This window comes from Sphaeramia orbicularis, chromosome 17 (genome assembly GCF_902148855.1).
Source record: "Sphaeramia orbicularis chromosome 17, fSphaOr1.1, whole genome shotgun sequence".
Taxonomy (NCBI): domain Eukaryota; kingdom Metazoa; phylum Chordata; class Actinopteri; order Kurtiformes; family Apogonidae; genus Sphaeramia; species Sphaeramia orbicularis.
In genome coordinates this window covers 36739856-36797961 of record NC_043973.1, presented here as the reverse complement: position 1 = coordinate 36797961, position 58106 = coordinate 36739856, and the positions used below count along the sequence as shown (strand labels likewise).

Below are 58106 nucleotides of genomic sequence, written 5' to 3'. Positions count from 1 at the left end.
AATACAATGCAACTGGATATATATTTATGGAAATCTGTCAGTATACTTAGATCTGTCCACCCTTATCTGGGTCTGGGTTGCAGGGTCAGCAGCCCTAAGAAAAGAAGCCCAGACCTTCCTCTCTCCAACTACCTCCTCTTACTCCTCCAGAAGCATTCCCAGGCCAGCCCCAAGTTATAACCCCTGCAGCATATCCTGGGTCTACCCTGGGGTCTCCTCCTGGTTGGACATGCCCAAAACACCTCAGCTGTCTCCTCTTGATGTGGAGGAGCAGCAACAATACTCTGAGCCTCTCTCGGATGGTTGAACCCCACCTTTTCTCCAAGGGCAAACCCAGACGCCCTGCAGAGGAAACTCATTTCCACAATCCAGTTCTTTCAGTCACTACCCAGAAATCAACATGCTGACACTGATTTCACCCCTAACTGCACTGCAAATATCAAAATCTTACCAAGTGTATTTTTCTCATTTCTTGTCAAATATCTCATCACACTTAAAATAAGACATAATCACCTAAAGAGTAACTTTTCAGTGAGATATAAGAGCTTATTTCTAGACAATAGATCTTAAAAATCTTATATCAAGAAACCTTACCAAGATATTTTTCACTTGCTTCATTGACAGATTTTTTTGCTTGATTCAAGTTTTTTTTTTTTTTTTGCTTAATTCAAGCAAAAAAAAAAAAAAATCTGCCGATGGAACAAGTGAAAATTATCTTGGTAAGATTTCTTGAAATTAGATTTTCAAGATCTGTTGTCTAAAAATAAGTTCTTATATCTCACAAATTACTTTAGGTGATTATGTCTTATTTTAAGTGTGATGAGATATTGTGACTAGAAATCAGAAAAATACACTTGGTAAGATTTTGATATTTGCAGTATGCTCTTATAATGTCTTATTTTATGTAAATCTTTATGCTTTTTTTTTTCTATTCCACTTTTCAGTGTCTCATAGTAACCTATCCCTCCGCTAGCGCCTCCTCCTCCTCATGTTTTGCTCTCCTTTGATAATCCCTAACTGTAGTGACCTCTGACCACTGGATGGCATCTTATGTAAGGAGCCGGTTTAGGACATCACACGGGAGCAGCTCGTGGTTTGCTGCACTGGGTTAGGTAAGCTCATTAACAGTTACTCCAGGATGGTCATCAACCACAGCCACAAATAAACCTCACTAGTGGAGAGAGGGAATTAAAGGAAGACTAGCCACAAGTGATTCCAAACTGTGCACTACATAAACAGAAGAAAATAGTCTAAAGCAGGGGTGTCAAACTCATTTTAGTTCAGGGGCCACATTCAGCCCAATATGATGTCAAGTGGGCCAGACCAGTAAAATGATACCAGTGAAAAAATTATAATTATGATAATTATATTATGATAATGTTTACATCTACAACATTTAGTTAAAAATCTGAATAATGTGAACAACTCGAAATGTCTTAAGAAAAACAAGTGCAGTTTTAACAATATTCTGCCTCAGTTTATCAGTTTATCATTTACACAAGTTATATTACAATTACAAATACACAAAACACTTAGTAACAGGTATAATATTGATAAAATGGCATTTACTTTTCTCAAGACATTTCATGTTGTTCAGATTTGTTCAGGTTATTCACATTTTTTATAAAAGGATAGTTTGTTAATATCAACATTTTCATGTAATTTCACTTTTTTAAACAAAAAAAAAAGATAAAATCTGCAGTTGTCATTATTTATAGGTTATTATGATAGTGTTTTTCTGGTCTGACCCAATTGAGATCTAACTGGTTTATATGTGTCTGTATGGAACCTCAAATAAAATGATTTTTACACTGTTGATTGTTAATGTCTTCAGTATAATTTTTGCATTTCACAAATTCATCCCAAGGGCCAGATTGGACCCTTAGGGGGGCCGGATTTGGCCCCCGGGCTGCATGTTTGACACCTGTGGTCTAAAGGCTTCCTGCATCCACTCATTCAGTCAATGTATCTTAATTCTTGTGGTACTTTTGCACTACCTTCAACTGTCTTTTTATCATATGCACAGATTGGATGTCACATGGTATTCAAGTACTAGTGCAATGACAACAAAGTTGAGTCTAACCGCATTTAGTTTAGCAGTATTTTGGTAATTTTCAGCACAAACACACATGCAAAACAAAAAATAAGAAAGCTTATTTTTACACCTGAACAAAAAGGTGGAGCTGAAATATTACATGTCTCTACCTTTATGTCATTTAGTTTGTGCAGATCCCTTAAAGGTACAGTATGTAAGATTTTAAGGACATACTAATACGTAATATTCATAATTGTGTTTTTTTTAGGGTATAACTTCACACATATAAGAGCTGTTGCATTTTCATTGCTTTAGAAGATGGAGTGGATCACTGTTGTTTCTACTGTAGCGTCAAACTGACTTCCTCTTCTTAATTTTTCCATGTATTGATCAGTTTTAAGATGCATCTCCATTACCTACTGCATTTTTGATATCCTCAGATATCCCCAGAAAAAGGCTAAAACTAGCAAAACAAACACTGAAGGACAAACATGGTTATTCATTTGGTTGCAATATTGCCAAATATTATATGATTATATATAAATAAATATTATAGTTCCTCCCCTTTTGTCCAAATATGGTCACTTCTAACTAAAAGGCTAACATTGGGATGAGTAATTCACTACAGCTGTCTTCAAAACTGTTCAGAAATGTTCAGATGTCATGGTCCCTTTGTCCACAATTTTACAGGTCTTAAGCTTCATACATTATTTTCTGTCAATATGAGAGCATGTGGGTTAATAAATAAATTATACTGTCACCTGTCATTTAACAGGGTTTTTCCTGCATATAGAATTAAGAGATGTCCATCTCTGCCAACTCTAGTTCTTGATGGGGGTCTTCATGGAAAACACTTTTGCCGTATGACACAGATGTATTGCAGCTATATTTGTTTTTTACTGGAAATATTACTAAGTGTAGAAAGGAGGCATTTGAACTTGTAGTATGCCAAAGGATTTACAGGATTTATCAAACGGATTGTTTTTTTTCTCAAGTCCTGCAGCAGATGTTGCTGTCTGTCCAAACTGTGCAGTGGAGATATGATATCAGGAACTATTTTTCTTACTTGAAGAAATTTTTGCTTGATAAAGTAACAGTAAAACCAGTTATTAGACTCTTTTATGCAATAATGGTCATTTTGTTCAATCCTAAAATAATCAGAAAGTCTAAAACATCAGGTCAGGATGGAACCACCTCTGCTTCATTTCCCAGTTTTGCACTCAGTAAAGCATTAAGGAACAGTAGAGTATATATAATAAATTTGAGTTTCAATTTTGTACAGTATTGCAACAGACTTTTTTGTGTTTGTGTTTTTGATGTTAAAGTTTGTCATCACTATTCAATACACTTATATAGAGCACTTAAAGATCAGAAACAGCAGATGTTAACCCTCCACATTAAGGCCTACGTCTCTGCTCCTCTTTTATAATTAAATAACCCCCCAAAGCAAAACCCTTTTTACCCCAAAAGACACCAACCACACCCCCTCGTCTATCTGCTTCCCTCCATCTGTCCTCTGCATATCAGCGAGGGTGAGTCACGCGCTCCACTCGTCCAATACGCAGCCATTAAAGCTGAATAAATCTACCAAAGCTTTCACTAAAGCATCTCAGTTTTCCTACTGAAGTGTAACACTGGCACAATAGCAGCAGCGATAGTTTGTCCTCTGCCTGCCTTCCAGGCTAAAACATGATTCTTCCTCCCTCCTCCCACTGAGCTTGATTTATAATCATAGCTGACAGTAGGAGAGACACTGTTGTCCTCCATTCAGATGCATTTTTAACAAATACAGTCACCAGTTTGCAATATATTCTTATTTTGTTTCGTTAGTCCTATTGACAGTAGTTTTAGTCTTTTCTGTTTTTTGCCAGGGTAAAAAAATCCATCCTAATGAAACCAGATAATGGTCTCCTTCTATCTTGTTTTAGATTTAACTGCAGCCTTTGACAGTACAAGCCACATTATTCCGATCCATCAGCTAAATCACCAGTGTCTCTGTGGTTCTGCTTTGGGCTGGTTTTCCTCAAATTTATCCAATACAAACTTTCACAATCCCGCTGGGACTTTTTGCTCGTCCTCTTCTTTTTCCTCCAGGCTGAGCCTAAGGCTTGTATCTCAATCTCCAACTATTTTCCCCATTAGGGCATTTTCTTCAGAAACCTCTCTGTTTTATTACGTTGTTGACATTGAATTTGATCTCCGCTGCAGTCGAACCACGCAAATAGGTTTCAGATTTTAGTGACTTACAGTTAGTCCCAGAAAGATTTGGACAGTGACACAATTTTCATGTTTTGGGCTCTGCATGCATTACATTGGATTTGAAATGAAACGACTGAGATGCAATTGAAGTGTAGACTTTCAGGTTTAATTCAAGGGGTTGAACAAAAATATTCAGTGAAACATATAGGAATTTGCCATCATTTTTATATAAAGTCTCCTCATTTTAGGGGCTCAAAAATAATTGAACAAATTAACATTACCATAAATGAAAAGTTCATTTTTAATACTTTGTCGAGAATCCTTTGCAGACAATGACTACCTGAAGTCTGGAACCCATGAACATCACCAAACACTGAGTTTCCTCTTTTGTGATGCTTTTCCAGGCCTTTACTGCAGCTATCTTCAGCTGCTGCTTGTTTGTGGGTCTTTTTGGTCTTAAGCAAGTGCAATATATGTACAATTAGGTTGATATCTTGTGAGTGACACGGCCGTTGAAGAATATTCCACTTCTTTGCCCCAAAAACACCTGGGTTGCTTTAGCAGTATGTTTTGGGTCATTGCCCATCTGTAGTGTGAACTTTGCTGCATTTGGGTGAATCTGAGCAGAAAGTATATCCCTCAACACTTCAGAGTTCATCCAGCTGCTTCTGTCTTCTATCAGATCATCTATAAACATTAGTGACCCAGTGCTATTGAACCCATGCATGCCCATCACACGCCTCCACCATGTTTTACAGAAGATGTGGTGTTCTTTGGATCATGAGCTGCTCCAAACCTTCTCCACACTTTCTTCCTTCCATCATTCTGGTACAGGTTGATCTTTGTTTCATCTGTCCATAGACTGCTGTTCCAAAACTGGGCTGGCTTCTTTACATATTTTTACTAAAGTCTACTCTGGCTTTTCTATTTTGAGGCTGATTAATGGTTTGCACATTATGGTGTATTTGCTCTCATGAAGTCTTCTCTTTATAGTAGACTTAGATACTGATACACCTACTTCCTGTATTTCACTTGGGTGGATGTTGTGAAGGGGTTTTTCTTCACCATGGAAGAGATCCTGTAATCATCCACCACTGATGTCTTCCATAGATGTCCAGGCCTTGTTGCGTTCCTGAGCTCACAAGTGCAGCCTTTTTTTCTTAGAATGTACCAAACTGCTGGTTTGGCCACTCCTAACATTTCTGCTATCTCTGATAGATTTTTTTTTTTTCTTTCTTTCAGCCTAGGAATAGTCTGTTTCACCTTCATTGAGAGCTCCTTTGACCGCATGTTGTGGGTTCACAGCAACAGCTTCCAAATGCAAATGCCACACCTGGAATCAATTCCAGACCTTTTATCTGCTGAACTGTTGATGGATTAATGAGGGAACAGGCCATGTAGCCCATTAAACAGCTTTTGAGTCAACTGTCCAATTACATTTGGTCCCTTGAAAAAGAGGCGGCTTCATATTATAAAGCTATGACACCGAAACCCTTTCTGCAATTTGGATGTGAATACCCTCAAATTAAAGCTGAGTCTGCACTTTAAGTCCATATTGATTATACAGTTGTATCTTGTATATGTTTTGGTAAACAGCTAAAATTAGTTAGTTTGTTAGTTAGTTTATTTTCAGTCATATATGCATTTGAAAACAACAGATGAGAGAAATAATACAATTTGACTGAAAAACCTCAGGCAGAAGCAAAGCTTATTTATGCCTGCCTACTTTACAGCATAAGCTACACAATACATGGTGTCAAGTTGAGAGAAAATAAATAAATAAATACTTATTTTTTAAATTATCACTATTCTACAGTTGAACCCCTTTAAAAGAAATACATCTTCTTTTAACTTCTTTTTTTAACTTTTTGTAACATAAATGTGCATCCATCTCAACTCATTTATTTTCAGACACTATAAAAAACTTTTGTGTACAATCTGGTAGTGTTTTTTTTTTTTTTTTTTTTTTTTTTGCTTTAAACATGATTTGCATTCTTCTATAGTAAACCAAGTCTCTAAACTTCAAAACATGAGAATTTAAAAATAATGGATTAGTATGATCAAAATATCCCACTTTATTTATGATATGCATGGCTTGTTTTTGTTGTAAAAAATTTTTTATCAGTTGTGGGTTTAAAACTAGATCCCAATAATTCAACACAGTAAGTTAAATAAGGAAGTATCAGTGAGCAGTCAATTAAATATAAACCTTTGTGATTTAGCATAATAAATAACAAAATAACAAACAACAAAACCAATTAAATTTGTGTCACTGTCCAAATATTTCTGGGCGTAACTGTGTACTGTATGGATATAAAAGTGAGATTTTCTCAATATTATCTAATATGAATTGTCATGTCTGATCATTTTCTTGCGTCACAGCAGCATTTGCAATGTCACAAAAAAGACAAAAATCCAGAAACAAAGATCCATATATTTATTGTCACAGCTGATGTATATAAGACATTTGATCTGGGATTAAGCTCCATGTTTAAAGGTTCAATGTGTCAGATATAGAGCTATTTAAGCGGATCTTATTGCAGAAAGGGAACAATACATATTAATAACTAGAAGCACTTGGAGAGCGCAGACCTCCGTCAAGGCAGATCAGTGTCCCCCCCGTCAAGTAAATTAAGTACTGGTATAAGCAATTGTACTCGTTCATTGCACAAAACCCCCAACCCATCTCAAATTGCCACCCCCCCCCCCCAAAAAAAAAAATCATATAGATATATGATATAGGATGATATGTATAGATTTTCTGCTGCCTGAAAACACAAGTGAAGAGTAGAAGTAGAAATCTCAGTGTCCTCTCAGGCCACTTGAATTACAATATGCTGAAAGATAATTATGGACTTAAAAAAAAAAAAAAAGGCTATAAAAACTATCATGGACTGCAGCTGCAAAGTAGAACAAATAGGCTAAAAATCTGCGTTTTTGCACTGATTCCACAGCATAGTAGGAGTTATATTTTCTATACAGCTCAACATTGGAAATGCACATTATGCTGAATTAACCATGTGTGGGATTATAGTTCAAATAATTCCATTATCAGCCTTGTAACTGGTTGCTTTCAATGTATTTTTTCCATTTATAAATAGACTATATGACTTGTATTGCAATTAAATGCACGTCCAATATCAGTATTATATTTTTTATTGTGATGCATTCATGACCTTGCATTTGTCATTTGTAAGAACATGCTGTTAGATGTGTTCAAGCCCATCTCTGATAGTACTACACCATAGATTCACTAGAACTTGTATTTTATGTATGCAGTTGGCTGTAGTGTGTCTGCTCAAGGCGAGCCATGAGGTGCTAAGGCACCAGGGAGCAGCAGCCATGTGACCACGGTTTCAGGGATTGGTTTAGTGCAGATGTGACATCAGCGAGCCTCCCACTCCCTCCCCCTCCCTTCTGCCATCCAGTCTTTCTCTGCCTCTCTCTCCCTTCTCTCTCTCTGTACCGCTCCGTTTTTTTTCTCCTTTGCCTTTCCTCAGCATCCCCCCTCTCAGAGATGGCGTGTGTCGGTGCTGCTCAGGCGTCCGGGGCCTAACAGGACTCCCTTCCCCCGAATATCTGCTGTTATTCATTGGGTGTCTCTGTGCTGACTGTGTCTCCCATCGCTGCTGCCTCTCAGCTCTTCTCCCCCCACCCCATCTCCCTGGTGTGGGTGTCTGGGAGTTGGGCCTTTTGGGGTAGAGGGACTCAGCATCGTGCAGAATTAGCTATGCCCTGCCCAGGCACCCTTTGACTGGCTGGATTTCTTCACTTCTGTCCATCTGCACACCGGCGGGGCGACGTAGGATGAAAATCTGTAATCATGATGCAAGGTAAGTCACCAGAACGCTCCTTTTCCTGGTGCCTCTTCCATGTTTCCTCCCTGTGTCCTCTTCCTGCCCTCTTCTGTCCTGCTGGGCCATTAGAGCCAGTGAATACCCAGTGATGTGATCGGTTGTGCTGTGTAGACCTCTAGAGCTACACAGCTATTTGCCTGACTACTGATGTGACGACATTGTGTGTGTGTGTGTGTGAGGCAGTATATGACAGATTGACAGGAGGAAAAAAAAAAGTCAAATAACAGTGCAGATGTGGGATGTGTGGGTCTGTAAAGGTGGATCTGACATTCACATGAGTGTAGCTGTGTGTTTGCTAATGTCCTGTAGTGTTTGTGTGTTTACACATGTGACTGTACTGCACATGCCCTACAAGACAGAAGCCAAATACCTTTACATTAAAATAAACTTGTCTTGCATTTAGTAGAAAAATCATCTGCCAATGGGGTAATCACAGTTGGGCTCCTGAAAGATCTTATGTCCCCTAAAACCAGAAAAAATGCTTAAATTTAAGCAAGATGTGCAAGTGGATAAAATAAGAAAAACAACCTTGTTATTACTCTCCTGCTTGTTACTGGTTAAATGTAGCTCTATATTAGCTGGAATATCTTATGACAAATATCAGATATACAACATAATCTCTTAAAATGAGGTTACTTTTCTAATAAAAAAGATACTTGACAAGCTCATTTTTATTTTCCAAATAACAACATATTTCTGTATTAATTAAATTGTTGTTTTGCAGTGTGTGCTAGCCTGTCTGTGTATTGACATGTAGCATTATAGTAGAAAATTATATTTGTTCATACATTTAGACCTCTGCTGCTGTGCACAATATCACATCATACTAAATCACAACTAACCTTAAACTATGCAGTGCCTGTGTAGCAGGAAGTAAAGCACGCCATTGCAACACTAACAAAGGTGTCATGAGGTAAAGTACTTTATAAACAACGTAGATGTAACCCTGTAGGACAGATGCTGGACCTTATCATCCATTAATGCCAACGTGGTAATGGAAGTGGCTATTATTAGCGAAGAGCCTGCAGTCAGGCTGCCATGATGTGGTACTTATATCATGAGCTCGAGGAAATCCACACTCCGCACAGATGTCACATGCTCATCATAGCCTTTGTTGGACACACGTGCATTGCTAATTACAGAGTGGAGGATGTCTGCTGCAGGTAGAGGGACTCAGATCCACATACAGCAGTGGAAGAGTAGGTGTCACAAGCATAACTCCAAACCATGAGAGAGTTAATGTTGAACTGTGATCCTACTATACACTGCTGAAGAAGTTAGGTGAGTTGTGTTTAAACCTTTTTCTGCATATTGTACAGTTATTCGAGCTTCAGTTAAAACCACAATATTTTCAATAATTAGTCCAAACTAAAAGTGTTAATAGTACTGTGTAACTCTGCAATATCGTAATTCTATGATAATTAATGCTTCTGTTATTTTAATACATTATCAAGTCAGTAATGTTTTCTACTCATGAGCCAAATCAGATGTAAATCCACTGTGTTTATGAACATGTTTATGCAAAATATGATATTTAACAGTAAAGTACATCTAACCATCAATATGCAGTTGTGTATCTCACTCAAAATAAGAAGTGAATCCAATCGGACATATTCAGTAATTCATGCATAAAAGGGTTAAAGGCTTGTGTTCATCTGAAAAGTGACTAAAGCTGTCAGAGAGATGTAGTAGAGTAAAAAGTACAATATTTACCTCTGAGGTGCAGTAGAAGTGTAAAGAAATACTCTAACAGACGTGGCAGAAAAAGTATTCTAAACAGGAGAAATAGAAGTAAACTACTGATATTTTTTACTGCTTTAGAGAGAAAATGTACCAAAGTAACCTGCAAATACTTTTTTTTTTCAGAGAAATTTCCTCATCTATTATTAGCAGGTTTATGTCTTGTTTCTTTGAATTATTTCTGAAATATTATCAAAAAATGTGTCACCATCACAGCATCTAAACCCCTCAAACCTAAGGAAAACCTTAACTTATTACAATACTAGATTAAATATATTATATTGTCTGCCACTGAATATTTTTAGTTGATGGTCATAGATAATAATTACCGTTTTAGCATGAAATGAGCTAACTTTTTCCTCTGTGATGGTCTCTGTGCACGTGGTCCCATCATGAATATGGTCTCATTTATCGACTACGGGTGTGATTCTGTCTTAAAGGATCTCTATTGATTGTTTTTTCAAGTTTGAGCCCATTAATTACCACTCAAATCTGTGCATCCTCCTAAACATGCCATAAGGTTTGGGATTGATTTTCTTCTTCTCTCCAATTGACAGGGTTTATTGTTGACTAGAGGGCCATTTGAAAGGATGGACAACATAATGAATAACGGCTAAAATTTCCTTAAGGGGTCAAATGAGTGGCCATTTTTGTCAAAAAAAAAAAAAAAGTTGTAAGAAATGCATAGAACTGTGTGGAAATAATGCTAATCCATTTGTGCACAGACTACTGATATTCTTTGACAGTGGAAGCTCTATTTTCATAAATATTGGATTTGGAATAGCACGTGTATGTGAAAACTTTTGCTGGTGGACAGACGTGACATTACCCATGATGCTCTGGTCAGTACCAGAACTTTATTAGGAATAAACTTATAGACTTACTATTGCTAATTCTCCTCTTCTTCATAAATGTTAGTATTGTGGATCTAAAACAATACCAGCTGACACAAAAACACTAAATGTGTCAGTGGACGGATGTGACATGGTTGTTCCAGATCCCATCATACTGATGCTCTGCAGCCATGTCACCGTTTACACTAATGATCCCTGTGCAAAAACTAGGATCACAATTATTTATTGTACAGTTTATCATCATACTAAAGTGGAAATAACAATATAGAATTGTTGTTTCTTTATAAAAATGCTTATTATTAGAAAACTGTTGATTTAAACAGTGCTGTGTGCCATTCTTCATGTATGTATTGGTGTAACATAAGCAGGATGGATCAGCACCATACTCCAGATTGAACCTGTACAAATAAAACGTGATATGTAGGAGAGAATCTGGGAAGAAAAACTGGGGAATCTAAAAGAATAGAATATTTGTTTTTCAGGTAAATTCAGTTCAAATAGAACTTGGCCATCTGTGACATGAAAATATAGCATTAATTGTGCTGAAATTGGACATTTTTGAGCTGAAAACATAGTTCATATGAGCATCAACATGTTGAACAGAACTGAAATCCTGTACATTTGCAGAACTTGCATTTACCAACACAAAGTTCCTTTGGGGATTCACTTAGATTGATTTCTTATGCACAAAGACAGAAATAAGACCTCTAAGCAAATTTTAGCCGATAATTCAATGGAGATCAGCGTTAATGATAATGTACAATGTGTATAAGAAAAGTAGATTTTTATGAAGCTGTTTCTATCAAACTATCAAACGTAGTGAAATTTTGTTACAAACAAGTGAAGCAGTAAAAACATTGTCAAATATGTTGGTCAAAATGGAAAATCCCGAGGGCCGGATGAGTTTTTAAGTGAATTTTTCAAAAAATTTGCAGACCAACTCTCTCCCATTTTGCTTGCAGTATTTGAAGATTCACTAACTCTCTACCTCCAGCTATGCGACAAGCAGTGATTTCTCTTATCCCTAAAAAAGATAAAAATCCCATTGAATGCAGTTTGTTTCATCCCATCTCACTTTTGAATGTGGATAGTAAAATTCTCTCTAAAATGCTAGCCTGCCACTTAGAGGTGGTGCTGCCTTCACTTGTAGCTGCTGACCAAACAGGCTTCATTAAAGGCCGTTCTTTTTTTTAACATAAGGCGCCTCTTAAATATCCTTCACTGTAAAAATCTAAATCTTATCAAGTTTATTTTTCGCATTTCTTGTCAAAATACCTCACATTATCAGATTTTTTCGCTTGAATTAAGCAAAAAAAATCTTGAATTAAACAAAAAAAAATCTGCCAGTGGAACAAGTGAAAATTATCTTGGCAAGATTTCTTGAAATAAGATTTTCAAGATCTGTTGTCTAAAAACAAGTTCTTACATCTCATTGAAAAGTTACTCTTTAGGTGATTATGTCTTATTTTAAGTGTGATGAGATATTTAGACTAGAAATGACAAAAATACATTTAGTAAGATTTAGATTTTTTCCTAGTGTGCATGGTCCCACTCCACCGGACATCCCAGAAATATTATTATCACTTGATGTGGAGAAGGCTTTTGATCAGGTGGAGTGGGATTATCTCTTCTATACTATTAAACAATTTGGTTTTGGTGAACGCTTCATCTCTTGAATCAAAGTTCTTTATTCTTCTCCATTAGCAGATGTCTAAACAAACAACAATCTTTCCCCTCACTTTCCTCTCTACTGCGGCACCCAACAGGGCTGTCCTCTTTCTCCTCTCCTATTTGCTATTTCGATAGATCTATTTGCCTTGGCGATACCTGGTGAAGCCAATATAAATTTCAGAGATATGGTTCAGGAAACAAAGTGTCCCTATATGCCGACGACATACTTTTATACCTGTCCGACCCTTTAAATAGTTCGCCAAATATGTTAGTAAAGAAAAGTTTACCTGCAAGATTTATCAGTACCATAACACACAGATGAAGTGATTTTTTGTCTTGGCTTTGGTTGTAGGACTCTGATGTTTTTGTTTTTGGGAATTGTTCCTTCATCACCGGTGCTGAGGCTTGGTGTCGTTCACTGCTGTGACAAAGGCAGGTGTGGGAAGAATAAGCAGAGAGAGCAATGTTTTCACACCCATGCACTGCTGACAAATGACAGCCAGCACATATAAACACACAGACTCCCTGTTTTAGAGAGAAAATTCTTCTGATGTGGTGACAGAAGGCTAGAACTAAAGCTGTTTCTGCTGACTTGTTGAGGTATTTGTTAAAAAAAAAAAAAAAAATTAAAAAAATCAGGGATCTTAGTAAAAGGTTATGGATGATATAGCTAAAATATTCTGCCTCAGTATGTAATCATTCCACTTGGGCAAATTTTGTATATCACAATACAGTAGTAAATAGGGATGCACCGCTCTCACTTCGAGATAAACATTGCTTTCTAACTTTGTAAAACATAATGCAAGAAAGAAACACATACATATATTAAATTATTTAAAAAAAAAAAAAAAAAGTAATGATGCACCAAGACCTTGTTAAAAACCATTGTTAGTGCAGCAGCAGCAGTTGAGGATTTATTTTGTAGAACACTTAGGTAAATTAATGAGTTTTAATCGTTAGTCATTATCAGACAAGATAAGATTAGATTAGATAAGACCTTATTGATCCCTCAGTGGGGAAATTTAAGTGTCACAGCAGCATTTACAGTAAAGTGAGCGTGCAGAACAGGAACGATATTAATAAATAGGAAGAAAATGAAAATATAAAGTAATAATGAAAAGGCAAACTACATAAATACAAATATTTACAGACCTGTGAAGGAAAATGTACAGTTAAAACAATTGCACATGACCATGATTGCACATGAAATAGCGGAACTTTTTGTTGTAGTAATTCACTATAGAAATGTCTAGTTGGTATAATATGGTTTTCTGTGTTGGATTATTTAGACTGGCAGAGTTAGTGCACACACTTAAAGTAACATGAAAAATAGATCGACTCGTGTCCCATAGGTCAGATGTCCGATCCAGCTGATTAGGTCAGGATTGAACCGCTCATTATTCCTTCATTCAGTCTTCTGAACTACTTAATCCACGGGGGGATGGAGATTATCCCAGTCACCAAAGGGATAAAGTGGGGTACAACTTGGACATGTCACCACTTCATCAACCCTTCAGAGTAAACAGTGACATGTTCTGTTTCTTCTTTCACTTGTAGCTTCTGCAGTAGGGATGTAAGGATTACCGGTATAACGATAAACCACGGTAAAATTGCAGACGGTTAGTATTACTGTTTAAATTCTAATTATCATGATAACCGTGTTTGATTACCGCACTTTTCCGGAGAAAACGCCTATGTAACGATCTGTTTTTATGTCAAATATTTGAGTATAATTTTAATATATTACTATTTTAATTTTCTATACCTAATATTTGGAACCAATATTCACTCTTAAAGTCTTTGAAAAGGTTTGTTAAGCATCTTTGTGTTATTTATGCAATAAATTAAATACATTTTTCAAATCGGATTTTATATTTTTTGTGTGTTTTCTGTCCTTTTATGTTTTTATAGTAGGTTAAAGTGAAAAAATAATAGGGAGATTAAATAGATGAAGTTGTACTGAACAAAACAGATCCCAAACATGGATATAGTAAACATTTGTTTATATAGTATATAAAGGCAAAATCAGAAGTACTGAAAAACAGACAAAATAGGCTCAGACCACTAAGGATTAATATTTGAATGTTTCTGCAACAGAATTGTGCCAATTATTTTATTTGTTTTTTTTTGTTGTTGTTTTTTTGTTGGTGTTTTTTTTTCCCAAATACAACTTTGTTAAATTATTTCAGTGTGTGTTTAAGTACTTTTTGAATATTTTGAGCACAGTTTCAACAATACCGCGAAAATAATGATAACTGTGATCATTTTGGTCACAATAACCGTGATATGAAATTTTCATATCGTTGCTTCTCTATTCTGCAGTAAGACAAATATTGATAACATAGCTTTGATTCCATTCTGTATTGATTCTAGTTTCAATAGCAATTTTCCATTTTATAAAAAGAAAATTATATTAAAAGATGTGGTTCAAGTCGGAATAATAATTTCATAATCTACCTCCTTAGCATTTTCATATAATCCAACATGAGTGATACTTAAATTAAGAGAAATGAGTGAAAACAGTAAAACTAACACTACAGTTACACTTCGTTCATCCATTCCATCTGTTTGCCTATTTTCAATTTAACAAGTGCAAATAAATATCAACATGAAGTTGAGGCAGTTGGGTCTCAACAATAACCAGGATGATAGAAATAGTTCACACTGTGGGAAAGATATTAACAGTTTCTCACAGCCTCACTCAACATTCACTCACAGCCAACAGTTTTGAGAATGACGCGCAAAATTTGCCTCAAAATTTTATTTACACTTTTTTTTTTTTTTTTCAATTTCCATGTGTTTCTCGTGTAAAATGAAAAACACAAGTTTTGGGAATTACACAAATACATTTTTTTTTATTTCTTTGAAACTTACATAATGCCTCTAATTGTTCTTCAGTGTACCTCAGAAGCACATAAAAAGTAAAAAAAAAAACCCAAAAAACATGTAGGCAGCAAATTTTGCACACATTTTTTTTTTGCCCATGATGGCGCTGTCATATCTCAGAACTATCCACACTATGAGAAAATCTATCAGAAAAATAATCCTAGAAGACAAAGTTTCAAAGCCTTACCATTCACCACATAACTTGCTTGGCATGTTCAACAAAATGCCATTCATGTGGTGAAATATATTATCAAAATGGACAGAGATGAACAACTGCCAATTAGGGATGTAATGATTACCGGTATAACTATAAACCGTGGTAAAATTGCAGACGGTTAGTATTACCGTTTAAATTGTAATTATCATGATGACCGTGTTTGATTACTGTACTTTTAGGGGAAAAAACGCCTATGTAAAGATCTGCTTTTATGTCAAATATTTGAGTATAGTTTTTAATGTTTTAATTTTTGCTTAGACTGTTACCCCCGCGACCCGGCCCCGGATAAGCGGAAGAGAATGAATGAATGAATGAGTTTTTAATTTATTACAATTTTAATTTTCTATACCTAATATTTGGAACCAATATTCACTCTTAAAGTCTTTGTAAAGGTACATTAAGCATCTTTATGTTATTTATGCAATAAATTATATACATTTTTCAAATCGGATTTTATATATTTTTTGTGATTTCTGTCCTTTTATGTTTTTATAGTAGGTTAAAGTGAAAAAAATAATAGACAGATGATACAGATGAAGTTGCGCTGAAAGAAAAAAAAAAAAACAGATCCCAAACATGGGTATAGTAAACATTTGTTTATATTGTATATAAAGGCAAAATCAAAAGGACTGAAAAACGGACAAAATAGGCTCAGACCACTAAGGGTTAATATTTCAATATTTCTGCAACAGAACGTACATTGGGCCAATTATTTTATTTTATTATTTTTTTTTTTTTTAAATACAACTTGGTTAAATTATTTCAGCGTGTGTATTCATACTTTTTGAACATTTTGAGCACAATTTCAACAATGCTGCGATAATAATGATAACCGTGATAATTATGGTCACAATAACCGTGATGTGAAATTTTCATATCGTTCCATCCCTGCTGCCAATATGTTTTGCAACTAAAACTTCCAGAATATTCTAACTGTAGTTTAAAATAATGTATTATATCACCCTTGGCTTAAAGGAATGAGAATATGCATTTAATACCCTGAAAGTGTACTGATACGGTAAAATATGATGCATGATGTTATGTTATACTCGACCGTATCATTGTGTATCATATAGTTCAGCAGTTTTTATCAGTGTCAGGATTGATTGTCTATTTTTACTCCTATACCGTGATGCACATGCAGGGTTGGACTGGACACATCCTCCACTGATGAAGATCCACAATGCAGGAATAATCTTTGCTATTGAGCAGCCGAGTCGCTAATACATCACAGGCTGTGACGTGTTCTTCAGTACTAGAGGGAGTGAATGATACTGAGCAGGGCCTTTTATAATACTCATTAGCACTGATGGAATGTAATTAAGTACTTCTTTTACTTCAGTGAAAACTTGAGGTCATTGTATTTTATGTATTTTCATTTTATTCATAGTTATACTTTTATTCCAGCTCATCTCAGAGGTAGATATTTCACATTTTCCTCCAATTTTAGTTTTTAATTTATTTTCTGATTAGTTTTTCTTTCGTGCAGCGAAAAACACAAGCCTTTGAATGTGTTGGTTATGACTAGTTGTGATTCACTGAAGGGTGACATTTCGTGGTTAGTTGACTTTTTCATCTTCAAACTAAATAAACTCTCAAATTTCCTGGAAAAGATATTGTCACAAAACTGAAAACAGGCCTCATACAAGACAGTAAAGTAACAAATGCGACGATCTCATAGAATATAATGCATTTCTGTAGAATAACCTACCAACATTGTGTGACATAGTACACATGAGCTCAACATTGAACATATGACAAGGTTCAAGGTTTGAGTAGCATTTTAGTGACATTAAGGGCAAAAATGTGGACTGGAAACTAACTGAGTTGATTTCTTTGAGCACTTTTAAGTCCAAACTGAGAGTTCTTGGGGCCAATTCCATATCTTGCACTTACTTTTCTTAATCTGCCTGTACATGTAATTTTTATCATCTGTTTTTGTCGAGTGTGTGTGTATGTTATATGTATTCTTGTAACTATGTGTTGCGTTGCTGCTGCCTATCTTGGCCAGGACACCTTTGTAAAAGAGGTTCTTAATCTCAGTGGGACATTTCCTGGTTAAATAAAGGTTAAATAAAAAAATAAAGAAATAAATAAAATTCCAGTTCTTGGTTATGGACTGAAAATATATCAGTTTAGGGTCAAATTTTCTCAGGAATCTGAAATCATTTATGCAAAATCTCTGGTTACATTGGCTTCATCATTGACAGAGCACGTCCAAATCGAACAAATTGGTGGCAGTTTCAAAAACCAACATGAAAATTTGGTAGTAAAAAAAAACTTGATCTGACTTTAGGAAAGTAAATGGGCCTAAATAATATAAACTAATTGTAGTCCATGTAGGTGGGCACAATTGATTACATTTTGGAGGCTGGATATCGAAAATTGAGTGAATACAAGTTTTTTTTTTTACAATGGTATGTATTTTTTTTTCGCAAACTAAAAACTGATGGGGGTAGGGTTAGTAAAAGTAATGATTTGACTGATCTAATATTAGAATATACTTAATTGTTGGGTAATGCTTTATTCACAACAGAAAAAGAAAGAGAATGGTGTATAATATGTACAGATTTATGATAATATCAACTCTACATACAGAATTATAAGTCCAATTCTTACCTAGAAGCCCAAAAATCCAAACCAAATTGTCTCAGAATGTCTTCTGTGGAACTGGCTGATCTGACGTCATCGACTTTGAACTGAAATCACTGAAACTGATCCTCGTTCAAAAGGCCAAGTTCAATGAACATTTGCAAGCAGCAACAGGATTAATATGGGTTTTCAAATTATTTGTCACTGAAAAAGGGTAATTTTTGCCCACCTTTCAGCAAACATCATGTAAAAAGTCACACAAGGACAAGTCATACACATTTTTGGATGTTATATTCTGAAACTACACAGTTTTTCCAACAAATTCAACACAAGACACTGCATGAAAGGTATACATTTATTCCACAATATTTTTTTCGCAATAATGTCACAATAATGATACTCAAAGTTTCAACCCCGTCATATACAGTAGTAAAATGAAACCAAAAACATGATTTAAGCACAAGTAAATTTCAATAATTTTTTTCTGATAAGTCAGTGACTCAGTATTTACTTGTATTTTAAGTCATCATCCATTAAATAGGTCTGGAGTAACACTGAAAAACCCACCAGTGAAGAGATAAGCTCAAAAGATGCTGGACTGAGTCATATATGAACAGGACGCAGTGTTCATCCACCAGCTGTCCAGCCTGTTTGTCTGTTTTCCTTTTTTTTCCGGATGTGACGTTAATGTTCTTGCTTGTCTTTTAAAGCATTAATATTCATGAATGTGTCATTCATTTACACCACACAGTGAGTGGTTTAAAGATATAAATAATCCTCTGGAGATTTTTTTTTCCCTATTAATGGAGTTAGTTGTTTTTCTGGTGTTTTCAGCCACTTTATGGGTGTTTCCTGATACAAAATACATCATCTGTGTTTGATTTAGGTTCTATAGTTTCATTTTAAATTAGACAACACTGCTTAAACAGCCCTAAGAGAAAGAACTCAAGTATTCCTCAGTATTGTTCTGCATTAAGCAAAAAAATCCACAAATGTAGATTTTGTTTTTACTTGATTTCTTATTACTAGAATAAAAGTCCAGCCACTAAAATATTAACTTTAGAACTAGAAAAAAAAATGTCAGAAATTATTATTACAAGCAACACAAATGCAGCGATTTAAGATAAACTTAGCTAATATTTGTAAATGAGAGGCTGTCTTATTCTTAAAACTGAAGAAAACATGTTCATCTGCTTGGATTTTGTTCATACTGTTGCTTTAACCTGTTGCTTGTTGAATCTCGTCAATATTATTTGGAGTCCTTTATTAAGACATATATTTTCATAAAAAGAAATTATGTTTCTAATGCTTGATGACATTTTTTGGATTTTTAGAAAGTAAATTAGATAGATTTTCCAGAAAAAGGGCCTTTTCATGTTCTATTTCCTTTTTTTTCTAAACTCCAACAGAATAATCTGATTTCTTTACCTCTGTCTGCCAATGGGGGAAACATATGTTACTTGGATAGATTTCTTCAAATTATAAGTATACAGCCACTGAAAGTCAAAAATGGGTCTTAGTATGAAACAGTAAAAAAAGAAAAAAGTTCAAAAATGCCATGAAAACAGTTGTATATAGTAGACTTCAGGCCATCTTATCAAGACAAATATTATCATTATATGTCTTCTTTATTGCTCCTGGAATCTAATATTTCTGAAATATACCCAAACTGTCTTAAAATAACAAAATATCCTTAAGTGGAAGCGTAGGAAAAGCTATGAAAATGATTATTTTTCATAGATTTCAGGTCAGTATTAGCTGTTAGTATCTTATCAAGACAAATAGTATCTTAAACTGCACTTAGTGTTTTTTTTATGGAAAAACATGCTTGACAAGAAACAAGATAAAGAAAATAAGTCTAATGTCCCAGAAACAAGGAAATAGAATTAGTCTGAGATTACTGACTGACACTGGAACTGGAAAAAGGCATCTCTCACTCCAGTATCATGCCGCACAAACACAGTATTTACGTAAAAATGTATATACTATGAAGGGAAAGATTGGAACAAAGAACCAAAAGCGACATTTTCTAAGTTTGTAGATGTTTGTCCTTTGTTGTAAATTGTTTAGTTTTTCATAAAAGAAGTCATTTTTTCCGTTTAATCGACCAAACCACAAATAAAATCACACTTTGCGACACTTGGACAGGCTCCTCCAGGCCTTTGGTTGCACTGATGCTCGGTGCCAGGCGTCGCTGCTGCAGGGGCCTTGGCATCCACTGTGGACAACAGTAGTAGATCTCTCTCCCTAATGAAGTGAGCTCATTGATCATCCTTTGCCAGTGTTTCCTTTCCATTTTCTATAGTAAGGGACAGGACACTTATGGAGAATGTGTCTGTGCTGCTTTATATTAAAGGGAAGTTCTCTTTAGATGGCAGGATGTTTGTGTCACCAATCAATACGTGAACTTACATCTGTTTATTGGGGTTATTTCCCATGTATCCACGAGGACACATCCATCTGTGAGTTGTTTGTTACTCTTCTGTGCTATTCGTTTTTAAGTGCGCTGTAATGAGGAGAGTAATGAGGAGACACTTAACTTTATATGAGGTTCTAAGACTTCCTCTCTGTGTTTCTCTGTGCCAGGACTGAAAAACCGAACCAGGAGAGCCCTGGGTTTACGAAAGAAAGACAAGGACACAGAAGCATCGTAAGTGAAACAAGACACACAAAAATACAATAAAGATCAGATTTTATAGTTCTGAGTGAAATGGACGGCTCTATGTGAACGAGCTTGTAAAAACTGTCAAATTCTGTAGTTATTTCCATGTTTTTTGACTGTTTACCCTTAAAGACCCACAACTATTTCTGTCACAACATCCAAATGATTTTTTTGTCTTTATGTTGATTTATTATAATATTATCCTCTGCATTTTGCATTTTTCAGGGAAAATCTAGCATTTTCCTATGTTTAATTTACTGGTCATGTAGATGTTCATAAAACCTCAGAATAAATTCAAAGGTTATTAGATGAAATTAGAAACAAAATGAGGAAAAAGTGACTTTATCAAGAAAATATATCACTAACTGAACGTAAAACAAGTGTCTACAACCACAAACTTCATGGGTTTTACTTGTGAATCAATGTTGTAGAAGATGGTGGTGTTTCCATGTTCACTACGGAGCGTCTGAACGTTCAAATGGGTCATATCTGTTGACCATGAAAAGATGACAAACTGCATTTTATTTAAATTATTTTATGTATTAATAGGATTAGTGGCTCAATAGTTATTAAGCATTTTATATCAGTAGACACTTTTGGTTGGTGGTGGATGTTTGGGTCTTTATGGGTTAAAGAAGTTTTTTTTGTTGATGCACATGCTCAGACAGTTCGTCATGTATTTTATCTTAAAAAAAAAAGGAAAATAAGTAGGATTGTCATATCTTTACTTTTTGAGAGCACTCACCAAATAGGGAAAAAAAATCTGTTATGTAATATTTTTTTTTAATATTTCTTCACTTTAAACAGGAGCTCACCTGACAAAGATGGAACTGGAAGTGGAAAGAAAGGAAATGTGGGTATATTTTTGTATTAACTGTGTAATTTTTTGAAGTGCTTCCCTGTTTTTTATAAAGTTTTATAAGTAATTCTATCAAGGAAGCTCCAGAGAGAGAGGAAATTAAAGCCCTGTGCCAATTTCCTGATGAAAACATTCCCATTTATTGTAAAGACATCTCCTCTTAATTATCACTCATTTTGTATTTCTACCTAATTTACTCAAAAAACACCTACACTATTTGTTATTGCTGACTTTATTTAACAAACCTCTTGACTGTTTTTGTCGGTAGAGAAAAGCAAATGGGGCTCCGAATGGTTTCTACGGGGAGATCGACTGGGACAGATATGTAAGTATCTCCTTGTTTAGCCTTTATTATTTCTTTGTGAAGAAGAGATGTTGTAGCTTTGTTTGTGAAACGGTTATAATGTGCTGTAGCTGCTGTTGTCATGAAATGCCAGGTTTTGAATAACTGAGTGAAGCTCCTGAATAGAGTGATAGCTGCATATTTGGTGAGTCAGCAGCAGCTTTATCCAGGAAGCTGAACGTCTCAGTCAAGACATCTGTGAAATCTGATCCACGCTTACAGGCAGCGCAGTTCACATGGATGCTAAAAGTCAAGCGGGGACCGTTAACCACCCCCTCTTGTTTCCCCAGGCCTCCCCTGATGTGGACGAGGAGGGTTTCAGCCTCCGGCCCGGTGACGAAGGCGATAATATCCTTTTAGTGCCGACCAGAAGCAGCAGCAGTCTCGGAACTCTTGCCTGCAAAAGTATTGACCTGTTTGGCCGAGAGACTGATTGAATGAGTACTTTTCAGCATTAAATAGGCCAAATCGATAGGCCATCCCTCACACTTCACATCACACGTGTGCATGTCTCTGCAGCAGAAAAAGAATAAAATAAGTAGACCAGCGCAGTAACATACAGGCACATTATATTCAGTCTGGTTTTGTGGTTGTCACTGACCTGCAGTTCACTGGTATTTTAAGGTTTTTGCTCCCATGTGTCAGCAACTCTGTGTTTTGATTGGAGAAGATTTAGCTGAGACAGACACCCAGGGCCTGATTTACTAAAGGTTTGGCCATGTAAAAACATGCGCAAACTTGACTGCGCACACAAAAACACATAGAAGTTTTATTTATTTATTTTATTTTATTTTACCTTTATTTAACCAGGAAGTCCCATTGAGATTAGGAATCTCTTTTACAAGGGAGATCTGACTAAGGTAGCAGCTGTACAAAATCCAAACAATACAAAACACATACGTGATACACAATTAACAATAACACACAATAACTATGCACCCATAATGGCATCAAGAAAAACAATGACATTCCTCCTTCACTGCATTCTCCATGATACTTTTAAAATCATTAATAGAAATTAATTTAGTTTTACAGTAGTTTTAGTTTTATAAGAAGCTTATCAACTAACAGGACGCACTGACGGTTGTCTCTCAAATGGGCAAAGTAGCCCATTTAACCCATTTAGCGTGTTTGCCTTGATGAATATGCAGTATCGGAGTTTCTGCCAGAATTCGCAAAATTATTGGGAGGAGTAGATGCAAATATTTATTTAGCACGCGAAATGTGATTTACCAAACCTGAAACTGATTGTGGTGGCTGATTTTGCGTCTATATTTAGCACGTCTGAAAGGCAGATTTGAACTTGCACAGCTTCACGCAAAACTGGCTGCAGTTGTTGTGGCAAGGAGGCGACATATTCACAATCAAAGACGACGCAGAGAACCAATCTGTTCTGCTCGCGTCAATATTTTTGGAATGACAGAAGAAAAAATAATTGAGATGTATCACCTATCCAGCAATGCCATTTTAGAATTTCTAGATGAACTAAGGTAGGGGTGTCAAACTCATTTTAGTTCCGGGGCCACATTCAGCTAAATTTGATCTGAAGTGGGTCAGACCAGTAAAATAATAACATAATGATATATAAATAATATCAACGCCAAAATTTCAGAGTGAAAAAGTAAAATTAAACAATGACAATGTTTACATCTACAAACTATCCTTTCAACCAATGTGAATAACATGAACCAACTGAAAAAATAAGTGTAATTTTAACAATATTCTTCTTCGGTTTATCATTTCCACATGTACATTATAACTTACAGATCACAGTGGATCTACAAACACACAAAACATTTAATATCAGGCAGAATATTGTTAAAATTGAACTTACTTCTCTTAAAATATTTCAGGTTGTTCATATTTGTTCAGGTTATTCACATTTTTTGTGAAATTATACTTTGTTTTAGTGTAAGTACATGATAATATTTACATTTACAAAAAGAAAAATTTGTGTTTGAGTTGTCATTATTTCTATGTTATTATGATAGTATTTGACTGGTCCCGCCCACTTGGGATTGAATTGGTCTGAATGTGGAACCTGAACTGAAAGGATTGTTAGTATCTTAATGTAATTTTTGCATTTCACAAATTCATCCCAAGGGCTGGACTGGACACTTTGGTGGGCTGGATTTGGCCCCCAGGACGCATGTTTGACACCTGTGAACTAGGGGATGATGTGGGGCCAGTAACAAGGAGGAGTCATGCAGTACCTTCTAGGACAAAACTCCTCCAATGCTACATTTTCTTGTGTCTGGATCATTCCAGTGCACTGTTCCCATTAGTGCTGGTGTATCCCAGAGCAGTTTTTCCAGCGTACTGTTTCCATGACGACAACCAGTAATGCACGTAAGATCCTCATATAACTAGGGCAGTCTCCAAGACTTTGCATCTGTTGTCATTTGCGCAGGCAATCTTAGTTGATCATCCGTGACACGCAAATCAATAGCATGTGCATTTTTTTGTGCAAGCAAGCAAATTTGCGCTCGTTATTTGCGATCTTAGTAAATCAGGCCTCTAGTGTGAGTTGTTGGCTCATGCTAGTGCTGGTGAACTTTTCTAGAACTCCTCTGCATTTCCACTGGCTACAGAGCCACATCATTACATCTACATCTGTGTATGTCACCCACCCACAGATGTAAGTTTTGCTTGTTTCAGTCTGCTGGTCTCAGGCCTTTTTCCTAAACTGCTTCAGGTACAGTAACAACAGAGGACTATATTGTCTCTTCAGGTGTTTCTTCTGGTTTTGTGAGTAGGCTTGTGCCGACATCATTGTCCAAACACAACTGGTTGAACTCATTTAGGCACTACGTTAGCTCTGCTTTTTTAACCTGCACAGACACATAATATATACGTACAGTAGATGCACCTATATCAAGAGTGATCTTGTCATATATGAACCAAGGAAGTATTTGGTCACTCACATATGTCTGTCTGTCAGGAAACTACTGCAACAATTTTAATCAAACCTGGTAGAAGGTTGGGACGTTTGCCAAGAATGGACCTCTTAAATGTTGGAGCGAGTCCATTAAACGGGATGGAGACCAGAGTTGATTTCCAGTTTATTTTTACAGTGGACAGACTCAGGTTAACTTAGATTTAAAATAGTCAACCAACCACCAACTCAAAGATGATTTCTACCAGCTTATGAATTACAACTAAAGTAACAGTCACTTAAACAGCAGCTCACAAACAGAAGGTAAAAATAGGTATAATTTGTGTTTTATGATTTAGTATTAATGTGAACATGAAGAGGAGGTGACTAGATTAGCCTTGGTGGATGTCTGTGTTCTGTGTGTGACCTTTCATTTAACATATCTTGTGGACATCTATACAAAATAAATAAATATGAACATGATTCATCTTATATGGAACATGTTGTATATCAGAATCAACGCCAGGATCATTGCCAAGGAGATTTTCACATACCAGGAGTGTCGGTGCAAAAATAATATCACAGACATACATATGTGTGTAGGTAAGACAATATACATGTTTGTCATGTACATGTATGTTGTCATTTCATGTCTCTATATATTTCATTTAGGAAAAAAAACAACAAAGTCCTGACATATGTAGTCCTTGGTTTTAGAACAGCAAAGCGTCCACCTTCTGCAACCAGTTTTTGTAAAGTCAGATAAAGTTTTTATGTTTTTAATATTAGATGAGATATTTACATTTTTAGGAAAATTTCCAGAAAATAGAAACTTTTTCACTGTCTTGCGTCTCTTTTTTCTGAAGTCTAACAATGTGATCTTTCTTTACCACCAGTGTTTCTGAAATATACCCAAATTGTCTTCTTAAAACCTTTGAACAGCAAGTCTTTAGCCACTGAAACACTGTAACGGGCCTTAAAACAACAAAATATCCTGAAGTTTAAGGATATGAAAAGCTATAACAATTATTTATGATAGATTTCAGGTCAATATTAGCTGTAGCACTATGAAAAACATGCTTATCAAGAAATAAGATTATAAAAAAACCTATAAAAATAAGACAAATGTCCCAGAAACAATTAAATAATATGAAGGACTGGTGTGAGATTCCTTACTGACATTGGAACTGGAAAAAGTTGACTCTTACTTCAGTATCATGCATCACAAACAAAGTACCTATTGTATTTAAGGCAGGGGGCATTTTAGTTCAGGGGCCACAAGTAGCCCAGTTTGATCTCAAGTGGACCAGTAAAGTAATAGCATAATTGCCTGTACATAATAACAACCCCAAGTGTTTCTCTTTTTTTAGTTTCAGAAAGGTAAATCCTTTCATAAAACCCCCCTGAAATTTCTTAAGAAAAATATGTGCACTCCACTGTCATTGATCCAACTCCATGGGTTTTACTGGTGAATCAATATTGCAGAAGATGACAGTATTTCCACGTTAACTATTGAGCCTCTGAATGTCCAATTGGGTCGTATCTGATGACCATGAAAAGATGACAAACTGCATTTTACTCCAATTATTTACATGTACTGACAGGATTAGTGGGTCCAAAGTTATTAAACAGTTTAGATCAGTAGATGCTTTTGGTCAGTGATGGATTTTTGGATCTTTATGGCTTAAATGCTGCAAAAGACTGACTTAGCCTTCATCTTTCTACTCGACTTCCTTGACAAAATGCTCACCAGCTTCCAAAGCAAAGCACTTTTTCTCCTCCAGTGACTCAGACGACGATGAGGACAGCAAGAAAAAGTTCAAAATCAAGATCAAGCCGCTGGTGTCGGACAGTGCCAAGTGCGCCCCTCCATCTATGGACGAGCTGAAAGCCTCAGTGGGAGGCCTGGCGCTCTCTCCGTCTCTGGTGAGTGCCGCTGATCAGCGCTCTTGTTCTGCACCACAGAACTGAAGGGCACAAAATACACACTTACACTCTGCAGCTCAGATATTGGCATAGCTTTCGAATTTGCATCTACACTTCAGTGACACTCTCTCTTTATGTTTGCCTTTCTCTTTTCATCTGTTGACATCGAGTAGAAGAGAAGTCCGGTAAGCACGTCATACGTTTACATGTCTGGGTCTTCACCAAAAGAGGCTGCATGGCATGGGCTCACTTGGTGAAAATGCTCCTCTGTGATTTCTAAACCTCCTTTTTTATGGCGTTACTTATCTGCATGCACTTCCTGTCTCACTCTCAGTGTTTGCGTCCTTTCAAAAAATAACAACCTCACTTCTTTTTGTTGACTTTCCTTCTTTTTGTTGAACTACAGCTTTACTTGAACCTGTCTTGCAAAGCGTTCTGCGTTACATAATGCACTATAAACATAACACACGCAGCTCCGAACCTGTTGATTTGGTCTCAGCAGAGTTTACACGATGAGCGACCTGCTACATTCAGTGTGCAGCTCTGTTGTACGTGACGCTGGTTGTGTTGCGCATAACCTCAGTGTTATGGCTCATGTTGCATTATCAAGGCTTTGCGGTGAAAGTAAAGAGGTGCGGTGTGTGCAGTTTTTAGTTGGTGTCCATTTGACTGATTTGTCACTCACTCTCTGACCCAGGTCTGTTCTCTCTTCCTTTTTGCTGGTCTCAGAGACGCAGCCCGGTGAGTTTTTCATTCCACCTGCTGGTTCTTTGGCAGCAGACAACCTGAAACACAGCTCTCTGATCACACTGGTCTACAATTTTTTAGAAATGATTTGCGTCAGACATTAAATGTGCTAAATGTTACGTATTTTAATAAGATTAATTGGAAAATAAATGACAAAAGTGCCAGTTTGCTGATGTTTTCAAGGTATATGATTAAGTGTTATTACACATATATATTGGTTTATGTACATTTATGTAATAGTTTTAGAAATCTTCCACTAAATAGAACCTGTAAAGTGAATGTATTCTAATGTGCAGACAGTGTTTTGAAGTAGATCTTGTAGCTCTGAGACAAATATTCCTTTTGAGTCAACCCCATTCTCTGGTTAATTCTTGAGTTTCACATTTTGACCCAAGGCTGTATCTTGGAAAGTTCAGCCAACCAGCATTTTTGACTTGATTTTTCTTTATCAGTGACTCTCATGTGGTAAAATTTCATTACTTTTATTCTGGAAGCATTTTCCTTGTAGACCAGTGTCACTGAATGTCTACTTGTTTCACACAGTGCAAAGCATCTAAATGTAAAGCAGGGGTCTCAAACTCATTTTTTTGCAGGTTCCACATTCAGCCCAATTTGATCTGCAGTGGGCCGCACCAGTAAAATAATAGCATAATAATCTATGAATAATGACAACACCAAATTTTTGTCTCTGTTTTAGTGCAAAAAACCCCCATTAAATTATGAATATACTTACTTTGATTAAGTATCCAAACAAAAACGATGTGAATAACCTGAAAACACTGAAATTTCTTAGTAAAATAAGTGCACTTTTAACAATATTCTGCCTCAACTTATCATTTCTACATGTGCATTATGGGTCGGATCTACAAAGACACTAAACATTTAGTAACAGGCAGAAAATGGTTAAAATGGTGCTTAATTTTCTTTAGACATTTCAGGTTCTTCATATTTGTTCATGTTATTCACATTTATTGTTACAGGATAGTTTGTAAATGTAAATATTTTCATAATTTAATGTTATTTTTTGCACTAAAACAAAGACAAATATTTGAAGTTGTCATTATTTATAGGCATAGTGTAATATTTTTTTCACATCAAACCGAGAAGAAAATATGCAGTCATTCTTTTTTGTCGGTTCTGCTGTTATTATTTGACTGTAGATCATATTGGCCTGTATGTGGAACCTGAACTAAAATGAGTTCCACAGCCTTGACTGTGGAGTTTTTGCACTGTCCAAATTCATCCCACAGGCCGGATTGGAACTTTTGGTGGGCTGCATTTGGCCCCCGGGACGCATGTTTGAGACCCCTGATGTAAAGGAATCCATCAGTTTAATTCCATATCGAAGAGGCTTTATCTTTATATTCAAATGGATATATTTAAAACACAATTTAGCCTCTTTTGTAGAAAATAATCAATAAAATTAGACTTTTCTTTGTGAAATTCATGAAAAAACTCATATAAAGTTAAACTCAGGGGTGATTAATGATAATATGACGTAAAATGTCAAACTTATTCACTATTTTTTCTGGACTACAATTAATGAATTTTTTTCCATGCAAGATATTTTAATTTACAATAGTGCGGTACTTTAATACATTAGTAAGTAATGTGAGGTCAGTCCCTTTCATTTTGACAAGCGTTAATTCAGTTACACACGAAGATGAATTTCCGAAAATAATATATAAAATATTTTTGATTGACTGATTTATTGACACAAAGAAAATTACATAATAAAACAAAAAGCAATAGAGCAAATACAAAAAAGAAATTCTAAAAAAAAAAAACCACACATGTATCAGAGGCTTGTAAGTAGTATGCACTGATTGAATCCTAACCTTTTGCCATTAACAAAAATATTTACTTCTTATTCATCTCATGATATTATTTATAGATATATTACACATCTTATCATCTTTTATATTCATATTTAACTGAGCAGCTCTTATATTCATAAATATTAACCATACATACATTAAATGCAAACTAAAATATAATAAATATTATTTTTCAAAGGGGCAGAGGTCAAATTTAGGTGCTTGTATCGGTAAATATCATCAGTAGGGTGTATGAAAATGAGATTAACATAACAGTTGTGTCCAGTTTATACTCATACTGTGTCTTTTGTTTGGATTCTGTCTTTTCCAGGGGCAGATGAAAAGAAACTTGTCTTGTAAGTATCTGTTTGGAAATGGCCTTACCTTCGCTTTACAGGAGCATTGTCTACAGAAATAACAACAAACCAACAGCTGACTTTTGTTATTTTTGTCACAGGCGAGGAGATTGCCAGACCCAGACGCTCCACCCCCACACCCAGTCCTGCTCCTGAGACGCTGAGGTATGTTATGCTGTTTAACAAAACCGAACCACATTCACTTTGTATGTTTATATAGTTTTGCAGATGTGTTACAGTATAGTTTGATAAATGAGTAGGAACTGTTTGTGATGGTTGTAAATCTGTCCCTGCAGCGAGAGGCTTTCACAGAACGTTCCTGCCTTCTTTGGGCTGCCGTCAGAGACCAAATATGCTCGATATGATGGTCTGTCACATATTTATCACACTTAATGTACATAACAAATGCAGTCTCAGGGAGATATTAATTGTTTTTGTTTTTTTTCAATCACAGTGGTTCCAACTGATGTATGGGGAGACTCAAGACCACGATCTGAATCACCTTTGAGCAGGAGTTTCCCAACAGGAGGTGCGTTTATTTTTATTATAGCAGGATTTATAATTGTGTATGGTCCTTTTCATAAGCACTGAAGTTTACAGGACACCAAAAAGAAAACTCCAGTGGGCAAAACATTTCACTGAGTTTCATCACTCAAATTTATTTTGCAGCCTGTTTGTAAAAACAAAACAAATTCTGTCTTTTTTTCAAGTGTTGCAAACATAATCTGCTACAAAAATGCACACATTTCCTGTTCAATTAAATGTCGGTTTACTTATATGATCGTGTATCCATCCAGATTTTCACTCTATGTAGTTTTTTCAGTCACTGATCAATACAAAAATGTCAAGAGCAATGTGTCACTTCTCTGTATTTTTATAACTTGAACACCAGAGTGTTATGCTAGCTGTATTTGAGTGTCCCAGCCTTTATGATACCACTGTAAAAATAGTTGTAAGTAATTAAGCAAGTAAGTTAACTTTAATTCTATAGCACTTTTGCAGATAAAATCACAAAGTGCTTTACAAAAAAAGTGCAGCATGACATATAACATAAATAAGGACAAAATGATAAGCAACTTTAAAATATATCACATTTTAAAAAAATGAAAAACATATCTTTAAAACAAGTGGTGCCAGGCACAACAAACCCCGCCCCTTGCATGTTTTGTAGTGTATTTTGGCATCGATCCAGCTGATGTCATCATGTCTATGCATGTGCTGATGTCAGCATATCAGTTACCTCTATCTATGTGCCAAGTTTTAAGGAAATTGTAACAAAATTGATGTTTTTACAGACATTTGAAATTCCGCCCATTATAAGTAAATTAGAGAAAAAAAAGATTTAAAAGATTCATAAAAAAATTTGAACTTTGACCTACTTTTCCCAAAATGAAATGACATCTATTCAGGGTCACTGGCAATCTATAAACTCAATTTGGTATGAATTGAAATATGAAATATGAAAACCAATAGTTTTGATGCTACAGACATGTGAAATTTTGCCCATTATAAGTAAATGGAGAAAAAAAAAAGATTTTAAAAATTCAGAAAAAATTTTAACTTTGACCTACTTTTCCCAAAATGTAATCAGATCTATTCAGGGTCACTGGCAATGTATAAACGCAGTTTGGTATGAATTCAACCAATAGTTTTGCTGCTGGAGTGTTAACAAACAAACCGAACCAAAACCAATACCCCTTGCCTCCCCTGGGGTAATAACAAAAAAATAATCCATTCAGTCATCCAAAAGCTCTTCTAACTAACAGTGTATTATACAATGAATACTATGTAAATGTTATTATCAGACCACCAGTGTAATAGGTGTAATTACAGCATAGATCACAGAAAAGAACATACAGTGGTGGAAAACAGTTTTTGGACACCCCATGCATTTGTGATATATTGCAGTAAAAATCACTCTTAAGTCAGTATTGTTCCATTCTCCACAGTCACATGCTCCCTTCTGCATGTGCTCTGTTCCATCCATGTCAAAGCCGGATGTTTCAGAAAGATAATGAAACACATCCAGGGCATGACATGTTGAAACTGTCAAGAATTTACTTTTGCTATTTTTTCTTGTGAACAATAAAAAAATCATTTGCATTTGTTTGTGTCTGTTTGATGCAGTCACACCTTTTAAAACAAACAAAAAAAACTTTTCCCAAATATTTCATGATAATATTGTGTAAAATTTTAAGTGTCCAAAAACTTTTTCCCACTACTGTATGTGTCTCAAAAACATTAAAAGACAAGGTGTTTCCATTTTTTGACATAGTCTAAAACATTTCAACACTGAATATGATTTCAAAGGGGCTTTAAATCTGTGTCTGTTCTTCATTGCAGCTCCTCCTCCTCTTCCTCCCAAAAACATTCCATCAAGAAGTCATTACGGTTATCCTTCAGACTCTGCTGGTACGATCAGCTTCAGTATTTACCCTCAGTAATGGTCATGCATCTGTGTGAGCTGTGATATGAAGTATTCTGTGTTTTGATTGCAGCTGATCTACCAAATGGAAGAGCGGCTCGTAGCTCCGCCCCCATCTACCTGAACGTCCTATCCCCCGCCTCGTACCGCGGCTCCCCGGCCCCTGACCTGGACGATGTGTTCGGCCCCGCGGACAGCCCCCACACCAGTGAAGAGGTGTCTCCCAGATGGGTCACGTTCACTGACGACAGACCCCCACCTCCAGATGAACCCGCTCCCCCTCCGCCGCCGGACTCCCCTCCCCCTGACACGCCCTCGTCCACCCCGTCCACCCCCTGCCTTTCCCCAGGCCCGCCGCCCAACGAGCCCCCGCCATCGCCTCCGCCGTTCTCCCCCGGGTCTCCTCCTCCTTTCACACCTCCAGACTCACCCCCCTCCATCATCCTCGGGCCTCCCCCTCCAGATGAACCAGCCCCTCCCCTGCCCCCTGAGTTCTCCCCCTGTACTTCGCCACCGGTTTGTCTCGATGAGGAGGCCATCGATGAGGAGGTGCTGCAGTTTGCGGAGTACTGCTCATCGCCTGCCCCCACCAGCCCCGTGCCCCCTCTACCAGCAGAGTGGAGGACGCCTCGGACTGGGGTGACCTCTCCTCTGGTCTTAGGGGGAAAGCGGACTCCAGAGGGGGCGTATCTGAGAGATGATATCCCAGACTTTGTGGGCTCACCCAGAGAGCTGACCCCGAGCTTCAGGGGCACGCCGCCCCCTCTTCCTCCAACCACCTACAGGTCTATCATGTCTTCCCCAGGGCCTTCAGGCAGCGGTGAGTCATGTGACTTCTATATTCATAATCTAGAGTGTTGTTCAGGGGCCTGTATCATCAACCGGGGTTAAGAGGATAGTGATTGAACTTCATGTTTAACCCTTTCTGCTTCACTGGAGTAAATCACCATAGCAACTTATCTTGCAGTGCAGATAATGCCCAAGACAGTACAGTGGTGGAAAAGTTTTCAGACACCCTTAACCCATAAAGACCCAGAGTTACTTTTATGGCAGTTCCCAAATGGATTTTTCTCAATATTTAACATTTCTTAACCGATTCATCACTATTTATTGTAATTTTATCTTCTTTATTTGCCAGTTTTTCAGTGAAAATTTGGTATTTTCCTGTATTTAATTTACTGATTATATAGAAGTTCAATAAAGCTCAGATTAAAGTTGAGGGTTATTATATCAGAAACAAAGAAAACTGATGAAAAAGTGACTTTTTCAGCAAAATGTATCGTTAACTGAACATAAACCCAGTGTGTCCATCCACTGTCATTGATCCAACTCCATGGGTTTTACTGGTGAATCAGTGTTGTAGAAGATGACAGTGTTTTTCCTCGTTCACTATGGAGCCTCTTAGCGTCCAAATGTGTCATATCTGATGATCATGAAAAGATGACAAACTGTATTTTACACCAATTATTTACATATATTGATAGGATCAGTGGATCAACAGGTATTAAACGTTTTATAACAGTAGATGATTTTAGTTGCCAGTGGCTGTTTGGTTCTTTATGGGTTAAAATTTTACACAATCTCAAATATGATCATGAAATATATCTTTTATGTGTTTCAAAATGTGTCAGACAGACACAAACAAGCTCTTTTTTTTTGGTTTATTGTGAACACAAAAAAATAGCAAAACTAAATTCTTGACAGTTTCAACATGTCTTCTCCTGGATGTGTTTCATTATCTGCTGAAGCATCTAGTTTAGACCTCGACGGAACAGAGCACGTGCAAAAGGGAGTGTGCGGTTTTGGAGAATGGCACAATACTTGGTAGAATATGCCTGATATGATTCTTAATGCAATATATCACAAATACATGAGGTGTTCAGAAACCTTTTTCCACCACCTCAGATCGAAATGTATAAAACCACTTCCTACTGACCAGTGGAGGTCTTACTGCAGCGACCTGGATTCAATTCCAGCCGGGCTCATTTATTCATGTCTGTCTACACTGTAAACCTATCCTAATAAAGCATAAAAATCCAACAGATAATAAAAGAGAGTCTCCAAATAAGGCAAAGTTTTGGAGAACATCTAAACTCTTCTACTTAAATATATCTTAAAACAGAATCTGATAAACCATTAAAGCCACTGACTCATTGGTGTTTTAAAATTTTAACCTACTTATCAATTTAAATTCTGTTTATACATTCTCTTTTTACTGGTTCTGCACGAGTTAGAGTTGAAAGGATGAGACTTACATGAGAATATACACATCTAAGCAATAAGTAAGTAAAGTTTATTTATAAAGCGCTTATCACAGATAAAAATCTCAAGGTGCTGTACATAAAATGGATGCAATAAAACAACATAGTACAATATAATAATTTAATATTATCCGAGTCATTATTTTTTATTTACTCATGATCCCAACTACTCTTCATGTGGTTGACAAAAAAACAAACCACCAACAATGAGTGAAATAATGTGGGAAATAGAATATTTACACCAATATATACACCAATTAGTATCATTAAGACAAACAAACATTTTTTGAAAATAATAATTAATGAAATCATATAAAACACAGGTTATGTAGGTATTGACAATTTAGTATTACATTAAAAAAATAAACTGAAACCTAAACAACAAGATGATTAAAGTAACTAAGTAATACTAGGTACAGTGATACAAGTTCACGGTGTTTACACAATATAATCACTTTCACATGAACATTATATGTAGCCTAAATCGATTTCCTTCTGAATAGCCGCTATTTTTGATGATACAGTTGTAATTATACTTAAATGTACTTGGGAATTGAATATTAATCACACAGTGGGCAGTTTTTTTTTGCCAACCCTCCTTCTTATCTGTCCCATATTTTTGAATGACTCATTTATTTGCTTAAGAGTAGCATTTATTTTTCTTGTTTGAAATGTACAAGCTCTATCTATGTTAGTGATAAGATGATCCGGTGCCAACTGCTTATTTGAAGGTGCTTAGAAATAGAGACAAAACTGGGTATTGACAGATCAAGCTGAAATCACAGTTAGACCACTTTGCATGATTAGGATTAGCTTTGCGACACAGGCCATTTTCAGTTTCTTGGGGTAACTTATCAATCGGTTTAGTTATATAAGTTCTGACAGCTACACTGATACATGGTTATTTGGAGTTATATTTCAAATAATGTGTAAACTGATCATAAATGCATCTGTATGGAATCCCTAAACACATCAGGATACGATACAGTACAAATAACTCACGTGAATCCCACTTTGAAGTAGCAACACAACACACAAATAAATACATGTGAGTGATCTATGCAAACTGTAAACATCTAATATAAACGCTTTATTGTCTGTTACAAGAATGTTCAAGAAACAGCTGTTACTTATGAAACTAAATTTTGTTTCTTACTGACACCTTGTGGTTTCACTGTCAAATGACAGACACCGTAACACCGTTGTCATACCGTTATTCTTACAGAGAAAAGAAAAGACATTTAATTACAATTTACAATTTTTTAAAATTTATTTTAGTGCTATATTCTATTTGGTAACAATTTATATATAGATAAAAATTGCAGGAGCATATTTTAGTGCTACAAACTCAACAATATTTTCTTTAAATAGCCAGAAAAGGGTTCTACTATTACTGTACAGTGTTGGTTTAAATCTACCACTTTGGAACTTTGCAGGTTTATTTCCCAGTTGACCAAAAAATATCAAAGAAAGCAGCAAATGCAGTAAATTTTATTACATTGATGAAGTCACTGAAATTATTACAGTTCTTGTTACATTTTTAACAAGGTAATTAATACTATATGTCAGTTTTCTTTACATTCCAAAAGAAAAAAAATTGCATGCAGTTTTGCTTTTATGCAACTTTTTTTGTGTTTGGGTTAGGGCTGAATGATATGGACAAAATTTCAAATCTTGATATTCATGCCAGATATCTCAATATCGATATGATATAATATGACTACGGGTTCGGTGAAAACCAAGCATTTTTCAGAAAAATACAAACATCATAATACAAAAGAATGTGGAAAGTGCAGTTTTATTTATAAGAACTCACTGCCAGTCATCAACATTAGCATAAAGTACGAATAAATGAAATTTGTTGTGACTTTCAGAGCTGTACATGCAGGGCGAGCGCGGGGGAAATCTATATCGTTTATATCATTGCTTTTTCAATATTAATATCTTGAATGTTCATATCTAGATATCGATACGATAACAATATATCTTTCAGCCCTAGTTTGGGTGGAGTAACATTTTAGAGATGAGTTAAAGTACAATTATAATACAATACAATACAATATATACTAATATAATGCTTGTGTGACCTAAAGAATTAAATATTTCTAAGGCTCAATGCATTTTTTCCAAAGTAAATTGCCTAATTACTCACAATAACAAAATGTTGGAACAAATATTGATTTTTACTTTATTATATTATCGTAAAGTTGTATTTTATCATTGAATAACACCAGACTAAACTGATAAAGCATCCACTGTCACCTGAAGGCATCACTGACCACATTATTTTAATAATATGTGTCACAGGCCCGTCATCCCCAGCTCGTCCTGCCACGCCTCAGTCTCGAGGCAGCCCCGTCCCTCCGCCTCCTCCTCCTCGACCTTCCTCCCGACCAAAGCTGCCTCCAGGGAAGCCGATCGCAGACCTGGTACATGTGTAGTGGCTGTGGATTTGACCATCCATGCCCTTTGATTGTGTTTTATTTTGATATTAACCTTTTCGTGCTTACTGGTCACTCCAGTGGACAGTTCTTCTCCAGCTGTTCTCTTGTATATTCATGGATTTGTTGTTTTAGTTCCATATCAGCCAACACAGTGGACACTTATGCATCGTCCCATACAGTGCAGTTCATACCGTTACTGTAACTTTGCTGTTCTTAATAACCCTGATCTGCACTAACATGTTTCAGTGTAAATCAATTGCTAATTGATATTAGACTGTAATTAACTTTTTTTTTTTGCATATTATCCCTATGATGTCAATAATAACTAGTATTAGAGTATGTTAAAATGTGAGAAAACATCAGATTAGCAGCATTAAAAATGTTTTTATTGCATAGTTTTCCATATCATTAGTTGCTTTTCCATTAGACATCTGTGCCAAACTTTACCGATATTTACTAAATGTCGAAAAAACAGAAGTGCGTAATGTCGGTTTTACCATTAAATCACAAGTCTGATGATTTGTTTATTTATCATCGCGAGATGACACAAGAAGTCATTCCATAAACATGACGATGAACGTAAATATGGTGTTGATTTACAGATATATTCATTATTATTATTATATATTACCCCTCTATCTCTTACTAAATTAAAAAATGATGTGGTTTCCTGGTGTGTCCACACATACCGCGACATGTTTCTTCTTCTTCTTCGCTTGTTGTGACGTCTGTCAACATCCGTTTTTGTTAATTCGCCATACTCTAGTTGCAAAAAAGGTCTTTCCCGTGCAGTTTTGCGTGATATTCCATTTGTGCTACGCCCAAAAAAAACACCTCTTGCCAGCACAAAAACTTTTAATCGACAAATGAGACTTTTGGCGAAATTGTCTTTTTTCCATTAGGTCAATTTTTATGTGCAAGTTAAATTTGAACAATTTGAGGGTCAATGGAAGAATGACTACTTTCTGATATTAGGTTTTAAATACATGTTTCTTTGCTTCAAAAATTAAACGCATGGTGTCTGGCTGAATGGACATTTTTTTTTATGCCTAAAGAAGAATAAAAACACTCAGGAAAAATATCTTGGCTAAGGTTCTCATAATTCATGCATGAAAGGGTTAAAATGAAAGAAGTCTTATCGATGTTTCTGTACCGTGTCTAGACTCGGCCGTTCAGTCCGCCAGTTTCGAGCAGCCCCCCACCCTTCGCCCCCCTGGCCCGGGCAGAGAGCTCTTCCTCTATCTCCTCCATTACCTCACAGAGTGCAGCGTCCACTCCGACATTAGGGAGGGACCTCAACACGTCCAACACAGGTACACGGCCAACATCACGTGTTCCATCCACCATCTCTTGTGTCCTTTTGTGGGTGTACTGATGTCTCATTTCTCACTCTGCGTCACATCTCAGTGTGTGTTTTTGTGTCTGTCACTCATCATCATGTCCTCGCCTCACAGTCCTGTCCCTTCATGGTTTTGTCTCCTCATGTCTCTGCCCGCTCAGAGGCCTCGCAGCCTCTGGTCTGGTTTGACCACGGCAGGTTCTATTTAGCTTTTGAAGGTGAGCCGAGCCAGTAACGCTTGTGTGGTGCCACCAGTGCATGGCCTTAAACCACCGGCAGTCTTGTCCTTATTGATGTCCAATACACAGGATCTATGCTGCCCATCCAATCCCACGTCCCTGCTCAAGTTTGATTTGAACAGCTACTCGATTTAGATATTGAGTTTTGTCTCCTTTGTTGCTTCTGCTCCATTATCCTCTGTGCAGTGTTGGGAAATGATTAGTTACATCTACAATTAAAATATTTTTTGTTTTTAATCTACATTTCTATTATTTTCACTTCCAAAACCAACAAACAAACATCTAGGTTAATCAAGGTATTTCACTACCACATAGATACAAGGCACTTAAGAGTAATGAAAGTAAACAACCATTGTAATAAGTAGACCACTAGTACAAAATCAGAAAAATCAAGAAAAAAAAGCCAGTTTATCCAATATTCCTCACATTTTTCTGAGGCAAATCTCAAACTCACCAGGATGTACATTTTGTAAACAATGTCTGAAATTACTGGTGGTTCACACAGCTCCTGTTTAGAGTGTTAATAGGAGGTATCTGTCCAGTTTCTTCCATCCATGTGGCACTTTGTACAAATAGGTCACTGAGAAAATGCATTTAACGCATCTCAACTTCCCTTTGGTGTTGTGAGAGCTGAGGTTGGATTCTAGTGTTTTCCCTAAGTTCATGGAAGACCTAGATGCATGGTTGTTAACCCACAAAATGTGTGGTTTTCAATAAAAAATACTGAATCATGAATAATTTTGAACCATATTTACTGCAGTATAATTGTACAAGAGTATGGAAAGTGCACTGTGGACCAACCATAAACATTAAATTTGGGAAAATTTATTTTATCTAGTTTGATTTCTGTTAATTTTACTTAAATTTGGCTTGAATGGTTCCCAAAATGGCAGGGAATGGTAGACAAAACCCTAAAATTAAGTCACAGTTAATGAACTTATCTCCAAAATAACAAATATGTTATTTTCAAATAAAAAGTTTACATGTAGAATAAAAAAATAGTGCTAGAAACATGGCAGGTAGTCATGTTGTTATAAAAGGATGACTTGTAGCACAGGATATCCAACACTATTTAGCTTGTGAAATCATAAAAGGTCTCATTACATTACATTATATAGGAGCGTTGTTAAAATATTTGAAGTAATAAAATATAGTGAGTTATATGACTTTGATGACGTAAATAAATAGTTATTAAATGATTTTCACACCCTGTCCAGACTAAAGACTAGGACCTGAGCTGAGAACTTGATCTCTGAAAATTTTGAAACCTTGCAAAATGCCACCTGCTTCATGTATCTCTTATGATTTTCATTTCTAAATATGATTTGTAGAGTCATGAAATAAGCATGGAAAAGTAACAGGGAGTTACTGTCTACATTCATGTTTCTAATGCAGATGAAACAGTGAAAACTTAAGCACAAGAGGATTTCTATTAGATTTCTATTTTGTCTATTCTTAGCCGGTACGTTGTGGCTAAAAAGTGGGCTGCTGTCATGTTCTGAGAGGATCATGAAGTGTCTCTATTAATGCTAAGCTATCTGATGTGGGACATGTGTCACATTAGTCCGACTTTAGTCTGGATGTTGTCATAGTAACACAAACATCTGATTGACCGATGACTCACTGAGTTAATGTTGTGAATAGCAGACACAATGATAAAGTACACTTTTACCCTGTACACTGTTTACTGTCCTACTTTTGGAATACTTCAGTGTGAGTTGAATTCTTTCAAAATGGGTCATGATGTAATGACTACGGGAAAAGTGGGTCCAGGTGAGAACTACTGATTTAGATGGTCTGTCATCACCCCAAAACTACCAGTGGAGGGAACAGGTGAAGACTACAGTCCACTCTGCATACACAAATACTGAGGGAAAACACCATATCACATTCTATTCCAAAACCAGAGGGGATTTGATGAGCAGAGTTACAGACTGACACCATCAGTAAGCCTGAGTCCAGATGAAATGGATCAGTTCATGCTATGGAGACTTTTACCTGCAGCATCCTAAAATGGATTTGTCTCCTTACAATTCTTTGGTCTGAACTGGGCTTCACGTTTCACAAGTAACCTTCCCAACACTGCCTGGGGGTGTAATGTACTGCATAGCTGAAATCCTCCTGGACCAAAAAGACTGTTCATGTCTTTGAAATGTTCCTGCTGTATGTGTCTCCTTCAGGATGCTCCAGAGGACCCAGTCCACTCACCATGGGACCCCAGGACACTCTGCCGGTGGCAGCTGCCTTCACAGAAACAATCAATGCCTACTTTAAAGGCGCTGACCCCAGCAAGTAAGACATGGCTTTAAGCAGATGATATAAGCAGTGAAACTATAACTGCAATTAAATTATGTTATTTTTAATTTTGCCATGAGCAGAAATATAATTTGGGAATAGTATGGATGGTCAGAGGAAATGTAAGATAAAAAATGTTGAGGGAAATTTAGTGATAGTCTCTCATTTTAGTTTAAATGTAGCCACTCATGCCACTGACTCTGTGCAGTCATAATCGATTGAATCCCTCTTCTGTCAACTTTTACCAACCAATAGGCACTCTGCAGTCACTAAGACCCTCTCTGTTATAGTTTTATCTGGAGAGGTATGGGGAGAGACAGGAGAAAAATATTGGAAACCTGTCAAAAATGCCGTATCCCCCTCTGTGTGCAGCTGGACAGGAACTGTTTTACTGCAAGGCATCAATAAAAAAAGAACACAAAGTCCAGATTAAACAATATGTGTATTGTGTGCTTAGTCAATATATGTAATGCTCCTTTCTCATTTAAAGTCATCTAATGAAGTTTAATATGTAATGTCCTCCTGAGACCCAGAAAATAAAAATTTTGGCGTTTTTATATTAATTAATGGCCTTGATTGGAAACAGCATGAAGCAACAGTTTTCTCAGACACTTTATTTATTTATTTGTTTGTTTGTTTGTTCATGGAATGTCCTTTGCGGTGGACTTTTTTTTTTTTTCTTTTTCAAGTAAAGCTGTGAAATTCTTGTCCGCTACAGAGGACAAGAAGGGGATATGAAGTTATTATTCAGCCTTATTTTTGACATTTGGTGAAAATAGAATGACAGGCAACATTTATACTCAAAAGATAGTATTACAAAAATTTCATTTAGACATGTTTTCTTCACTTACTTATTATTTTATTCATATATTCCACTACTTTTTTGAAACTAAGGCTTTGGTAAACCTTTTTCAGGCACCGAAACACATGAGCGAAGGTGTGTTTTCACAAGAGAGTTGAATATTTTCACAAATCTGACTTCAAACTGAATTATCTTTCTACTGCGCTTTAGGACAAAACCAGTGAGTTTACCTAAAGCTGAGATTGCCCTGAACATTGTGATATAAAACACTCAGGTATTGTGTTATGTGCAAGTACCTTAAAAAGGTGAATTTAAGAAAGTATGTAGAAATCAAGAAAATACTCTTGGAGCTCTGAGGGTTAATACACTGAATATATTGTATGTTTTGATGCTAAAGGGGCTGTCAGAGTCTGTTTTTTTTTTTTGTTCAAGTTCTTACTCTTCACTACGTTCTTTTCAGATGTGTTGTGAAGATCACAGGGGAGATGGTGCTGTCCTTCCCTGCGGGTATAACCAGACATTTTGCCAGCCACCCGACTCAACCCATCCTCACCTTTAACATCAGCAACTACAACCGTCTGGAGCAGGTCCTTCCCAATCCACAGCTGCTGTGCTGGTAGGCAAATAAACACACTAAAGACACGCTGTGGACACAAGCCTGATATTATTAAAGGGGTCATGTTTTACTAAACCCACTTTTATTAGTCTTTGGTTCATTTATTTGTGTATTTGGACCCTAATAGTTCAAAAAGTTTGAATTTGCACCCTCCAGGTACTGCAAAGCTATCTTTATATTCAGTCTGGCAAAAATCAAGTGGATTTCTACAACCTGCTTTAATTCCTGCTTAATTTCACTGCAAAAGTCAAAATCTTACCAAGTGTGTTTTTCTCATTTCTAGTCAAAGTATCTCATCACACTTAAAATAAGACATAATCACCTAAAGAGTAACTTTTCAGTGAGATATAAGAACTGATTTTTGGACAATAGATCTGGAAAATCCTATTTCAAGAAATCTTACCAAGATAATGTTCACTTATTCCATTGGCAGATTTTTTTGCTTAATTCAATATTTTTATTTGCTTAATTCAAGCAAAAAATCGGCCAATGGAACAAGTGAAAATTATCTTGGTAAGATTTCTAAGATCTGTTGTCTAAAAGTAAGTTCTTATATCTCCCTGAAAAGTTACTCTTCAGGTGATTATGTCTTATTTTAAGATACTTTGACTAGAAATGAGAAAAACACACTTGGAAGATTTAGATTTTTTTCCAGTGTTGTTACGTCTATAACTAGTTACATCACTACATTTACACATATAAGGGCAAGACTTCCAATGAACATTTCTCCTAGTACGACATAATTGTTTGTCAGCAGCAGCGGTTGTACTCCATACATACATACATACATACATATGTCCAAACTTCGAGCAGATTACCTAAAATTTTCAGTTGTTGGATGAACAGGACAGAGCAGCACAGTCAAGAGGGGTGGAGCGTGAAGTGGCTCATTTGCATTTAAAGGGCCAGCGCTCCAAACCATCTTTCTGGTGTCATTACTCAGAAATATTGTTGAAGATGGACCTGTGGAGTTGAATTAATGAAGCATTCAGACCCAAGCAGAGCATTTACAGTTTATGTAGACCACAGGGAAATGTTTTAAAATGCATAATTCCATTTAAAAAAAAAGCAAAATATCATTCCTTTAAGAATAACTTAACTGTGTTGTGTGAGGGAGGAAAATCTGCCAAAGGGGAAAACACATTAAATCAGCCATTAAAAGACCATAATGAACTAATAAGAAAAATGTTACAATGAGCAGATTGTGTTTATTACAAGCAATGAAAACTCAGTTATGTAGGGTACTCTTAAAATATGGAAAAGGATATTGTTCTGTTTGTGGGATGTTATTTAAACTGTTTTAGATGTTTGTGGTTAAATCAAGTTCAATATTAGCTTGAATTGTATTTTAAATTGTATTTTAATTGTATTTTGAACTGTAAAGTACTTTGTGACTCCCTGTCTGTGAGAAGTGCTCTATAAATAAAACTGACTTACTTATGTGTTATGTTAATACATGTAATCAAAAACAAGCTTGACAAGATTTCCCAGAAACAAGATATTTTGACCTTTTTGACGTTCATTCTTTGCCTCCAAAAAACTCCAAAACAAATCCTTAACACTGAACATATTTTATTCTATTAAACAGGAACAAAAATCCCCACATTTATTCCCACTCTGTTTGTATGAATATTAAAATTCAAATAAAGGGACATTTGGACTGAAATAACATATAAGTATATACTGTAAATATCTTATTAATGACTGTCGAATATATGCCTCTTATCCTTTAGTGAACCCACGACAGACAGTGTAGACACCAAGGAATTCTGGGTAAATATGCCACACTTGATGAGTCATCTCAAGAAGGTGGCTGAGCAGAAGCCTCAGGCGACTTATTACAATGTGGATATGATCAAATACCAGGTAAGAACAGTTCTCTTCTATGCAATCCGCCTGTGAAATCAAAACACAAACAACCCGCTACATGAATGGGTTGCGTTTGCGTGTTTTCCAGGTTTCAGCAGAGGGGATCCAGTCCACTCCTCTGAACTTGGCGCTGAGCTGGCGAGGCGATGCCACCAACACAGACCTGAGAATAGACTATAAATACAACACTGAGGCCATGGCCGCCCCTGTGCCGCTACACAACATCCACTTTGTGGTTCCCGTAGACGGCACTGTCGCCAAACTCCAGGCCATGATCCCCCCTGCTAACTGGTGAGGACAGCATTCAGGCTCATAGTGGGTTTGATCAAGACCTCCAAGTACAAGGTCCTACAGTGGTTAAGATGGTACAGGTTTTATCTGCTGCTTTGGTTCATTTCTCAGATCAGACGTGAAATAATCAACCTCACATCGTCTGTTCACTCGTGCACATTGTCACTTCTCGTAAATCCTTCAGCACATTCACTCTAATACTGTACAGTCGTCTGCTGTTTCTTACTTTTTTAGTTGCTCGTGCCACTGGTCTGTAAATGAGAAGCTGAGGCAAAATATTGTTCAAATTGCTCTTATTTATCTTTTTTTTTTTTAAATTTGGTTTATTTGATAGGGACAGATACAAAAGACATAGACCAACTGTAACACAGCAATCCCATGCATGCATCATAGGGCTTATAGCAAAAGCTAATTTGCAGCATCGGTCCCTAGATGGGCTTTTATGAAAAGTTAAAATACAGAGAGGAATGGAGAGACAATGACCTTTTACATACAAAACTGTGGTATAGGAAAGAAAATAATCAGGTTAAAACAGAAAAACAGATAAACATTATACAAACATTAAACATGAGTACACTGCTGTTTCTGGCACATCCATTTTTACCTCCGCCAAGGAGGTTATGTTTTTGCCAGGGTTTGTTTGTCTGTCTGTTTGTCTGTCCGTTAGTGTGCAACATAACTCAAAAAGTTATGGACAGATTTTGATGAAATTTTCAGGGTTTGTTGGAAATGGGATAAGGAAGAAATGATTAAATTTTGGTGGTGATCGGGGATGGGGGGGCCCACGGGGGGGGCGCAGACCAGAAAATTTCATCAAAATCTGTCCATAACTTTTTGAGTTATGTTGCACACTAACGGACAGACAAACAGACAGACAGACAAACAAACCCTGGCAAAAACATAACCTCCTTGGCGTGGGGGGGCCCACGGGGGGGGCCACTGATCAGCCTTGGCGGAGGTCTGTGCTCTCCGAGTGCTTCTAGTTTTGTAAGTTTTTTGAATGAACCTAAGTTTGTCAAAGATTTTACCCATAAGGACCCAGTGTGACTTTTGTGGTAGTTCCCAAATGATTTTTTCTCTCTATTTAACCTTTCCTAAGTGATTTATCACCATTTATTATAATATTATCCTCTGAATTTTGCATTTTTTCCAGTGAAAATCATCTGTTTTCCTATGTTTATTTGACTGATCATGTAGCTGTTCATAAAAGCTCTAAGTCAAGTTGAAGATTATTATATCAAAACAGAAAAAACTGAAGAAAAGGTGACTTTTTCAGTAAAATATAGCATTAACTGAATGTAAACCCAGTGTGTCCATCCACTGTCATTGATCCAACTCCATGGGTTTTACTGGTGAATCAATGTTGTAGAAGATGACGGTGTTTCCATGGTAACTACAGAGCCTCTGAACGTCCAAATGGGTCATATCTGATGACCATAAAAAGATGACAAACTGCATTTTACACCAATTATTTACATGTATTGATAGAATTAGTGGATCAACAGTTTAGATCAGTACATGCTATTGGTTGACGGTGACTGTCTGGGTCTTTATGGGTTAAGAAATTACAGGTTGTTCATGGTTGTTCAGTTTATTCACATTATATTTTGAAAGTGCATGAATATGAACGTTTTCATAATGTTATTTTGCTTTTTTTTTTTTTTTTGCACTAAAACAATCAGAAAATTGGATTAATTAACTATAAAACATAGCCCAGATACTAACCCAGATATTGTCAGCCTTTAATAGTGAAACTGTAACTTTAACATCATTAACATGAGCAGAATTAGAGAGAAGAAAGTCAAAGTTCTATAATATTCGCTACTATTACCCACTATTATGTCAAACAGGGTTACTCATGTTTTTATTTACCCACTCCAAACAAATGGAAGGAGCATAAACTACACTGACAGCCTTGTTTCTTTGTTTTGTGACTAAACTTACCCATACAGTGCACCATGTTTAGCTCTACCTTAGATTGTTCCTGTTTCTAATTTTGTATTGTTTAAGCTTTTTGCTGCTTCTTTCATTGATGTATTGCAATCTCACATAGATTCATGTTTATCTTTGAGTTGTTGAAATCAATACATGTTCATTTTTGAGGAAAAGTCCAGTCTTGTGCATTTTCAGTCCTTGTCATTAAACCTCAACCAGAATTAACATCAGAAAATGAACGTAGAAAGAGTTACTACTACTAACTACAAAGAAATGTATCCAAGTAACTGCGAAAAAGTCTTTATTTAACCCTTTTATGCATACTGGTCACTACAGTGGACAGCTATTCAAAACTGTTCTCTTGTATATTCATGGATTTTTTTGTTTCAGTTCCATATCAGCAAACACAGTGGACACCTATGCATCATCACATACACTGCAATTCATACCATTACTGTAACTTTGCTGTTCTTGATAAATCTGATCTGCAGTAACATGTATGAGTATAAATCACTTGCTTGTTATTGTTATTAGACTGTAGGTTTTTTTTTTTTTGCGTATTATCTCCTTAAAGTGAGTAATAACTAATATTAAAGTATGTTAAAATGTGACAAAACATCAGATTAGCAGCATTAAAAAATATATTTCATAGTTTTCATTCAGTATATCAGTAAATGCATGTTTCTTTGCTTCAAAAATTAACCCTTTCATGTATACTGGTCATTACAGTGGACAGCTATTCTACAGCTGTTCTCTTATATATGCATGGATTTTTTTTTTTGTTTGTTTTTGCACATATCTTTATTAAAGTTTTAAGACACTACATATCTTTTCTGACATGAATTAGTAACATTGTGTAGATCTCCCCTGAGCATTCTCTCACCCCCAGAACTACAAGCCCCCCCCCCCCCAGTTTTCATACAATTTATCTGCAAATACATGTTTCTTCATTTCAAAAATTAAATGTAAGGTGTCCAGCTGAATGGACATTTTTGCAACTTCATGTAAAATAGATTCATAAGATCATTTTTATTATTGTTAGTAGCAGTAGTAGTATGTCTTTTTTTTAACTTTATTTTTTGTTTTTATGTAGTTTTTGTTTATTTATTTATTTTTCATAAGAAAATGTTCAATTGTATTGTTTTTTTCATGCCTAAAGAGGAATAAAAACACTCAGGAAAAAAATCTTGATTAAGGTTCTCATAATTCGTGCATGAAAGGGTTAATGTGCTTTTGTTTGTGTTAAAGGAGTCCAGAGCAGCAGACGATACAGTGGAAGATCCCAAGTCTCTCTCATCGGTCTGAAAATGGAGGTAAAACCATCCTCCTTCTCAGACGTTGTTATAAGTGTCCACTCTGTTAGTTTTTACATCAGATTAAATGCACTGAACTCACAGTGAACTAGACCCTCATCCTGTGTGTGTGTGTGTGTGTGTGTGTGTGTGTGTTGCAGGGGTGGGGGCTCTACTGGGCCGGTTCCAGATGACCGAGGGTCCCTGTAAACCGTCCCAGTTGTCCGTCCAGTTCACCAGTGAAGGAACCACTCTGTCAGGCTGCGACATCCAGCTGGTCGGGACAGGATACCGGCTTTCACTGGTCAAGAAGAGATTCGCTGCAGGTCAGGACCAGCGTCAGAAACATTACATTTAATACTTTAGTAGAGATATGCCTGTTTACTCAGATACAAGCCAATGTGACGGCTTTAATGTGTCCAAATTTGTGCATTATTTTGAGTATTTTTTGTTGTTTATTGAATTCTTTTATGTTTATTTTCTTGATTATTTTGTTAACTTTCTTGATTTTTTTGCTTTTTATTATTAATTTTCTGGATTATTTGGTCATTTATGCTACTTTTCATAATTATTTTGTTGTTTTGTTATCAATTTCATTGATTAGTTTGGTTTATTTTTCACATTATTTTGGTCATTTTTGATTATATTCGTCATTACTTTCTTCACTTTTTGCTCATGCTCTTTATTATTTTGGTCACTTCTGCTCATTTACTTACTTATTTTGTCAATTTTCTGGGTAATTCTGTTCATATTTTTGTTTTATTTTCTTGATTGTTTTGGTCATTCACTTGATTATTTCATTCATTTCTAATTCATTCTTGATTAAATGCTTATTTTGCTCATGTTGATTCAATTTTCCACATAATTTTCTTCCTTTTCTTGATTATTTTGTTTATTTTAATTCATTTTCTCCATTAATTTGTTCATTTTTGTTCATTCTCTTACTGTATCTTTTTCATCTTGTTACACCTTGAACAACTGAGGTGTCTCTTCATTTATTTTATTGAGGTGAATATTTATAACCTCTTACAGAGAACACTACTCCTCTGTTTGAATTTCACATATAATTTTATTGATATATATTGCATTATTTTAGTTTATATTGTCAGTTGGCGATGCAATAAAACAGACCAGGGACCCTTTTGGTATCATCATTTTTGACTTATTTTGACAATATGAATGCAGATAAAATCTTTAATTTGCTTTGTTTGTCAGTTTTTTTTCTTTCTTTTTCTGCATTAATATGTTTTTTCCTGTCTGGCTGTTGTGGGATAATGAGGGGACATATCGTATATTTTCATTACTGTCATGTTTTAACCCATAAAGACCCAAACATCCATTACCGACCTAAACCATCTACTGATCTAAACTGTTTAACACCTGTTGATCCACTAATCCTATTAATACATGGAAATAATTGGTGTAAAATACAGATTCTCAGTTATATACCATAATCAGATATGACCCATTTGGATGTTCAGAGGCTTCGTAGTGAACGCAGAAGCACTGTCATCTTCTCCAACATTGATTCACCAGTCAAACCCATGGAGGTGGATCAATGACAGTGGATGGACACACTGGGTTTCTGTTTAGTTAATGATTGATTTTACTGGAAAAGTCACTTTTCCTGCATTTTTTTCTGCTTTTGATATGATAACTCTCAACTCTTAGCTTTTATGAACATCCACATGATCAGTGAATTAAATACAGGAAAATACCTGATGTATACTGATAAAATTGTTAGTTAGTTAGTTTAGTTTTATTTCGAAGACATAGAATCATCAGATAAAGAACCATACAACGTGGTCAAACAAAATTTTTCAAAATACAAAATATGGAGGATTGTTGAGCCGCATTATGTAATAAATTCCCATTATGTAATAAATGTTCAAAATGTAATAAGAATGTCACGTCATCTTGTAATAAAGCCGCATTATGTAATAAACTGACGCATTTTGTAATAAACTACCTCAATGCATTATGTAGTAAATTTTTTCGCATTATGTAGTAAGTTATTACAATTTGAGAAATTTATTACAAAATGCACTTGACACATTTTTATTTTCAGGAAAATGTAATGTGCTAAATTAATCTTTAAACTGTGTGGTTAAAGTTCTGATTCCATTACCTGTAGCTCCTGTGACTAATTTCTTCTAAATTGCTCTGAAATTATATTAATTTGGATTGTTATTACATAATGAACCATGTTATTACATTTTTTTAAAATAAAAATGTGTCAAGTGCATTTTGTAATAAATTTCTCAAATTGTAATAACACTACATAATGTGAAAAAATTTACTATATAATGCGTTGACGTAGTTTATTACAAAATGCGTAAGCTTATTACATAATGCAGCTTTATTACAAGATGACGTGACATTCTTATTACATTTTGAACTTTTATTACATAATGGGAATTTATTACATAATGCGGCTCAACAAGGATACTATTATAACTAAATGGTGATAAATCACTTAAGAAAAGTTAGATACAGAGGAAAGTTCATTTGGGTAGGGACATAAAAGTAGCGCTGGGTCTTTATAGGTTAATGAAAAAACAGGTTCTGCTTGTGATCTAACGTACTTCATTGTTTTGCTTTTCAGGGAAATATTTGGCTGATAACTAGCGGACCTGGTTACGGACAGATCCACCAGAATCACTGGCTTTTGACTGTGAAGACTACGGATCCATCTCATAGTTTAGAAACTTTATCTTGAATTACAGTAATGGCTGAAATGAAGCAGAAGAAAAACGTAACACACACACATACACATACACACAAACAGATGATATTTGACTTTATAACACCATATTCAGTAGACTGACTGCTGCTGAGTTTATGCAAGCAAATACAAAGGATTAGTTTTGTGCACTTGGAACACTTATGGGCTTACTTGGAGTAAAATATAGGGACACCCTCCTTCTTAGTTCTTGTGGATTCATTCGGTGATCCAGCCTTATCCAGAGTTTGTTTTTGTCTAACTTGTTGTCATTGCAAATGCACTGTAAAAGATAATGTGAATAGATTCTATAATATTAAAACAATCTGAAACAAGGTGGAAAAGCATAGAAAATATATATTAAAAAAAAAAAAAAATTAGAATATTGTTGCTTAGCTATGTTTTATGTTTTACTGGTTGTGTCTGATTTACACTGCCACCACGAGCCAGATTTGTGTCCGTTGTATTAATTTCAATATTAAAAGCGATCGGTCAACGCACAGTTTCAATTGACCTGCGGCACTGGACGAACATCAGCACCGTTGGAAAAAAACAAAAACAAAAAAAAAAACACGAAGCTGCTTTTACACTTGCAGCCTTAGCCTTTACTTTGGCGGCATTTTGATGTTAAAAGGGTCATGCAGAAAGTGAGATCCCTAACGGGCATGTGCAATGCTAAGATACATCAAAATATTAGCCACATTGCAGGAACTTTTTAGCGGTACATTTGTGGTGATATGAGCGACGGAAAGTGCTACTTACATTGGAAAAAGTGTCTGAAACGGCCTTAAAAAAAATTAGGATGCATAAAGACGCGAGTGCCATAAAGTGGTGGAAAGGAGCTTTAAGTTTCATAGAAAGAAGAATAGGGCTGATGATTGTAAGAGTTGCCTTGGATGCTGCATGAAAACTTGTCCAGCTTGATGCTTTAGAGAGGATTATTTGAGGGACATCACAAAGAAAATCCCTGCTTTATTTTCTTCCTTTTCCACCGTGTTCAATAAATGTTCTATCGTTTTCTAATAGCAATATTTAAGTGTAAAAAGTGTACATACAAAGCTATGTTTCAAATATTTCTCTGGGCATATGGACGTGTCTGTGATTGTCTCTTAGTTTATTGATGTCAGCTCTCATTATGCATCGGGTTCACCTCATTTTTTTTTTGTTTTTGTTTTTATTTTACATGTGGGTTTCTTGTACTTAAAAAAAAAAAAAAAAAAAAAAAAGGTGTTACTGTTGATGAAAAACTTCAAAACGGTGCCGCATGAAATCTGCATTCGTCCACCACCATTCTTATCAATGCAATACCGACTGATCCATTTTCACTCACTCGTTATACATGTGTCACTGTATTATCACGCTACGAGAGGAGACTTTTTGCCTTCACTTCAACCTCCGATCTCTGTATTTGCTGTTGTCGCACCTTCAGAAGCTCATTGTCAATATATTTGGCATGTTTTCATCATATGACGGTTCCATGCATCGCTGTAAGTGTTGGGTCTCCTGTGTTTGACTTGCACACAAAACACACTTTACATTCATCGTCACCTCACTTAAAATCACATTTTATAGAATGTTTTAAAGTGTCAACTCACAGTTTGGGCCTGGGTGTAATAGTTCATTTAGTTTATTATCAATTCAGAAGGAAAAAAAACCCACTTAATTCTTCTTTCAGGTGCTCAACAGTAATATTCTTGAGTATTTCTGAAAGTTTTTCTGTTGGTAAATGCATACTGTATGTTTTTCTTTGCCTTATTTGTAAGCGTACACTCGTCCTTCAGTATCAGAGGGTTTGTGTAGGTTTATTTTTTCTACAACTTTTTGGTTGTATTCCTTTCACTGCATTAGACACAGAATATGCAAACATGTCATGTAAATTTCCCATCCAAAGATTTTAAGTAAATATATTGAAAAAAATCAATATAATGTAATACCTGTTTTACTTGGTAATAAAGAAGAAATATGAGACGTTTATTCCTTTCTGTCTCTTTTTTTTCCCCCAACAGTATCAACATTTACACTTAAATAATGAGAAATAGTGTTGAATATATTATTTTTGACACTTGTACCACCATATCAACTCAACATAAAGTTATTTTTCTAGAAGATGTGGTTGGATGCTAAAAAAAACAAGCAAACCCTAAGGTTGAAAAACAAGCACGACATTTATATTTAGCATTTTAATGTAGTGCTACTGTTATTAGTGCTGAAAAGGCTGAAAAACAATTATTTCTAATGTAGTGGGATAACGATAATACACCTTTCTAAAGTGTTTAAGTGCTTAAAAAGTCAAAACACACAGTATTAAGGGATTATGATGATTACAGGATGCAACTGTCATGACCTTGCAATGCTTATGCAACATTTAACATTCCAAAGATACTCAATGAAAACATACAGTAAAACTGATATTTAAATTATTGATTATAGCAGCATTTCAGCGCTTTACTCATACTCTATAACACGCATTGAATATGTTTTATCTGACCTCTGCAGCATATATAGAGTACATACAAAATAAAAATGTTTATATGATTGTAATTTATATAACTGTAAATATTTAGTCATTAATTTCTGTAATTTAATTTTTTTATGAAGCTTATAGGCTTTGTTTTGTCTTTCATTAAAATTTTTATTGTTTTTAAAGTAAATGGACTCCTTTTTTTATTGAACCAATGAAAAATATAAACTCTCAATGAGGATAGTCATACAGTAATACAAATGAAAATAAGTATTAAAAAGATAAAGAAGTATAAAAGTCATGCGGATATATACATATAGGCAAGAGTAAAATTTACGTTCAAATACAATACAGTGCAAATAATTAGGCTTTTTAAATTCACGTACTGGAGCAGACATGCAGCAGAGAAGACTTTTTGAATTAAAATAATAAATAACAAGCAATGTTCTGGCTTATTTTTATTGCAGTTTTGTTTTTTTCTATTTTTTTAGGGACAAGGCAAACATTTTAAATTCATTGGTGAGTCCAGAAAAGGAGGGCTTGTTATTTCTCCATGTCGCACAGTGGGTATGATACTTACTGAATAATAAAATTAAGTTGATGATATCTGAATCAGATGAGGCCAAATTATCCATATAAAAAATAAAATGATATAGTTCAAAACATGGAACATTATTAATTTTTAGTGAAATCCATTTTTTTTTTTTTTTATGTCTGACCAAAAACAGTGTGATACAAGGCAAAGGACAAATAAATGTTCTAGTTATTTATTTTTTAAATTGATTTATTTCGAATATGAATATGATACAGCTCCCTGATTACTACTATCTGACTTCTTTGCACAACATAATATAGAAATGAAAATTCAAGGAAGCATGAAATAATAATACACCCAAAAAGAAAAGGGGAAAAAAATGAACTCCTGGCGATGCCACATTGAAATGTGGATGGAATAATGCAACAAACTTGCCAAACTGAGAGCATTTTTCCTTATATGTTTTAAAGTATGCACTAGAATTTTAGGTGATAATAGGCCAACATTATATTTATAAGAGATGGCTTGTACAGTAGTTATAATCATAAACAGAGTAAAAACAAAGATAAGAAATAAACATATATCTGTGGTTATATTTGTCACAATTTGGGTAAAATTGCTATTTAATTAAACAACATTTATTTATTTATTTATTTATTTATTTATTTATTTATTTATTAGGGGTGTTTTGTTTTTGTTTTTGTTTTTTTGTTTTTTTTTACTGTGGACTGTGTACCTCATTTAGCCCCTCCCAGTGAACGGCTACAGTTGCCATGGCGACACCAAGCTCTCTGACCAGCTATTTCCTGTTGAGTCAGAAACACCGTGAAACCGGTAAAACATTTCACTTTTACTGACAAAATATCTGTAGTTATTTATGTAAAGTTGTCCAGTTAATTGAAACAAGAAATAAATTCACGAACTAACGTCACTATTCTCACCGGAAATGTTGGTACAGTTTAGCAAATGACATTATTTAGCTAGTGCTAACTACTTATAACTTTACTCTGCTGTTAGTTTAGCTAATATGAGTAGTTTAGCTAATAATAGAAGTAGTTTAGCTAATATGAGAAGTAGTTTAGCTAATATGAGAAGTAGTTTAGCTAATATGACAAGTAGTTTACCGGGTGGGGAAGCAAAATTTACAATGAACATTTAGTTGTTTTTTCTCAGCAGGCACTACGTCAATTGCTTTGAAACCAAACATATATTGATGTCATAATCATACCTAACACTATTATCCATACCTTTTCAGAAACGTTTGCCCATGTGAGTAATCAGGAAAGCAAACGTCAAAGAGTGTGTGATTTGCTGAATGCACTCGTCACACCAAAGGAGATTTCAAAATAGTTGGAGTGTCCATAAAGACTGTTTATAATGTAAAGAAGAGAATGACTATGAGCAAAACTATTAGGAGAAAGTCTGGAAGTGGAGGAAGCAACAAAAAACGTACCAAAGCTTTTATTAAAGCTCTCAAATCCAAAATCCTAAAGGATCCAACCAAATCCATGAGAAAAATGGCAATTGAACTTGAGGTAGACAACAAGACCGTTAGAAATGCAGTAAAATATGATTTGAAGATTTAAATTCTCATGACTTTTAATAAACTAATTGGTCATACACTGTCTTTCAGTCCCTGCCTCAAAATATTGTAAATTTTGCTTCCCCACCCTGTAGGTAATATGAGAAGTAGTTTAGCTAATATGACAAGTAGTTTAGCTAATAATAGAAGTAGTTTAGCTAAAATGACAAGTAGTTTAGGTAATAATAGAAGTAGTTTAGGTAATAATAGAAGTAGTTTAGGCAATATGACAAGTAGTTTAGCTAATAACAGAAGTAGTTTAGCTAATAATAGAAGTAGTTTAGGTAATAATAGAAGTAGTTTAGGCAATATGACAAGTAGTTTAGCTAATATGAGAAGTAGTTTAGCTAATAATAGAGGTAGTTTAGCTAATAATAGAAGTAGTTTAGCTAATATGACAAGTAGTTTAGCTAATAATAGAGGTAGTTTAGCTAATATGACAAGTAGTTTAGCTAATAATAGAAGTAGTTTAGCTAATATGACAAGTAGTTTAGCTAATAATAGAAGTAGTTTAGCTAATATGACAAGTAGTTTAGCTAATAATAGAAGTAGTTTAGCTAACATCAGAAGGGGTGTATTCCTGTGAAGAGGTTGTCATCATAAAGGATAAATTTAAAGTAAAGTGAAATTAAAGCTGATTAAGCTGTCATTTGAATATTGAAGGTTCCATCCACTAAAGCTATCTTGAGGAAGGTGAACCTGTGATGTCCGCTCTGCCTAAAGACAAACCCCAAAGAAAAGAGAAGAGGATGGGTAAGGCACCCTCAGAAGGAGGCCATGGGCATAAAGCCAAAGATGTGACCAGCAGGCCCAAAGAGTGAGTCACTTTTCATCTTTTATGATTGTTTTAGTCGTCAGTGTGGATTTCGGGGTCAAGCTGTGGATTGATCCTCCCTCAGTATTTAGATGATGTGTGTTTGTCCCTTCAGATGAGCAGACAGGGTCAACCTTAATGCGTCCCCACCAGTGTTCAGCTGAACATGCACCCATGATTGTAGTCTTTGTAGTCTTCTCACTGTTATTAGTCAGTATCATTAATATCAGATCTTACTGGTTATATTGGAATAATTTAACTGATTATTTCAATTGAATTACTCTTTTAAGTCAGAAAACTGCTTGTTGAGAAGCAATGAACTACCATATTAGTAGTATATCATTTTTACATCATTTTCTTGATGCTGATCTCGTCTTTCAGCTCAATAAGCACTGTGTCGTACATGGACGAACTAGGACACCATGATGACAACCCTCGAATGGCTGTAGCAATGGAGAACACCTACCGGATGGGTGAGAGAAATGTATTCCACAATAGTAGATGTGTGCCCTTAAATGCAGTTTTAATTACTTAGAGACTATCTTACTTTGTTATTGGATGTAAGAGTGTTATTACCATTAATATTACTGCAGCCTAAAGTGGACTGAATCACTTATTAATACTTGCTGTTGAGATGTACAGCTTTAAGTTTATGTAAACAAAAAACAGCATCATGTTTTGTTTGGCAAGAAGGATGAGGACTATCATTTTATTTGTCTTTTTATTTTCCCCACCATCAAATTAAAGTGGATACTAGAGATGCTGCAAATATTTGATTAATTGTGTAGCTGTTAAATATTAACCCTTTCATGCATAGTGGTCACTACAGCGGATTTTTCTCCAGCTGTTCTCTTGTATGTTCATGGGTTTTGTTGTTTTAGTTCCATATCAGCCAACACAGTGGACACTTCCGCATCATCTCATACAATGCAATTCATATGGTTAATGTAACTTTGCTGTTCATGATCTGCAGTGACATGTTCTAGTGTAAATCAGTTGCTAATTGTTATTAGACTGTAATTAACAGGTATTTTTTTTGAAAAAAGTTTTTTTTTTTTTTGCATATTATCTCCATGAAGTGAATAATAACTAGCATTAGAGTATGTTCAAATGTGAGAAAACATCTGATTAGCAGCATTAATAATGTTTTTATTGCATAGTTTTCCATACCATTTTCTGATATTAGGTTTTAAATACATGTTTCTTTGCTTCAAAAATTAAATACATGGTATCCAGCTGAGTGAACATTTTTGTAACTTTTTATTTAAAAAAATCAATTGCATTGTTGTTTTTATGTCTAAAGAGGAATAAAAACACTCTGGAAAATATCTTGACTAAGGTTCATTCATAATTCATGCATGAAAGGGTTAAATTAACATTTAAATTGCCAGCAATTTTTTTTAACTGTTCATCTGTCAAATAGTCAAAACTTTGTCTTTCTCAAATGTAAATATTTTTGGTTTCTTTCCTCTTCTATGACCATTAATTCAGTGCATTTTGGTTACCACCCACTCGAGACATCTGAGATTATCCTGAGTTTTTGGAAACTTGACATTTTTCTCCATTTTCAGACGTTTTATAAACAGAACAACTTGTCAATCAGTCAAAAAATTATTCACAAATAATCAAAATTTTTTTACACACCTACTGCCAAACCAACTGCTTATAACCCATTAAGTCATGGTGTTAAAATCCTTCTTTTTGACACAGGACCCGATAAGCGCTTCTCAGTTCCTGCTCTGACAGCCATACTGAAGGATGTGCTGACCAGTTACCTCCAAGAGGAGAAATATGAAGCTGAGTGGGCTCGACAGATGACAAAAACACTATGTGAGGTGAGGAAAAATGGAACCAAAACTTTAGGAAAAGGTTGTGAACACCACTCCATTTCTGTGCCTTAGGATCTGGAATCGACTAATTGTGAGTCTTCGGGTTTTCCTTCACAGGTGATACGAGCCCGTGTGAAGGAGCTCGGGATTCCACGCTATAAGACGGTCATCCTGGTTCACATCGGTCAGCTCACCGGGCAGGGGATGCAAATCAGCAGCCGTTGTCTGTGGGATGCAGCGAATGATACCTTTGCCTCTTATTCTTTGAAAAACAGCTCGTTGTTTGGTGTTGCAAATGTTTTCTGTGTTTATTTTGAGTAAATCCAACAAGACAAATGGACTCAAGAGACTTAAAATAGTTTCTAATGGTCATGAAAAAGAGTCATTTATTACTTTTACCAAGGATGTTACATGATCACTAGGTCTGTCTGCCTGTCTGTCTGTCTGTCTGTCTGTCTGTCTGTCTGTCTGTCTGTCTGTCTGTCTGTCTGTCTGTCTGTCTGTCTGTCGGTCGGTCTGTCTGTCTGTCTGTCTGTCTCAGTAGGATTATACAGAAACCACTGCACTGATTTTCATAAGGGTAGGAGATGGGCCAAGGATGGAAAACTGTCTGCTGTCGTAATCGGACTGATAATTAAACATGTACCATAAACTGTTTGTGGTTAACTAATGTTGTGGAACAAGAGGAGTGGACTGTTGGCCATGGTGGAGGCCTACGC

General features: G+C 35.7%; 2 protein-coding genes across 5 annotated transcripts; both read left to right on the top strand.

The window, feature by feature from the left end:
* The first annotated feature begins 1093 nt into the window (after nt 1–1093).
* LOC115436747 (SH3-containing GRB2-like protein 3-interacting protein 1) lies at nt 1094–52135 on the top strand. Of its 3 annotated transcripts, XM_030159667.1 has the most exons (25): nt 1094–1112; nt 7875–8067; nt 20638–20701; nt 21521–21566; nt 21841–21897; nt 22206–22263; nt 26541–26716; nt 26890–26901; nt 27446–27457; nt 29612–29636; nt 29738–29801; nt 29933–30003; nt 30091–30165; nt 31980–32048; nt 32135–32881; nt 36630–36751; nt 37929–38079; nt 38267–38323; nt 40525–40636; nt 41902–42057; nt 43791–43923; nt 44015–44217; nt 47401–47465; nt 47606–47770; nt 50050–52135. In XM_030159667.1, exons 2-25 carry the CDS (start codon nt 8058–8060, stop codon nt 50070–50072), a joined length of 2673 nt encoding a protein of 890 aa, XP_030015527.1. In that variant the 5' UTR covers nt 1094–1112; nt 7875–8057; the 3' UTR covers nt 50073–52135. The 3 variants fall into 3 exon arrangements, with proteins under 3 accessions (XP_030015527.1, XP_030015526.1, XP_030015528.1); XM_030159666.1 differs by lacking the exon at nt 1094–1112 and having other exon boundaries at nt 7650–8067; XM_030159668.1 differs by lacking the exons at nt 1094–1112; nt 38267–38323 and having other exon boundaries at nt 7735–8067.
* Nucleotides 52136–53937: 1802 nt separating this feature from the next.
* Nucleotides 53938–57815, top strand: dynlt5 (dynein light chain Tctex-type family member 5). 2 transcript variants are annotated; one of them, XM_030161137.1, is made up of 5 exons: nt 53938–53996; nt 55424–55561; nt 55940–56031; nt 57269–57393; nt 57505–57815. In XM_030161137.1, the coding sequence occupies exons 2-5, from the start codon at nt 55449–55451 to the stop codon at nt 57706–57708; spliced, it is 534 nt and encodes a 177-aa protein (XP_030016997.1). In that variant the 5' UTR covers nt 53938–53996; nt 55424–55448; the 3' UTR covers nt 57709–57815. The 2 variants fall into 2 exon arrangements, with proteins under 2 accessions (XP_030016997.1, XP_030016996.1); XM_030161136.1 differs by having other exon boundaries at nt 53941–53996; nt 55408–55561.
* Nucleotides 57816–58106: the final 291 nt, after the last annotated feature.

Bases quoted from the DNA above. Each gene is read 5' to 3' on its own strand.
- LOC115436747 (XM_030159667.1), top strand. The intron at 32,882-36,629 runs GTGAGTCATGTG...TATGTGTCACAG, and splicing joins CCCAGGGCCTTCAGGCAGCG to GCCCGTCATCCCCAGCTCGT. The intron at 36,752-37,928 runs GTACATGTGTAG...TACCGTGTCTAG, and splicing joins GGAAGCCGATCGCAGACCTG to ACTCGGCCGTTCAGTCCGCC.
- dynlt5 (XM_030161137.1), top strand. From the start codon at position 55,449: ATGTCCGCTCTGCCTAAAGACAAACCCCAAAGAAAAGAGAAGAGGATG. The intron at 55,562-55,939 runs GTGAGTCACTTT...CTCGTCTTTCAG, and splicing joins GTGACCAGCAGGCCCAAAGA to CTCAATAAGCACTGTGTCGT. The intron at 57,394-57,504 runs GTGAGGAAAAAT...TTTCCTTCACAG, and splicing joins TGACAAAAACACTATGTGAG to GTGATACGAGCCCGTGTGAA.